This window comes from Epargyreus clarus, unplaced genomic scaffold (genome assembly GCF_041222505.1).
Source record: "Epargyreus clarus isolate Ecla_fem2 unplaced genomic scaffold, WU_Ecla_fem_2.2 ptg000015l, whole genome shotgun sequence".
NCBI lineage: Eukaryota > Metazoa > Arthropoda > Insecta > Lepidoptera > Hesperiidae > Epargyreus > Epargyreus clarus.
The window spans coordinates 15716566-15777513 of NW_027332223.1; the positions used below are offsets into that span (position 1 = coordinate 15716566).

At 34.8% G+C, this 60948-nt stretch overlaps 2 protein-coding genes and 1 non-coding gene across 3 annotated transcripts; 1 reads left to right on the top strand and 2 right to left on the bottom strand.

The window, feature by feature from the left end:
- Window positions 1-27103: 27103 nt before the first annotated feature.
- On the bottom strand, window positions 27104-28260 carry SoxB3 (sex-determining region Y protein-like). Its single transcript, XM_073080984.1, has one exon. It carries the CDS (start codon window positions 27973-27975, stop codon window positions 27304-27306), a length of 672 nt encoding a protein of 223 aa, XP_072937085.1. The 5' UTR covers window positions 27976-28260; the 3' UTR covers window positions 27104-27303.
- Window positions 28261-29945: 1685 nt separating this feature from the next.
- LOC140748392 (5S ribosomal RNA) lies at window positions 29946-30064 on the bottom strand. The gene has a single exon (XR_012102948.1). It is a non-coding gene; the product is annotated as a 5S ribosomal RNA (ribosomal RNA).
- Window positions 30065-42512: 12448 nt separating this feature from the next.
- LOC140747933 (transcription factor Sox-21-B) lies at window positions 42513-54037 on the top strand. Its single transcript, XM_073080587.1, has 3 exons — window positions 42513-42715; window positions 53299-53599; window positions 53876-54037. The coding sequence occupies exons 1-3, from the start codon at window positions 42513-42515 to the stop codon at window positions 54035-54037; spliced, it is 666 nt and encodes a 221-aa protein (XP_072936688.1).
- The last annotated feature ends 6911 nt before the right edge of the window (window positions 54038-60948 follow it).

A 60948-nucleotide genomic window follows, 5' to 3' on the forward strand; every position in this document is an offset into this window, starting at 1 on the left:
ATGTTTGACTATGAATTAATACTAAACCTTAAAATATGTTAAACACGTGATCTTAATTATAGATAAGTACAGCAAACTTATAACAATTGTATGATATTGTTCTAGCTGACCCGACAAACTTTGTACCGCCTCAAAATCTATTTATCAAATATATTTCATATAAAATATACCCTATGTTACTCGTGGATAATGTAGCTTTCGAATTGTGAAAGATTTTTTAAAATCGGTCCAGTAATTTTTAAGACTATTCTTTACAATCAAACAATCAAACAACGTTTCTTTATAATATTAGTATAGATTAATAAGTCCGTACAACAAGCTCGAAGTAAAATATTTCGCTAAACAATTTCTGTAATCTTAACACAATGATACCAGTAACGCCATCTACTGAGCGCTATTGTAATGTCTAAGATTTACACCCTATCGCTCCCTAAGCAACAATGTGTAATATAAAACGATAACATTATCATTTTATGTAATCTATGTATTAATTGTACAATTTTATGTACAATTAATAGATAAACGACAAAAATAAAAATAAAATAACTTTCAAATAAAATAACTAACTTAAATATCTTTTTTTATATTTTACAAAAGGCAAAAGGACCTCCCCATTTAAATAGGTAGAATACAATAAAATAAAAATTTATTACGCCAATCTGTACTTAATCCAAAAATTTAAAAATAACTCGAACAAACGGCCTACCTGAAAACAATGCAAATAAAAATGAACTACCATTACAGAAACAAAATCTTTAAACGCTTTACTTGTTAATTCTTTTTGTGTTTAAAATAATATAACAAAGATAATAATAGACAATACAACTAATAAACATAATAATTATGTGCTATAACTTTGCCGCGCGCCGCCGCCTGTCAATCCCTAATCTAATAACAATGGTTTACTGAAGTTTACTATAACTGTAAGTTATTGTTGTAAAGTTATACCATTTATAGCCACCATAAAATATAAAATCTGCAATCTAAGTACTTTTCAAAGATTATTTAACACGCGCCCCTTTGTTCCGTAAATTGTAGGTAATAAGTTTTATACTTATAAGTTGTACCTTGAATAGAAATAATAATTTAACAATAAGTTTATTGAATTATTTAATACCTAACTTTAAAGTTTTGTAAAATTATCGATGCCGAGTGAAACTCTATATTGTGTTTCTTGTGGAATATGTTGGCTTGTTCTTTTGTCACGCAGTACTGCCCGTCTCTTTATTAGTAAGAGGAACATACCCTCTTTACTCTACAACGCTACTCCGGTGCTAATTGGCTTAGATCCATATTAACTCTCACTGGACATCGAACTCTTTTTGCAAGATTATATACAAAAAAATATTTCTGACTGAAAAGACCTTTCTGACTTAATAAGTGTGCAAGGTAGAGTCACCGTTTCTAAATATTGCCCCTTGGTTTTTAAGAGATACCTACAAAGCATCTGTACTTAATTTTTAATAAGGCGCATCTTTACAAAAAATGGTTTAGATGCTACTTTGATGATGAGTAATCCCACAGTATCACGATGTTATTGTTTCAAAATCATCGCTACGACTTAACATACAAATAAATAAGCATCTGTTAATCGGAGCGATGAGTTTCAACAATAAAAGCGAATCGCTTAAAAATACATGTTTACTATCTTTACATAAAATGCTAATCCCAGGATATGTAGCTCTGAAAATTAAAAACAATCTTTACATTTCATTCCATCTCTTGCTGGTATTCTAAAGAGCGATAGATCTAACAGCGAGCCCTTTAGGACATCCCTGCATAAATGTAAAATGAGCAAAGTAATTAGGTAGTACATACCGAACGATGAATAATATTATGGCGCATATAAATAAACCGCGTACCTAATTACTTACTCCTTGCCACCATCACAATGACGTCTCACGTCACAATGATCTGCCACTGAAGGTCGCTGCCTCTTTCTAAAACTATGGTGGAGACAGAGACGAAATATGAAAAGCTAGTTAGTTTTCGCTCCGTTCGCATTGAGCACAATGGAGGTCGCAGCCTTATTCGCCCTATCTTCCTATTTTAATTTACTCAAATTTCCCTTGACACCTCACCCGACATACTATTAAAGTTTTTTTCTGCGCCCGGTTGCAAGATTTTCCAGTTTGCATAATCGCGTTTTCATATTTTTGCGAAAACAATTTTTTTGCGTTAAAGAATTTCACACGTCGTAATGATGCCCGCGGTCTTTGTTCATGTGACGAATGACGGTTTCGAAAAAATATGTTATGCATGCGCTGCCATTTTTTTTATTTTTACGCGCCGTCTAAAGTCCACGGAAGTAGGTATAGCAGACAAAACGTGTCCTACTAAAATATTTTTATGCAAAATATAAATTACGCAACCACCAACTGGAAAATGTATGTACGGACGCAATTAAGTGAAATTATGGTCTATTTTGGAATATACATGTTTTAGACTTTAATTTTGTACTTGTAGAAAAAATACTATAAGCATCATTGATTCTATTAAATTAATTAGGTCTTAAGTTTTATTTGGTATCTGTTGCCATGTGGATATTGACAATTGTTTTAATATGCTTAACGAATATGCAAAACTTTTCAAAGAACATTTTGGTGCTAAAATTTTCTAAACAACTTATTTAAAAAAATAGTACTTATAGTTTTATCGATTTAGACTATTGACAACGTAACGTAACTAATTTCCTGTCTTCAATTGGATTCGATTTTGTTTTACTTAATTTTGGAATCCACATGGCAGAAATTTCATAGTGTAAATTCATAAAGTGGTTTGTCAAGTAACACCACATAAAATTTGGCAAAAAGCCATCACTGTTAATTAAAGCATTAAATATCCTTAGATATACAGCGTAAGTGGTGTCAAACTTCCAATAAGGCATTTACTTTCCACTGTTAAGTCAATTGTTTTCTTGTCGCCCACGTTCGATTTACAAATTAATGTTCAATAAATTCCGTGTTAACCTCAGTCGCCGATCAAACACCGTTTATCTCACGGTGGCGCTGGCCCCCTCCTACACGGGGGGAGGAGCTATTATTTTTCAGCAAGAATGCACTCAGTTAATGGGCCCCAATGATAATACCTATTGTGGGGCGGCCGTCTCGCGTAGGGCAATCTGCATAATGTACCCATTGTTTCAGCGAAAATTCCAATTTATTACTTTTTTAATATTATCCAATTATCGTAATGTGACACCTACTGCGTGCTCGGCGCGTTAGGTAATGAGTATGTAATGACGTAGGTACGTAGGTATGTGTATTTTGCGTATGTGTGGCTACAAAGTTGGTTCTGAAAAATACCAACACGTATTCGAATGACAAAATAGGACAATCTTGAACGCTTTGAGACAACTTAAGATAAAAATGAATTCGCGTTACGAAAATAATGTAACTTGCTCTACGGGGTGCTAATTGCATACATGTAGAGTCAGAATTCGGTATGTCTGACGCGACAGGCACCTTTGAATTTGATATTTAACCAAAGATTAAGCTTTCCTTATTACAGAATCAATATATCAAAATAAAAAGCTTATGAAAGCTAGAGGTTAAAATTATAGTAATTAGGTAAATGTAATATTTGTGTTATAAAACTTCCTAAACGAATATTATATATTGCTAATTAAGTGAAAATACCATTCATCATCAAACTCTCTTTGCATCATCATCATTATGATGTACCACTGAAATCAGTTTGACAATTTACGGTAGTGTTAGTTGTACTAATTTGAAGATCTTGTGACCACCCTAGGGCTCTATCATCCCATCTCAGTAGATACTCTACGGGGAACAGACTCCAAATAGGATTTAAGCGAAATCAATCACAGATTATAATAAAATTTCTTCCTTAACACACACAAGAAAATATCTATACAGTTTTACGAGACATAAATGTGTGCATAGGAGACTTCTATCGCCCTTAACATGAATATAATAGAAACTGCATTTTGCAAACTTTTTAAGAGATCAAATTTCGTGTGTGAAGTACCTCCACACCTACACTCCAAGCAACTTTTAATGGCCGTCTGTGAATCATGCTAACTCAAATCGTTAGAAGTTATTTACCTTTCAGGAAACTTAAATACTTTAAACGTGTCTATATAAGTAAACATTACGGTCGAGGAGTAAAATATTTTGTTATTGGAACTTTGTCCCGTTTGAAACAATCAATAGGCATGAATAACATTGTTTATTTCTTCTTTTCTCTGAACAATGAGTCTAGATTTCTATTTTCTTTTACATCTTTGGGGGTGTATTCCTATTAGGCAAAGAAACCTAATGTAGAGCTATGAGTGTAAAGTTGTAAAATCAACGACAAGGACAATTCTTTAACGACAACGCATGTAAAATATTTGAAGATACTCGATTTTTTAAGATATATTTATCCGCGGCATTCCGACTTATTCCTTAAGGGTAGCGACGCATCTGTGTTTATAATTTTCACATTCTGTAACTGCAAAAAGTCACAAATTTATAAAATTTCTCAATTCAAAGAAGGTTCCAAATAAGTGTGTCCCATAATCTGTTCCAGCCTTTAAATCAATTGTTAAGGTCTTTAACGAACAAATATTGTCCTAAATGAGCCAAAAAACAATAGTGTAACATTATCTTTGTTTTGAATCCGCCGACAAACGAAACATCTCCATTCAAATAATGGATCTTCATGACCGCAATAAACACTTTGTTTAACTGTTTACAATGTAACGGTTTTGTTACAAAAGGTTACAAAAAATTGTGACTGCAGTTATTAATAAGTGACATTTCTGTTTACGAAGTAAGTTATAAATTTACTAATAATTTGACAAGTTAGCAGGTTGTCAATTTTGAAATTTGTTGATGACGGCGCCGGCAAAGCGGTTCCGTTCGATTCTACGAAGGAAATGCATTACCGTAAAATTTTAGGTCCTAAATTCTGGTAACAAATTTGATGTTTTTGATGTTGGTGCACTGGCATGCTGTTATTTTCAACGACAAACGGTTTGATTATAACCGTAAACATAAGCGTTATTTATTGTATTATTGACAGCGATATATTACTTTTAGCCAGGGATATTAATACAAGACGATTCGACTTAGTCCTCGACAGTTACAAAACCTAAAAGGGTTTCACTTCCATGAAACTTGTTAGATTCGTTAAGTTACAGATGTTTTAAAAAAAATCAGATGTACTACATAAATCTATCCTTTTGGGTGTTTTCTTAACTGTCTGCTCGAATGAAAGAGGCATTGGATGCATTATTTTTGTTTTAAAAGGAAACATTGTTTGAATAACGAAAAAAAACTTTAAACTTAACACCAAGTCGTTATACACGTACAGTAGGTACCTACACTCTTCAGTCTACATACAAATCCTCGTAGAGCCCGCTCAAGCAACGAAGTACATCGTCGCGCACATAATTACCCAAAGTTACGCCTCTTCAGACGAACTTTGCGATTTTTACGCGACCGAACTTTCTAATTAACCCCGCCAACAAAGACAAGTGCGCCACATACAAACAAGACCGGGTGACAAGAAGCGTTACTATTACTTCCTTTAATAATATATAACATATTCCTTCTACACGAAAATATACCCTACTACGAGGATTAACAGTCGCAAGTGGAATACACGTTTCTCCCGACAAGGGTATTCGCAGACGGACCCTTACCGATCTGAAGCCTGCTTTATGAAGGAGACATAGAGTTGCGTTTCTACTAAGAGTTCGTTTCAAAGTTAGGTAGGGTTGTCACAAACAAGTTCATTATGCACTTAGACAATTAGTGTACGCCCGCGGCCGGCGCAGTCATTGTCAGCCCTGGGCCCTTCCGCTGTCGCGCCTTCCGGTCCCCACTACCCATTTGATTATGCTCATTAGAGCCTCAAACCAAGAACCCTGAAAGACACTTCGCGGATTTTAAAAAAGATTTCTATTTAGCCGGTTCACTTTCAGAGAAATGTTTGAACAAATTCGCTTAGTTTACTCTATATTGAAATTATGTCATGTTATTACAATTTCATTCTAAAGAGTTCGTTTACACAACACGTTTTATGTCCAATAAAAAAATTATAGTGAAGTTTTCATTGAAAAGTTGGGAAAAGTCTTAAATTGACAACAACTCCATAGTAAATATGTTGTAGTATTAATGAGAATAAAGTACATAGGTATACCGAATTTGTAATCAAATGCCTGTTAAAGTAATTAGGTAAGTCTTTTTAATATAAGACTATGTAATATGTATCTACATATACGAGCCTTGTTAAGATTTTCTATTATTTCTTAAACACTTTTCAATATTTAACAAAATTGTATTTGTAATATACGAAATCATAATTTAAAAAAATACATAAGTTTCGAATGCAATATGATTTTCTCTACACTCGCCAGCTACAAATTAACACGCGATGCACAAATTCTAACATAAATTCTAATTCTAATACCTAAATTCTATTTCAGATTTGGGTATGTCTATTGCTAAAACAATTCTAACCCCAAACTAACGGCTGCCGATCAAAATGCACGGCCAGTGCGCATCCGTTCCGGTATCTACCGAAGCGAGATCCGCTCAACCGCCCAAATCCGGTTGTAACCGGACTCGTCTGGTGTGGAGCAGCGTTTGCCGTGTAGAGACGTTTGTGGTTCGTTATTCGATTTAGTATTTCGTGGGCTAGTGGAGCGTATGGTCGGTCCCCACTATACTAGTTGGATAGCTATTCCGATACTTTTGAATGAGTTTCCAGGCGGAAATCTAAACAAATTTGACCATCTGTTCTGCCTACGTTTGTATTCTTGTCTTTCTAAGAGATTGTAACATCCACAAGAAACTAAACGTCTTTCTATGAGTATAAAGCATTTGTTATAAGAAAATAGTACATTAAACAATTAAAGTGAGGAAACGTTTCTTATTTAGACTACTTACTAGACTAGACTACTTTCAATCACCAGTGCAGTCTTTGTTTTATTTAAAAGTTACGCGTACTTTAAAAATATGTGATAGGTGTATGAATTATATGATACATAAAATATGAGGCATTTCATCTTTGCTTTCAGCAAAAGCATATACTCTCTTTACGAAAATCTCTTGATCCTCAAAAATCAAATGACAGAGTCAAATATCGAAGAAAAATGAATTTCACAAATACATCACGAACCAAATAACAAATCTTCCCAATCAACTTTTCTTTGAACTTGATTTTATGTTTTATTCTACACCTGATAAGAGTAAATCGGTCCGGCATTGTCACGACAGTGTGAGCAGACTTAATTCGGTACCAAAAGGCCGGTGAGGTGTGAAATAGTGGCGTGTGGATATGCATGGTTTAGGAACAGTTCTAAATAGTACCTACAGCTCGTAGTGTATAATTTCAACACCGTATCAACTAAAGTCTTATATGAGCAAATAAGTTTGTTATAATATATTAAAATCGCTTACCTAGCGCTAAACGCTACCAAATTTGAGCATATCAGCTGATAATTCCTGTGTATCCGAGAGGATAACAAACTTCTGCGTGAACTAAATAGTGTAAACTATGTATATAATCTGCCAATCAGTTTAAATCTTATTCTGAAAAAAATAAAGGTATTGGTAAAGATATTACAAAATTGGGAGTTCGTGTAATGTTACAGGAATTACACAAATAAAGTTTGATCTCATAAGAAAATTTTTGGTAATTTAATATTAACCTTAGACGTAAACTTATGCTTACGATCAAAGAGATCAAGAGTCTCTTACTTGGGTCACATTCTACGACATCCATGTTATGAACTTCACCAGCTCATTATAATGGGCAAAATCGCAGGGAAAAGGCGAGTAGGGAGAAGAAAAAAATCATGGCTGCGAAACATTCGAAAGCAAGCGGTTGCAAGCAATATAGCAAGCGCAGCTGAACTATTTCGCCTCTCAAAAAACCGTGGGGGATTTAGTAAGCTGATAGCCGACCTTCACTAGTTGGAGAGACACCGCAAGAAGAAGAAGAATTTAATATTAGTATCACTTTTTATTTTACCATATAAAGACACTCTATATTCTGCACATGTCTATACGTTTTTCGTATAACCACCCCTTAATGTCATATCATCAGCGAGTCTTGTATAAGAATCACATAAGATTCACATGTCATTCAAAATCATACACTAACCAAACGTTACATTGTCGGTAATGATGACACAATTTCTTTCAAATTGTCACTCCATTCAATTTTAAATAAACTCTGTTTAAATAAACAAATTGAATATCTTTGAATCACCCTCCCTTATAAATATGATTCACACAGACACTTGTCCTTGTTTAACCCTTTTCAAAAACAGGAAGTCTCCTTATTCTTGAGACGTCTCGTAATAATATGTGACATTATTAAATGGAGAATATTAATTTAAAATAACCCCTAGTAGGGCTCTGGAGATTTTAATATGAAAGTGTAGCTAACGAGTTCGGATTCATCTGATGATAAGTGGTCAGTGTGGTCCATGCACGACTGCACGTCTATAATCAACCACAAAAAGGACTATCTCAAATTGGCCACGGATACGTTGCTACCTGTAAATACTAAATTATAACGGTAATAACTTCTAACTTTCACATTAAAATGTAGGGGTACTTGAACTGCTATAAAATAAAGAGAGACCATGTGGCTGTGCTTTCAAAATTTTAACGCAAAAAGCTCCACCTTAAAACTTAAATCATTCATTAGTTGATTAGGACTTTGTTCTTACTATTTCATAAGATAATAGGTACTTAGTACTTCGTCAGTGATTTTATACATGAGCTAATCATTCTGACCAACAATAACTTAAACCACGCCAACATTACCAATAATGGGATAAGCAAATCGGCTAATTAGAGCAGCAACACCGCGGCACACGTCTGCTCCGCAACTAGCAATTTGTTTCACGCCTCACGCTTGACAGTTGGGTACGTGTACATTGTCACAGAGGCATTTTATTTCGTCATTCACATGATACGTTATTTACAAAAACATAATTTATGTATTATTACATAAAGATACATTTATTAAAGTACCCACTCATGTTATTGTAAATACACCAAAATAGAGTTGCTATATTTATAGAAATATAGCAACTCTATTTTGTAATAGCCATAGGGCTATTACAAAATAATCGTTCTTATATAAAAATATAAAAGTAGATCGTTTTATAATAAATAGCTCACCCGTGTCAAAAGTTTGCCTAGTATTTAAAAAAAAATCACAGCTTACAGTAAAAATACTATAGCCTACAGCCGTCATCGCGGTGCCAGTGCTATCGAAGCTTATAATTTTTAGGAGTTTAGAAATTGGAACTAATGTGACTTAATTTCTTGTTATTGACGTATACTTATATTAAAATGCTTTATACACTCGTATTGCCGGTGTTGTGATGTACAAAAATAGAACATAAAATATTTAACACCACTCTGCTTGTCCGAAATTAAAACATAATTACCCATATCACGTACCGTACAACAATGCGACCGCGCACAATCGCATTTTGTAACGCGTAATCATTGCGCGTGTGAAAACAGGCAATTTTGCACCCGCGCTTTGTTCACCGTGTTATTGGGCGTTGGAGCTATTCGCGGTAAATGAGGAGCAAAGTAGCTATTAGCTATTAAATGAGGTAAAACAGTTATTTGCTGTGAATTGGGATTGTGATTACCGGGCGGGTGTAGGCGTTGTGAAAGGAGAGGAGACGAAATTGTTCACTATTGTTGTGGTACGCAATTATTGGTTGTAGAATTGCATTTAACGAAAAGTTCACATAGTTCTTGCTGACCGCAATTATATTTACGATAAAATGTTTTTTTAACTTAAATTTAAATACATGCCAATAGTTATGTTACTCCTTATACATATTGCCATTCCTTCCGCGGTTGCCTTAAAGACATAAAAAGATGCTAACTATACAAAAACTCCGGTCCTACCTAGCCGCCTAGGAATCTAAATCGGTTATTACCGAGAGGTTCGTTAAAAATAAGTAAACATCTAATCTACATTATTGTAGATGGTACTACTCTTTACATTGGTAAATAATCTTAGAACAGAGTCAGGAGAAGTTTCAATTTTCTCGTCTTTCTTTTCTTTCTCTTGATATTAAAAAATGGGTTACACTTGACCACAGGTGAGAGATATTTAACATCAATTTGGCTGTATTTTCGCGGGTATGAATACTTAGTTTTGTCTTAAAAATTATTATACAAGTAGTTTAAAGCTGCCAACCACAGTCACAGCAAAACTCTAGTCGATAATAATAAATATCGATTACGAATGCCTGTACTCGAGTGGAGTGGCATTCCCCCAGCGCTGGTATGAGAACGGGGCACTCGACTCGCTTTGTTTCCTACCTTTTGTCATAATACACACTAGAGCGATCAGATACCATTGCCAAGTCACTACCACTCACGGTATGTTTTGTGAACTTTGTATTTACTTGAGATCTTAGCCTTGATTGCAACTGTAGTACTGTTTCTTTCAACCAGTTTGGTTGACTGTATACTGTACGGCTATAACTCAATGCGTCAAGCTGAGAGTCGAGAACTTACGTCGAACGTCTTGTAACAGCAGCTGAATTTATTATGGTTACTGCTGTGTGTGTTAAAACTTCACTTAACGACAGCAAGTTGAATATAGTTTATTAAATAAAAATCCATACTGATAATATTTATTTCAATTTTTTTAGATTACGTCGCAAAGTTTCTAGTTCATAAAAATGTTTAATACTGATTTTTGATGAAATCGTTTTGTTAGTTTTGCGACCTTAATAAATTTACAAATTTTTTCACCATATATGAAACAAAAGTACATAGTTAATTATTCTTTGAAATTATGTAGATTATTAATAAGTCCATTTTTTTTAAATAATAATTGAACATACTATCGTTTAAATAGCGTAGAGCGCTACGACCTACGACGTAGCTTGCTACGACGGTAATACATACACTTGCAACGTGTTTGCAACATTTAGAGCCGCGCATATCTATTTTTTATACCATTAATACTTAAAAATATACCAAACACCAACCCCGGAACAGAATTTTAAATTACCCATTTAAATGTCTACCTGGCCGTGTGAGGAGAACGGTTTTAGCAAATAGTTTTTGTAAAAGGACATCACGTGTGTCGTTTTTTTCACATATAGTAACAAACGAACTTGCCATCAATCTAATGGTAAGCGGCTTCTACCGTCAATGGGGATATGTAAACAACTCCATATAAAAAAAATAATAGCTGCTCTTCCTAACGCCGATCACACATGCTTTGCCTCTTAGTCGTCTTATATGTTTATATATAAGTCAAAGGAAATTCAATTCGATTCCGTAAGTTATAAATGTCGAGTACTGTACTGTACAGTACTAATATTGCGATTGATACAAAGGAATTTTAAAAGATAATAATTTAAAGGAAAATAGAATATTTGATGGAACAAAGCTGATAATATCACTTTTTCATTACAACGTCCATACTTTTATCCATTTGTTCATCCCAAAGCCTACTGATATATAAATAGGGTGACCAGATGTGTAGTTGTTATGAGGATTAAATTTAAGTGACTTTTCTACACTATTTCTATAATCTGTCACAACCAACCACTATTTCTATAATCTGTACAAACCAGGTAACAATGAACGACGTTACATACTTAATGAGAAGCAGAAATAAATGTAACGTAATATTGCCTGTTAAATTAAATACACATCGATACCTTAATTCGCAAATCAGCCAACTCCACTTTTTGTCAAAATGTTTTTTTTTTATTTATTTTGATTTAGTTCAACGCCATTTACTATCAAAATAAATTAAAAAAAAAACATTTTGACAAAAAGTGCCGTTGGCTGATTTGAGAATTAAGTTATCGACATGTAAAATTATCTTGTGAATGCAGCAGAGTTATACCTACGAGTTGTGCAAACTTAGTCCTTAGTAGGTAATACATACCGATACAAAACACTGTGATAGTCGGTATTCAAAAGCGGCATTAATAATCACAAGAGACCATGTTTCTCTGCTACTTCAGTTCCAACAATAGATTTGGACTTATCCTCGCTTTTACCAAATCATGGTGGCCTGTACATTTCGCGGACAGAGTTGCTTATCTCCATAGTGTCACGCTGTCACTATTTCGACGTCCATTCCCATTTCGTATTCATTCCGTATTTCCGAAGCCTGTCTTTTTAAACTTTTTTAATGAATCAGTGACACGATGGTGTGCTGATATAATGTTTTGTTTCAATATAAATAGATGAAGCGAGCATAGTCCCCGGCTTGTGTAGATTATAATCGATATACAAAGTTAATCTATGTCGGTGGCAGTTTGAAGCTAGATGGGTGACCGCAAACGGCTAAATTTCAAGCTGTACTTCGAATAGCACATGATGTCGGTCCAAATTATTATCATTTGTCATAATCTATTAAATCGTATCATATAGCTATTCATATGATACTATTACATGATATTGAGGTTAATTTAACTTTTTACTATCAAAAATAATTGTTGAAGTTATACTCTTTGGAGAGCTTGAGAAGACATATCAGAGTTTATTTTTGGTGGAAGATGAAAATTGCGCATACCGACGTCGTCATCAACACGCTATTGTCCCACTGCTGGCCACGAGTCTCATCTCAGAATGAGAAGGATTAGGCCATAGTCCATCGCGCTGGCCAAGTGCGTATTAGTAGACTTCACATACCTTTGAGATTTTTTCTTTATATAAATTTCTCAGGTATGCAAGTTTCCTCACGACGTTTTCCTTCATCATTTTAAGCAAGTAATAATTAATTTCTAATACGCACATAATTTTTTTGAAAATCAGAGGCTTAGGATTTGAGCCTCGGACCCCTCGTTCGAGAGGCCAAGTTTCTAAACCACTGCTATAATTAATTTATCGACATAGCGCATGGACGTACCATAATATAATTTATTTTTTCAACAAAAGTTTTGAGTTAGGAATATTTTTCTATACACGGTCATACCGTACTATATTAAAATTAATGGGCACGTACCTACTTCTACTCCTTACGCCATAACACTTTTTAGTAATACATCAGGCAAATGAGTCTTCAGCGTAAAGCAATGCTTGCAAAATTAACTTAAATAACGTTTAATTTTACATTCTGCATGTTTTATATGCTATCTATCGTATCCTCTTCTCATACACTTATCTTTATCTCATAAAATGTAAATCAATTACAAGACGTTGGTTACACAGTTATTCAATCAAACTTTCTTAAAACGGCTCATGTTTGCATGTAGCGCAAGTACAACACATTACCTATTAAATATAACCATACAATCTTAACATTTAATAAACATATTTCGTCCATTATACGCCTGTATAAAAATTCGAACTCATTATAAAAACATTACCCCGTTTAACTTCCATCACAATACACCAAGTCAGAAAGTTCTCAGATCTACAATCACTAATTTAACGTAACGTTCCCGCAAATAATATTAATTCTAAAGAGGTTCTCAATATCGCTGCCACTTGAAAAACACTTCAGGACTTTATGAAAAGCATAAAAATATTACTGGCCGTGCAATACAGAGGAAACAATCGGCGTTCGAAATTCAAAAGCGGAAACAAAAAAGGCGCGATTACATCTTCGAGTGTTTAGTAGTGCCCGCGGTTTCTCATGGGGCGATGTTTTGGTACCAACGCTAGAGGGAGCCGCTTACACTAAGGTATCCATGGTGTTTGGTAGTCGGTATAAAAATACAGACTAGTTCGAGCGGTAAAATGTTTTTATTCGGTAGCTGTAAAAATCTTATTACGGATATCTAGTAATTCGTAATATTTGTTGTAATAATCTAATCGCTAATAACCTTCCAATTTAATTTCTATTAATTTGCTAGCAAAAATGTACCTTGACTATAATGAAATTAATTTTAGCACTTCTTTTAAGCACATAATTGAAGTCCGTTAATTTTTTTAAGAAATATAGGATAAGCGGTAAAATTATGGTTTTAGATACATATTATGATTTCATGTCAATAACACATAAATTCATTTAATTCTAACACAACAATCATACTGAAAATACACCCAAAAATACTTAAAACGTCCTGAGTAAGCCATATATATTTTAAGCTATTGCATAGCTTCTATCGTGGTCCTTGAGCGTGGAGACCGAATCCAGAAATTCCGTAACGAAAAAACCTAACACCCCCCACTCCGACCGGCACAGCGGTGATACTTTTTAGTAGCGATCAGTTGACGGGTTAATGACTTTTTGCGTACTGCATGAATAAAATAAATATATAATTGTAATTGCATAAGTTGATAAAAAATGCTATGCAATAGCTTTACCGCGGCAGTCTCCGAGTGCCACACATATATTTTTTTATTTTAGTTTTTTCATATCTATGTAGTTAATATGTGTTTATTACTTTTTCTTTTTCAATAACATGTCTCAAATTTGGCGATTGCTGTACACTCCAGTAATAAAGTGGCATGCATACTGGCCTATATAAATGTTTGTATGTTATGCTGTTGTTGTGTCTAAAATAAATAAATAAATAAAAAACGGACAATTTATCCTACTTTACGCATACAACGCATAGTCACACTACACCTCATCGCCGTCCTGCGGCGATCGGCTCCCACGGTGGCGAATTAGCGCTCAATTTGGCGAGATAATTCGATTTGCACCCTGCTCGGTACCGCCCGAGTGCAGTTGACCGGACATCTTACTTTTGAAGAATCGATAAGATTTTTTTCTTAGAGGTTTACGTACCTTTGTGATCCGAGTTTTTATTATTATTATTATTATTATTTATTAAATATATGACAGACTATCCATCAGTTAGACAAAACATTAATTTATATTCATAAAGAGTTCCGGGATGAACTCTGCCTAGGTAGACCTAAGATGATATTAGATTTAGTGCTAGGTCTAGATTTTAGATCCAGGCTTTGAATACCAATCGATCAATCTCTTTTTCAATTTTAGGGTTGAGTAGGACGTTTAAAAATTTACTTTAAACCATATTTCAGACAGACAGAATTTATAAATTGAACTCCTTTTTTATTGTTACAATCACATAATAGTTACTGCAAAGAATTGTTGCGTGTACTTTTTATCAGGCGTTGTATGTATGTATGTCTTCTGTAAAAATCTTTAAATACATAACTAGTCAACTGTATGTAAGTATAATATACCTAATTAAATCAGTAGATTTCAGAACAACATAACAAATGATGCAATATTATTTGTATAAAACAATCCCAAACTCTGCTGTAAGGAAAGCAACTCTACTATACTCTACATATTTATCAGTACTAACTAAATGGGATTTCATTTATTTTTAAATAACCAATTTAAAATATAAAATTTAGGGAATATTTGTAAAAACTTAGCTTTAGGTAATTTTTTACTCCTGTAAGAAATCTACAAGGAAAGCTCAAAATCAAAGCCAATTTAAAGGCAAAAGTAATAAGGACAGAATGTCACAACAAAATATATTATTATTGAAGGTACACGCTTCGTAACCCTTACTTTCACGAGGAAAATTCATCATCCCAAAGCTGTGACTAAGTGATAGTAATTTCCGTTTCGTGGCCGCGCCATAAATAACCATAAAGCCACAAACGTCCACAAAGGAGCACCAAGACACACCCGGACTCATTTTTTAGACACAAAACTTTAAAAGACACATTGTATTCATTCACGCATTATTTTTATACAAACTTATTTTTGACACATCGTCTCTCTATTTTGAACTTTGCTGAGTTATGTTAAGGTTTTTGTGGTAGTAAAAGGCTGTGGCGGTGTTGACAATAAGCGCTTGCGGTGGGCGGACGCAGGTTTTTTGACAAATGACCAGCTACGATTTGTCTCGTGTAGGGCGGATTTACCGGAGTGTAATGAAAAATATTAGATTACTATGAGCTTTGTGAGCTTATATTGGTAGATTTTGAATATATTAAGTAAGCTTACTATTCAATTAGATACTGCTTGCTTAAGATCATAGTACCGTACTAAAAAAGTAATTAAAGCATAAAATGTAAGATAATTGCAACATAACTTTCTAAATTATTTTAATAAAGACAAATGGAATAAGCATGGAGGTTACCCTACCATATACCTATAAGATGTAAATAAAGAGAAGTAGCAAATAAACTCTGACATGACGCCCGACTGCTTAAAAATATAGCCTATGTCACTCGCACAATTTAAACGAATCTAACAACACCTCATATGTTAAAATACGACAAGCCGTTTGAGTTACAGTACCCTTAGTATGAGTTTTTACGTTTTTACAAAAATGGCTGTTTATGTTTTTGTTTACGTATATCCCATACTATTCCAATCAGTTCTGATACAATCCGCTAGGGGCGCTGATTGGAAATATATGGGCAAATACGTAAACAAATACCAAAACAGTCATTTTTGTAAAATCGTAAAAGCTCATACGAGGGTACGTTTTTAAGTTCGCGGAATGAGGGACAAGGAGCGAAAATAAAATGTCAAAATTATTTTTCTTTTTCTACATATTCTCCTGCAAGACGAATGCATTTTTCAGATCTTTGTATTAACTTATTTAAACCCTCATAAAAAAATGTTTTGTCCTTGTCGGAAAAATACGAGGAAATTGCGTCCTTTACTTCTTCGTCTGTAGAAAATTTCTTTCCACGAAGCTCTTTTTTCATTTTTGGAAAGAAATAATAATCGCTGGGAGCCAGGTCTGGACTATAGGGTGGGTGATTTAAAATATCAAAGCCCACCTTATGCAGGGCAGCCAGTGCAATACGGCTCTTGTGTACGGGCGCATTGTCGTGCAACAGCAGGACACCTCTGGATAATTTTCCTCGTCTTTTTTCTTTGATGGCTTCTTTTAACCGCTCCAAGATTGTTGCGTAATATTCTCCGGTTATAGAGACACCTTTATCTTTGTAATCTATTAACAAAATTCCTTCTGCATCCCAAAAGACTGTCGCCATGAGTTTGCCGGCCGATTATGACACCTTAAACTTTTTAGGAGGTGCTGTACCCTTTTTATGCCACTGCATGGAGTCTTGTTTAGACTCAGGTTCATAATGGTGAACCCAAGTTTCATCTCCAGTAACAATTCGATTCAGTACAATATCCTTATCTTCTCCACAGAGGTTCAAAAACGCACGGGAACATTCAACGCGCTGTTGTTTCTGAGGCGGCGTGAGCATTCTCGGCACCCACCGCGCGCTGACCTTAGTCATGCCAAGATGGTCATGCAGAATTTTAAAAATGGTTGTATCCGATACTCCAACCATTTCTGCAAGCTGTTTCTTCTTTAGCCGAGCATCTTCCAGTACAAATTTTTCGACTTCCGCTATCGTTTCCGGAATGGTCACCTCAACAGACCGTCCTGGTCGTGGGTCGTCTTCAAGTGAATCCCTGCCTTGCTTAAAAAGGTTGTTCCACTTGTAAACCATCATTTTTCCAGGGCAAGAGTCCCCGTAAACTAATGACATCTCTTCCATTATGATTTGCACAGACGTGATTGTGATAAAACTTTATATTTATACTATTTATGAGTCACTTAACACGTACCGCCCTTAACGAGCCCGCTATCCCCCCTCCAACCCTGCCATTCCGCGGACTTAAAAACGCACCCTCGTACTAAGGGTACAGGGCACTACAAAAATGATATCTACATACAAACATACGCACGATAAACATTACCCTCTGCATTCGGATAAAAATAAATACGAAATATATCCATGTACTCTGAACTTTCCTACTCTGCGCTCAGGGCGGGCCGCCCAGTAATGGTCATAGAGGATGTTATGATATAACGTCATTTCCGCAACAATGGCCGTATGTACCGCCGCTTCCGGTCCCTAATGCGTTCGCAACATTAATATAATGCCGGATTATTTTCATTTCGCAATTCTTCTTTGAAAATATGTTAGACGAAATTGTGGTAATATCTTGATTAAAGTGGTTTAGTGGAAAAGTCGCCGTTTGAATCTCAGGTGTTTCAAATGTTTCAATTACTTTTAGAAAATAACTTTGCATTATAATTTATCTGTTTTAATTTTATAGGGATTAAAAAGAAGAATATAGATAAAAAGGATTTTCAATAAAGCTCTACAATTTACATTTCCAATATTTTTTAATCTAGTCGTTAACGAGTCGTGATCGGTTTTAGGTCGATCCAAAACATGATTACAGAAATAGATCATTTAAATATCGATGTAATCTTAACTTCACATTAACTACATTAAATTTACTAGTATAGACAAATACATATAAGTAGGTATATTCCTCTTTCATTACATTACAAGTTAATTCCATAAAAAGTTCATTCCAAGACTCCAGACGATTGCATACAAACGAGGCATTCATTGGTCACAAAAATCCGATAAAATCTTCATTATTCTAAAACCCTTTTAGAACCAATTCACTCAATTGCCCGCTCACTAACAGTTCTATGCGACAGAGTGAATGAGACACAAAGTTGCTCACTCAATCACAGATTCTTATTAGAATTCTAATGTTATGGGAATGTTTTAGTTTGGCTTTTTTTTTATTTTGAAGAAATGTAAGTGACACAAGGGTTTGGGATCCACCTGATTTTAAGTGGCCACTGACGCTCATGGACATCTTTAATAGACGTGAAATAACAGACTAAAAGCTACCTAAAAGAATCCCAAATGTGCTGCTAACTGTCACCCCTTTTAATAAACTAACACTCATGGATACCTTGAATCAAACTAATTTCCTTACTTCTTATATTGTCGTAATATTCAACAACACATCCAATTTGTTAAGTACCTATTTTAATAAGTTAAAGAGTTCCCAAAAAAAGCTAAGCACGAGGCCAATTCTATCAAGAGTGACAATATTTCAATCGTATCTTGAAAAGGCTATAAAATAACTATACGAGATTTTAAGAGGTATTTGCATTTAACATACGAAAAATTGGTATTCGTGCTAAACTTTTATGTCTGACCGTATAGCCACTTAACTCTAAGATTTTTACGATTAGTTACATAAATACCAATAAATAAAAAGAGAGTATAAAAATAAGTAATTTAGTTTTTAAATACTATATTTTAACTTCCTTCTGAGATACCGAAGTCTTTCTGAAGCGTTCTGGAAAAGGGTCATCCATACAAGTACGAAAAAAACTTCTTCCAATTATTGTACTGTTAGGAGTGATGGTAAGAGTAAGAAACTTTAATTGTCAAATGCGGATATTAACTAAAAGTGGGCGTATAAAAGGGCACTGTAAATCGTCTATTGAGAAGCTATTTTCCGATCCTTTTAAAAAACGTTACTCTGCCGTTTTTGTTGCTCATATGTGTTTAATTGTGTTACTGGTAATTTATTTTGGAAAGTTAAGGTTCTCGGCTTATAAAAAGTTGGTTTTTAAATAATTTCCTGACGAAGTTGCTAACAGGGCTACCAATTGATATAGAATTACAATACAATACAAGAACGAGCAAATACTAATCGTTAGGCCTATAAAATAATATGAAATGTTTATCAAAAATAATATCTGATAATGAACGCCTATAATCTTTGCATTCCATACCGTTATAGTAAAGTATATTTATCAAATGGCCTCAACTAATACATTAGATATCATATAAACATATCCACATTAAATATAATAAAAACCTCTTAAACATACAACAGAAATGGCCACTCAGCCCCATAAGCAGCGACCGGAATGAAATCACATTGATTTACATAAAACAACCATCAAGGACAATTTGTCTAATGCTTCCGAAATAAAGTTAGCGGGTAAATTGCGAAAATAAATATATTTCTCAGATAATGGCCACCCTAAATGGCGGGCACAATGGCTAAAGATACTATTGCAAGACGGTGACCATGCGTAGAGTATTCCGCAGGATGGTCCTGTTCTCAAAATCACTTATGCCAATTTTATAAAGATTGATTATTTAAAAGGTCGTGGTGAATCCTTTGTGTTTCGTCTTAGGAGGTCTTCGCTGTCACACCTATTTCTGCTATATAACTGAAGTGCTAAGCGATGTAGAATACGAAGTTCTGAAGTATGATACGACAGATAGCAATAAATCTATGTACAACCACTGTTAGGACTTCAAACCTATTTACACATATCTTCGTTTGCTATTTCAATGTCATAAAAAAGAAATAGGGACGATACAAACGTGTCACCACGTTACTGTCATGCAGCACGTCATTGTCGATCAACCAGACACGACAATGCATAGATTGTGACAATCGAGACAAATAGACAGTCTCGAAAATCTTATAAAGATCCTAGCTACCCTGGTCTATAGCCAAAATGTATTGTGCGTAGAGAAGTATTAGCAACGCGTCAAATGAGTCGGAACGCGCGAAGTGGCGCACATCATTTAGTTTTGTTTATATGTTTACGGTTTGCGCAGTTTAGGGGATCAACAATAGGGTGATTTAATAACTGGAAGGGGTCGAATATCATAGGAAACGTCAATGAACTGTGATTTATCTGGAAAGGAAGTGATCGCAAATGTATTTATGGGAGATATAAGTGTCTAAAACTATAAATGAAGTATCGTTATCAATAAATGTGGGTAAATAAAGCAAAACATACATGAATTCTACTTTTTTTACCTCGTCATCAAGAGTATTAGAAATTAGAAATTAAGTTAATGATCTATTCAACAAATAAAATTAACATAGAAAAAGCAACTCTTTTTTCTAAAGCAATTCTAGTACAGTATTAGGCAAACTACTACAGCAATTCTTTTACCCGTAGTTTACCTTATAGCTATTCTTAAGAAACTCAATCTAATACATCTTGTGTTTCTAATCTAATACATCTTGTATTAGATTAGAAACAGTAATACTGTAATTATATCTACGCCATAATATTTGCATCTTCTAGTGCAAAGATATGAGAAATATTAAATTTGTAACATTTTTACCCACACATCAAAATCTGGACCATTGCATCTCTCTTTATATAACCAATTCAAACAATTTAAAAAGAAAACATTCACGCCTTAATACAAACAAAATCCGATACGACTTCTGAATAACGCCCTCTTGCATCAAACAAACAGATAAACACAATTAAACCGAACCAACCGGCAGATGTTCAAACAATCAAACATGTTTGAATCGACTTTAATTCACCGATTATATTTCTATCAACAAATGTTTTCAATTAGCCCGCGTTAGCGACCCATCGCTTATTTTATTGTATAAAACGATATCAAAAATCATTATTACCCACACCCTAACGTCCTTGCTGGTAGAATCCGTAGCACAATTTATTATCTTACTTTTGAAATGGGCGCGTGCAATATGCGGAATTCATTTTCTTATTAATTTTACTAAATTCAGATTTTAGAGACTTCTAAAAAAAAAACATTATAATGACCTAAATCATAAAATTTATCCATTACACTACCTTCTCCAAATTTATAAGTCTAGTTTTAAAAAGTTTCGTTATCCGTGGTCACTACGTAGAAAATATTGAACAGTGCCAAATGATGCTAGAAAAATTCCAGTGGAAGCTCAAGTTTCCACCACCCAATCCACCTATCTGTTTAAATTATTAGTCCACCTAACGAAAGCGTTTTCTAATATTTTGTTAGCATCGCCAAGTAAACACTAACTTTAAATTGCTTCAGTTTTATTCTTGCCTCTTGCCAAAACTTCGTTAAACGTCCCAAAAAACATTTTACAGCGCAAAAATGTAATTCTGGTACCAAACGGCTTTTCAACGAAACTCCGAGGCCGACTTTCTCATATGTAACATGTACATAACATAAATGTAGGTTCGCGCTGAAAACATTGTAATGAAAAGGCTTTGCAAATAAAATCGCATACATTTGGCACGTGTGAAATGGCGGAGAGAATTTGTAAGCGACGAACAGACACTGAATGTGAACGGTAAATGGGTGAGATCTTTGCTTTTCATCCTAGTTTTTTGGCGCTGATACTTTTTAATCACGCATTTTTCGCAAGTCTTTAATATTAAAATGAAAAAAAAGACAAATGTTCAAAATTTTGAGAATGGAATTTCATACCATCGCTATCTGGATACACCGAATTACATGAATGAAGGTTATCAATCCATAGATTGAGTAGCCACAGACCACCAAACTGTAATTTTTTTCGTTTATCATAGCAAATTTATGTCATCAGAATATCATTACCGCAAATTTTGACTTTGATAACTGACTACAATAATTGAAACTTCTACAGAATCGTCGTTATTAACCTACGAATTAACTGTCAAAGTAATGGGCACGTGTCTTTCCTCAGAATAAACAGCATTTATGTACGTATTTCTGAAGACTATTTGATGTGTGCAGTTTTCTCAGTAACTTTTCCTACATCATCAAAGCAACAACATCCACTAAGCAAATACTATTCAATTCTTTATCCATTTGTGAGTCCTCAGGTTTAGACTTTGTTTTATGTCTTTGAATTATACCCAAGACCCAAAGAACGACAATGGATTTATTCATGACATAAATTCAGAATACGAAAGCTTCAACACAATGAACACAAAATATCATAGACTTCTAGTCGCTTTCCTTTATATCTTCGCACGTCCTATTTTCCGCATACAACTTTTGGCCCATTTGCGACTCGTTTGAATATACAGAGATATCGTCCCCACAACGTTGCCTTTGCACACCCTGGAACTTCAACCATCTTTCAGCAATAGTAATAAAGCTTAGATTTCAACTCAAAGCGTTTCGGCAACAGAAATCATATTTTGGTAAAACCATACATGGAAAAAGCTGGATTCTCGGAGCGATTCATCCATCATTCATTCTTCGTGTGCGGTGTGAAAGACGCCTGTGACGATTATGACGTTCGCTTCAGTGTGACAACGGGCACGTTTGCTGCGAATGTCGCTCTTGGGCCATTGTGATAGACGCTTCATTTCTTTACCAGCACGGAACACTTGCTTGCAGAACTTTAGACACTTTTGTCGAGAACCGTGTATGTAGAATGCTGTATTCCTTCATGCTGACAGGCGATTTTAGTTTTAGTTCCACTGTTTTACGATGCAAAACTGTCCCCACTTTTGTGGTCGTTACGTCGTTTGGACGTGCAATAAAGTATGTAACTAAGCTGAGATAATGCTCGCCAGTTATTCGACAGAATTGCATCTGGATGTCGCGTGCATTCTCAATTCTACTACGTCATGAAAAGATTTAAAGTCGTTTGAGAAGCACAGAAGCTGCGAGGATTGTCTAGGTATTGTTCGAGGCATGCAGATGTTTAGATGAATGCGATGGGATAGATGGCGCGTATCATGTCAGCTTGTAGAACAAGTGGCGTTTTGTTCGCAAGAGGTTTATCCTAGTGAGGTTGAATGCGTGGTTTGACAGCTGAATGCATGGCTGTGTTGGTAAGTGCTCTAATTACGGTGTGCGGAAAAACATATTTAGGCTTACGTTTACACGAATACCGGTAAGCGTTGCGTAATAGTGCATGTTTACAATCAAAAACCACTACAGATGTTTTTTTGTAGTTTATAATCATCTTTGATTTTACGTGGTTTATATAATAAACATGTTATCATACTTTTTACTTAGAGATGTTGGTATTCTGTACAATAAGTGGTGACTGAATTTCATTGGTATAAGTATGTAAAAAAATCAAAATAGCAAGTTATATTGTAATAGACCCGGATGAGTTGTATACCTAAGAAAATCAGGATAAAGTACTAAAAAGTAAAACTATTATTAAATTAACCCGTACAACTTTAGTACCGAGGTGTAATAACCAGACGTATCTTGCCGTGTTAATCAACTACAGAACTAACTAACTAATTAACAAACTTTCAACCCCTTCTTTAACTAACACCCTTTAAAAAATAAAAAGGAGACATGCGAGGTTGAAATTAAATTTCAGTCAACTTACTCGTAAGGTACAAAAGCGCGTAATTTTAAAAGATATATAAACCACCAAAATTGTAAGAATAATTAAAATGTTTGTAAATTTTAATTAAATGTAACTTTAAAGCTACCTACCCGTTTCGATTCGACTAAGGGTGCACTCCCATTATTTGTAATTTATAACGGCAATATTAACTGTTACTGTATTTAAGTTTAATGGGTATGGTCAGACACATTTATATGAGACATTGCTAGTAGGCAAAGCATCCGTGGCCGACCGCATATGATAACAATGAATGCTATCCTTTATAATACTTCTATAGTCTTCTATAGATAGCCGACTTCCACGGTTTGTAGTGGCCAACATCTGTACCCTTACCATGAGTCTTTGCGTTTTAACAAATACCTACGACTGCTTTGGTATTTGTTTACGTATTTGCCCATACATGTTTTTTTTTATAATATAAGAGTAGCAGACGAGCATGCAGTCCACCTGATGGTAAGTGGCTACTGCCGCCCATGGACATCTGTAATAAACCCCAGATAGGATTAGCTATTTCTACCTGAGGTCGGCCACAGATGCGCCGCTACCCCTGAGGACTAAGCTGGAATGCCTCGGAAAAGTCTTTCTCCCTTACCACACCCTTCAAACCGGAACACAGCAGCACCTAACACTGCAGTTATTAGGTAGAAATAGGTGTGGCGGTGGTGCCGCCGGAGTCGAGTCGTCCATGTGGGGTCTCACTTGCGCCTTATAAAGCAGAAGGAGTTGCCCCGCGCTGAAGTACCGCTTCGCTCTGTTCAAGACGCCCAGTTTTCTTGATGCCAACTTCGCCTTAACATCCAAATGACCCCGGTACTGCACGTCACACGATATGTCAACTCCCAGGATCCACACTTTTACCAATGGTGAGCGGGATACCTTGGAACCGTGGCGCTATGACGAATGGGGTTTATTTAGCGGTAAACGCGCAGACTTGTGTTTTCGTAGGGTTAAACTCAACAAGGTTAAGTCGACCCCATGTTGAGACTTGCTCCAGAGAGTCCTCGATTTGAGACACAAGTCGGATTCTGCTTGTGTCTGAAATCGAGTCTGAATGTTAAAGTAGACCTTAGATAATTAGTTGGTTTAAATATCTAAGATGTAGAGTCATAGCTTATCAAAATATTTGATGTCTATTTGATTACTACGTCTACGTGTTGTTTACGTTTAAAGCAAAAACAATTTAATTGAGTGCGAAATATTGTAATTAGAACAAGCTTCCCACTAAATTACACCCCAATTATTAAAAGGGATACATATAGATGTACAAATAACAAAACTATAAAGCTTATTACAAACTTTCCGCCAATAACGCCATTTTGGGGCTTCTTCAATTAATAAACTCGTTAATTAAGCTTTCCCTCTAATCTCTGGTGTTCTGAATCGTCTGTAGTTACGTGCAAAGATTAATCTAATTTTGTTAATTACCAATTTCGGTTTATTCGTAACTCACGTAAGTAATGAAGTTAAACTCGGTAAGCAAAGACAAGTATACGTAAGTAATTTCACCTTCACTTCAAAATGTTACAAGTTACCTAACAATTTCTTTACATAAAACATCACAACAATGATTTACAAAAAATCCTTCTTAGTGTAACGAAATTTCTGTAAGTACAAAAGTTATGCGTAATCTACTTTTATGACTATTCAATTTTATTAAATAGAAACTTACTTGTTCTTTATTCACTGGTAAATAAGCTCCTGCTGTGAAAACTTGGATATAGTTTATTGAGTAACAAAAAATACCCTTTAGCCTTAAGATTGTTTGGTCATTTACAAATACAATACCATACGACACATAAATCCACACTGGAGCAACGTGCTGGCTTATGCTCTCTAAGTCTCCCTAGAAAAAAGGATTGTTTTTGATACCTATGTGACAGACTGGAAATCGAAACCAAGACCATATACTCAGAAATGTAAGGATCATACCGTGTGACATCCATTGTGGGAGTCGTGAAATAAAATTTCAATAATTTTCCGCTACCGAGCACAAACAGAAAAATATTGTCCCTTGTACAAACAGACACCCTTTCAGCATCATTCAATCAATTACAAGATGCCACCATCAATCTGTGGAAACAGCCTCGTCATCACGCGTACATTATTTCTGCTCAACTTCCGACGTATTCACTACTAGGTTGGTGCCCGCGACTATGTCTGTAATTTTGCGTGAGTAAAATAAACATTGTTAGTCTGGACTGGACCAGCAAAGGATTTGATGTTGACTCCAAATTATAAGGACAATCATCAAATCTTTTAACAATTAGGTACATACGAGTATATCACAGTCCGAATTTACCCAAAGTAATTGAATAGTGATCAAATAAAACTAGTTATTTAAATTTGGATATGAATATTTCTCATTTTACTTAAATGCATCTATAACCACCAATACAACAACAGAAATAAAAACTTTAATTCTTATGATAATAAATTAATTGTGATGTAAACTTAAAGTACAATTAAAAGACCACAGATTTTCGCTAATTAAATTTTATACACAACTGCTATAAAGTTCACTCCACTATTTCTTCATGATTAACTTTCTGAAAAATTGCAAACGAAAAACATTTCGGTAAGGTTCTCATTAAAACAAATTACCTAAAATATGTGAAATGTACAGACAGTACCTCAGCTATAATTATATTTGAGTAGGCATGGATTCCACCGACTCATGCAGCGATCGTCTTCGGAAATGACAGAGTTCGCATGGAAAATATTTTGTTCCCTCCGGAAGAGCCCGATTTGAGCGCAGATTGCATTATTTAAACACAATGCCTGAAGGGATATCAGATAATGGATCGCAATCTTAAACTGTCTAAATGGTTAACGAGTTGCAACTGATAGTTATGTCTTTACTTCGAATGAACAAGGTTTTTCTGATCATCTAAGCTTGGACCCTAAAAGTGTTCTATTATTGATAAAGTAGGTGGAGATAAAGATACACAGCGCTTCAACTAATTTCTCAGGCATAACAATGCATTAGGTAGCAATGTCGACCTTAGGTAAAGCGTTAGTACTACTTGGGGTGGATAACAGATGTGTTTGAATCAAAAATCACTTACCGCAGGACTGTATGTTCAGTGTTATTTCAATTGAACAAACAAAGATGATTAGTATCTAATTGATCATATTTTAAAATTTGGGTATCCTAAATATCGTTAGAATGTTTCTTATTACATTTCGTTATAATAAAAGATGTGCCTCAAAGCTATTCCGATTTCATTACGATTTTATACATTAATATTCAATAGGAAGCTGAGATAAAATATTTTGAATTTATAAGTTCCAAACACTCATTTAATTTTAAACATTACCTACAATTCACAGCACATTATGCAAAATTTTATTGTAATATATGACAGATTTAATAAAAGCTTGTGTCAGTTTTATCCATTCTATTTATTTGACTATACATTGCAAAACACATCTGTTTCAATTGCTATTCTACGAAGACATCTATTGAACACCAAATGGATAATGGTAGGATATCCTCGCAACGTCACCGGGAACATAATGCAGATCTTGATAGGCCTTCACCATCATTTGCTGGTTTACCACTGCGAAAGGTCTCGGCGAGATGCTCTCTATGGATGGCAGAGGCCTTAAATCAAGACTCGGAAGCGGCTCCTCCTTGGGCCTCATCGCTGGAACAAACGGGGCTTGTGAAATCGTTGGCACTGTGTAACTTATCATGTTGTTGTACATAAACTGATGTTCAGAGTAATTCACGGGTATCTGGTAAGCTGACTCCGGTCTCGGCTCGATCTCCACAAACGTATCTCTTGTCGTGTACAACGCAGGATTGGAGAACGCACTTGAATCAAGCCTGTTCTTCCGACGTGGTCGATATTTGTAGTCTGGGTAGTCGTTCATATGTTTGAGTCTCAGCCGCTTGGCTTCGTCAATGAAGGGGCGTTTCTCTGCTTCATCCAAACTCTTCCATTCTATGCCCAGACGTTTAGATATCTCCGAGTTGTGCAACTTTGGATTCATCATGGAGATCTTCTTCCGCTGCAGCCGCGACCACACCATGAAGGCATTCATCGGTCTCTTTATGTGATACGGATTTGTGTTTCTTGGTAATCTAGGGACCGATTTTGTTGGTGACGTCTCTATCGGATAAGCCATAGATGAAATTATTTGAATATGTTTAAAATATATAAAGGGTTTTTTTTCTATGATCGCGTCATTTTCGTTTAGTCATAGGATTAGATAAATTAACTCACTACTTTTTTATATTGCTCCACAGGCACTTCAACATTTTCACTTTTATCTTACTTTAATTTTCTTTTATTTATCTTGTCATGAACTTATCGTCGAGAAGAATTAACAAACGTATCAGTGCTGATTTATCAGTTAAACAGATCGACTTCAAGTTTGAAACGACCAGGCCCACGACCAGGCTGACACTGATGACCGGTTTCGTAGCCGACTAAATCTGAACGCTGTCATTAGACCAACAATGGTCCGGTCACAATAGGAATGACAATTTTCCATGTATTATCTGGAGTTGAATAAAGAGCGGCGACAATGCATTGATTGCTCTCAAATTGTCAAATGATACTGCTGTATGTTTTGTCCGAGGCGCGCCTGCGCAATGAACTATTAACAAGATTCTGTACGCTCTGACAAGGTAAGGTATTTTAAGAGTACAGTTTAAATTCTTTAAGAACATTTGAAGTGACAATCAAAAATAGCAAAATTAATTAAGTCCTTAAAAATCGTGTAATATATGATTGACGTCGTACAATTGATGTGATAGCTTTTTTATAATATTAAACTTATAAACGAGCATGCAGTCCACCTGATGAAAGGTGGCTACTGCCGCCCATAGACATCTATAATTAATTTCAGATACGATGAAATTCGTGCCCCAGAGGTGATACTACGCCTCACTACTACTACTACTACTACTACTACGACTAAGTTGGACTGGATATAAGTATATGTCCCTTACCACACTACAAAAGCGGACAATTGCAGCAATTAACACTGCTCTTATCAAACAGAAAACATCACTGCCTTTTCGAGGAATGCCGTTCGATAAAACTATGATCGTCAACCGATCGATGATTAAACCGTCGAAGGCGTCACAGAAGGATGCGAGCAGGGACGATCGACGTCGACTAATCATTTCTATCATCAAAAAATAGCATCGATTGATGGATGTGCTTATAAAGTAACAACTGAAGATCGATTTTACCATAGATCGACGATCGACCGAATGGTTTGTGTGCACCTTGAAGTAGGTTTACTCGTATACCTAGATTTATTTCGATTAAGCCCTTCGTCATTATAAAATATTTTCGCCTTTATAATAACAGGTATAATAAATACTTAAACAGTAAAGTTATGGGCGGATAAAATCATTGGTTTCGCGTAACTCCATCGTTTTAAAACCGCTATTATCAGTCCTATCGTTCATTTCGCAATTGTAATGTAGATTAGGGCACGTATTGTCCATTCTTAGTAGGGTTGTGAGAATTGTACCTTAATTTATTATTAAATCAATATTGTTGTCACAAAAAACGAAGTTTTCAATGTACCTAAGTTTTTGGCTGTAACCCTTTTAATGCTCCACTAATGTACAGCGATCTCTCCCTGAAATTGGAGAAACTAAACCACTTTTTTCTTAAGGCGGATTGGTAAATATAATCTATGTCAGTAAGAAAAACTTACCAGCGTAATTACTATGCATTTATACGTATTATGCATTTATGCGTATATATATATATATATATTTTTCAAATACAGTAATACCTCGGACTTACACGATTGGTGGGACCGAGTGATAACCGCGTAAGTCGAATTCGCGTAAGTCGGGGTATGCATGTACATACCATCGTATGGTATGATTTCGAATGTGTTCCTTCGCACAACAAATATATATGTTTACATGAATAATTGTAGGGTTAGTAAGCTTATTTTTTATAATCGGGAATTGCGGGACACCCAAACCATAGGAGAATCCACGACATTTGAAAATCGCGTAACTCCGAATTCGCGTAAGTCGGGGTATTACTGTATTGCTAATTTTTAAAATACTTAAGCGTAAAAAATGTAGTAACATATGATTCGACAACAATAAAAAAACAAAAAGCCAACATCACGCGGTGTTCCCAGGCGGTCACCCATCCAAGTACTGAACGCGCCCGACGTTGCTTAACTTCGGTGATCGGACGAGAACCGGTGTATTCAACGTAGTATGGACGTTGGCGAAGAGGGTTACAAAATAGTGGTATACTTTGTATTGCATGGTATTATAAAATAATATATTTTTTAAAAAATAAACAATAAATTCACTTATTAAGTATTACATATTCATATTAATGTAGTTTTTTAATAGATGATTTTATACCAGTTTGTATCAGGTATACCGAATTGTGCAAATAAAAATATATTACGATTGCGACATAGCAGCAACACGTTTTCGATATGTTTCCTGGTATTTCGAGTTGACTTAACAACAAACACTGATACAACTGTGGCAAAGGATAACTAAACTAAACTAAACACTCATTTCCTATCGTGTACTAAAACCATAAGAGTCCATACAACTATCAAATAAGAAATGAGATTATAAAATTAACTCTTACTTAAGTTTTTCGTCTTGGCAGCCCTGATGGTGGTAGGCTTACCATCGACTGAGGTGTGGCTTAATCTTTCTGCACAATGCCATTGAGTCCAATGGCTCAATGGGTCGATTTGCTGAATTGAATAGTGATGGCCGATCTAGGCTTGGTAGCTAAACGGGCGAGGTGTGTTTGATAAATTGTTTTGCAAATAAATCCTACAATCAGAATAATTCATAAGTATCACTACTATGAGGTTTGTTGTTACTATAGTGTTTACGTATTAATCGCAATTTAATTAAAAGATTGTGGTAATTAAAAATTATAAGGGTAAATAAGCTTTTAATAATGAATGCGACGCGACAATCAGGTAGATACACTAATGAAGATTCGTTTTGAAATTTATTCGCTCTAAACTGACATCACATAAGATTATTATCTGGTCAATTGCTGTAAATAAATCAACATTTCTTAAAATTGTTGTCACAAAATATACCCTTCATTAAACAGCTAACAACTTTGCGGTTCTCCACTTTTATTATTACAGCGCCATCTATTCACAATTGGTAAAACTACGTGGTAGGGTCGTATACTAGTAGACTATATTGGACTTTTGGCTCGCTGGCTCGTTTGTGACGTTCTAGCGACACCTACCGCTACAATTCACATTCACCATTTCACTAGATGGCGCTGTCTCAATTAATATTACTTATAATATCCACTAGATGACACTAGCTACAACTAGATTGATATCTTTACAATAGAGTCAATCTATACAGTAGAGACCGTACGGTTGAGAAGTACTAATTTAAAATTTTAAATATGAATGTATGTTTTTACACATGTATACACTAAATTAATTGGGAATTTATGTATGAACATAATATATCTTTGTCTATCTCTTGTTTATTTTATCTGTTTTAGAAAATATGTCTATATTTTATTTTGTATTTGTTTATTTTGTTCGTATAAAATAAAGAAAAACTAGGAATAATAAAGTGTTCTTTTCATAGATACATAGCGTAGCGAAAAGTTCTAAGTCTATGGTTCTTTTGTACTTAAAGTTTTCATCAAAAAACAAATAAAAATAAATCACAAACAAAAGAACGAAATCGTTTAACGGTCCACCGCAAACCATTCAGTGAGTTATTCAACGAGACTGAGAGCGAATGATAAAGCAAATTTTACGCGTCTGGAAACTACTACTACTACTACGACTAAGTTGGACTGGATATAAGTTTATGTCCCTGACCACACTAAAAAAGCGGACAATTGCAGCATTTAACACTGCTCATATCAAACAGAAAACATCACTGGCTTTTCGAGGAAGGCCGTTCGATAAAACTATGATCGTCAACCGATCGATGATTAAACCGTCGAAGGCGTCACAGAAGGATGCGAGCAGGGACGATCGACGTCGACTAATCATTTCTGTCATCGAAAAATAGCATCGATTGATAAATAAAGAAAAACTAGGAATAATAAAGTGTTCTTTTCATAGATACATAGCGTAGCGAAAAGTTGTAAGTCTATGGTTCTTTTGTACTTAAAGTTTTCATCAAAAAACAAATAAAAATAAATCACAAACAAAAGAACGAAATCGTTTAACGGTCCACCGCAAACCATTCAGTGAGTTATTCAACGAGACTGAGAGCGAATGATAAAGCAAATTTTACGCGTCTGGAAACTCGCAAAGCCTATACTTGCACTTGTAAATCACGGCGGACATAAAGGGGGCATTTAAGCCGTCATATTTATGAAAATAAGCTATAATGGGGAACACAAAAAGAGCCCGCAGTGAACGAAGTCGCGAGGGAGGTGTCAAATTTGTTTACACCTCACGACACGACTATTTGGCAAAAGGAAACGAACTTATGCTTTAAATTGCTTGCTTAGGAAAATATTTTATGCTTCTCTTGCATAACGGTAATTTTGACTGTGATAAAAATATAAATATCAATATTTTAAATATTTATTTTAATGTAAACCATTTAACAATCATACGTGTCCGACTGTACGTAGCTGTATTTTTAGATGTCTTATGAAAACATTTATTAAACATTTGTTGAAAGAATAGAAATACAACAATGCACTAAGGGTCCGTTCACACAGACCGGGTCGGAGAGGAGAGCAGATTTTTATCACGTTGAAAACAGAGTTTTGAGTAGTTGTATTAAGGTTTATTTTTGCATGTGCACTTCTTTTGACATTAAGAAAAATTGAACGCGCTTCGTGTGAAATAATATAAAGACACGCTCTCTGTCGCTCGTGCAGACGATCGGCTCCGATTGCGAGCGCACCCGCTTTCAGATCTTTACCAGCCGGTCTATGTGAAATAGTTGGCGGCTCCGATCTGGACAATTCCAAGCGTATACGTTCCGGTCTGTGTGAAAAGAAAAATGCGGGCCGATGCTCTGGTGCGATGGTCCACCCTATACTGATATTTACAGATTGGCATAAATATGTTTAATCTTAGGTATATCGCAAGAATTATTAATAATGTCGTTAACACATTGCTGTTCCACTGATAGGAACGCGTCTCCTCTCAGATTGACAGGGATTAAGGCCATGATTAAGGCTGGTTTTTATTTAACTCTCAGGTTATGAACACAGATGAGTAGATAATGTATTTTGTAGCAGATGATTGTAAAGAGCCTGCAATATTATGTAAATAGTGCAAGCTGCTTTACAAACAGGTAATACATAAAGCAAACTTTCACATTAGAGAACCTCACTTCTTTACGATCGTACATTAAAGTACAATCTAAGCTAGTCGTGACGTTGTAAAAGTAGGATAGTATAAAACCGACCGTAAGTCCTAACTTATTGTTATTGCGCGTTCCAAGCCTTAGTTTATGTTCCAAATCGTGGCCGTGTGACTGGTCTGTCTGTGTGTAGGTATTTATAGTGTTTATGTTTATCTATATAAATTGTATTTCCACACATAGGTATCAAGGTGAGACTGTGATGAAGCATCCTATATTTTGAAAAAAAGAACTATAGGATTTTCATTCGAAAAATGACCTGATATATTTATAATTTCTAATAATTTAGCGACGTTGCCTAGTATCGTATACGTAAGTGTAGTAGGTAGGAAGGATTTGGGTGGACACCAATAGAGGGAAATGTAATACCATAAAAAAAAATGGAACATAATACACTTGACCCAATGGTGCCAACGCTTCTAAAATCAATCGAGGTAAATTCACAGTTTTAAAAAATACCGCAATCTGATAGACATTTTTATTTTTACAGTGTACATTCGTACCAATATAGGAACATACATAGGAACTGCAAAATAAATTAAGTTCCATATTTTACTTTAGCTGTCATAAAACTTTATATCTACTACACATATCAATCTCATCGATAAACTCTAAAGCAATTCTATTATAAAACCCCATTTTGCATACACAAATCTGACATAAAAGAAAATATTCTCAGCACAAATATAATACTTCGAAAACTATAAGATTGAGTGGCAAACAAAATATCGCAAATGCGGCCGAATAGAATGGCGAGTGTCGCCCCGCGCCATATAATAAAAGGCTCTTGTGTGCCGGGACCACTACACATCGGATCGAAGTTGCGGGATATGTCTGAAGATATCTACTTGAAATTGGCACTTTAAATGACATTGAGCGTACAATGTCAAACTAATAAGTTAGTAATGAAATAATTTTATTTAACGCCGATGAGAATCAACATCCCGAATAAGTAACGTGATTGAGCGATACAAAAGCTAATATTTAGAGACGCAAAAAATATAAGGATTTATATAATTTTAGACTAATGTTATCGGGGAATTATAATGTGTAACAGGTACTCACAATATGCGATTCATGCGGTACATATAAAATGCAAGGGTCGACGCAGTTTAATAGTGAAGATATCCATTGCTTTTATAAATTGCTATTATAAGACCATCACTAATCACATCCATCGCTGGAACAACGTGATAGAATATCCCAGATCACATGTGAGTAGTACAACAAATTGTCCTAATTTCTTAGGGGAAATCCATACGCAGCATCGATTGGGTCCGAAATTAGTAATACATTACTAATACCAGACACACATATTTACACGATAAATTTCTTTAAAAACTTCTATAAAAAAGATTAAGGGACTCCCAGTGATAGTTGCAGACAAGCCGTAAGGTGGCATGGCAGTAACTGGGCAGATCATCCTACTAAAACGAGCACCTTCAGTAACGAAGAAAACAACGAATAATTTGAACTTAACAAAACCAAACTATCGTATCTTATCCAATATCTTTAGAATTCTATACCGTGTACATCACGATCCGAAGCTCGCCTTTATGTCGCTATTGATACGATGTTTTTATTTCCTCCTCCATACAGCGCCCGCTTTGTGCGATGTGGTATTACATTACATAGAAAAAAGGGTAGCAAACGCTGAAGTCGGAGTAATCTTAACTTACTTTTAGATTTTATTGAATAAGCATAATATCATATTTTTTATTTACTTACATAAGACTTTCTCACATAGTTCTTAAACGTTAAATGTGGTAGAACGCTTTATATTTTAAGTATGAAATCACTAACATTCATTTTTTCCGTATAACAGTCAGTTGTTAAGCCCTACTGTATTGTAGTTTGAAAGATGTGGTAAGAGAAAAAGATTAACACGACGTATCTCCTCATAGGCATCAACGCGACCGTTGTACTACATGTAGATGCACAATCTTATTACAGAAATTGATGCGTTGGAACCCGTAATTCCGAAGTTGGAAAGGATAAGTATGTCTCATTGTCTTCCATTCCAAAATCTTCAAACTAGAACTTAGCACCACTTAAGACTAATTTGACAGTAATAAATGCGACATTGGTGACTCTGGAGTCAAACCACAAAGGGTTCTACCACCTGCAAAACATAAGACTACTAATTGGATTTAGTGCCTCTTTTACGGTTGGAGTTACAAATAAACGTCAGGTGTATCGCATGTCTATCTGTTAATTTATTCTTTAATGAATAATAAGTATTTGTTACAACCATAATAATTATTTAATAGTATCCAACCAATGATAACGAATAAAAGGGTCTGACCTTATTCAAGTTTGTGATTTAACAGAGATCGAATACGAAGCAATTACGCCTTGTGTGTCAGAAAACCAAAATTTTCTGCCCTCTATCTATCACTCTTCCGTGTTTATTTGTGCCTTGAACTTAATGATGTTCGATCGACTATAAAGGACAGATAAATTACGTTTAATTTGTAGTAGTAATTTTAAGTAGAATTGGAATTGCCCAATATTTATAAAAAAACAGTGATAGCCTAGTGGTTAAGAAACGCGGCCTCTCGATCGAGCGGTCCGAGGTTCAAATCCCAGGCACGCACCTCTGATTTTTTCAAATTTATGTGCGTATGAGAAATTAATTATCACTTGCTTAAACGGCGAAGGAAAAAATAGTGAGGAAACCTGCATACCTGAGAGATTTATAAAAAACAAAGTCTCAAAGGTATGTGAAGTCTACCAAAACCTGGCCAGCGCGGTGGACTATGGCCTAATCCTTCTCATTCTGTGTGGAGATCCGTGCCCAGCAGTGGGACAGTAATGGGTTGATGATGATGATGAAATAAACCAGTAATCAATTTCAATGAATGTAATTATATTATAACATGTTTGTCTTATTACGTACTTAAACGACTTAGATTGATTTTGACGAAATTTCCACGCAAATAAGGCTAATCTTATCGTGAATAATGTTATCGCAAATGGCCAAACGGTTTTTCTTATTCTGGGCTAATTACCAAAAAATATTATAAGAAAAACATCACAGAACTCCCAGCAGAAATAGGCTGGCATGGCAATAGTGTCACCATGGTCGGACTACAAGGGTTTTACATATAACGTAGTCAAATGTGGTCTACGGTGTCCCAGCTCCCAATAGACGAAACTCGTTCGCAATAAGTAATTAGATATGCAAACATATGTATTTTTATACTAAGCGTCAGTATATGTCTCAGCTTGTAGCCACAGACTACGCTCGTAGCGACGGCGTAGCACTACCTAACTTCATAACACTTACCTAACTTATTGTAGAAAATTAGATATGACTATTAATTATCTAATGAAGGTATAGTTACCAATATGGAAATGTTTAGTGAATTTAATTAATTTAGTTTAATATATGTATATTTGTTTATGTGGCTTACAGCATTCTATAACATGTTATCCGATTTTCCGAAGGTTGGATTAATTTGGTAATTAATTTTAATAAAGAATTTATTTAGGTTAATGAACTCACAATTTAATTAAACACTGTATTATGTGGGAGTGTTTATTATATTAGCTTTAGAAATACTCTTTTAAACGACAAATTAACTGTTTAATTACCTTAAAATATTTTTTATTTTCGTTTTTGTTCAATTTATTCTTATATTTAAATGTTACATTTAAAATACGTATATTATATATAAAAATATTACACACATTAAATTTATTTACTTCGATCCTATTTTAACATATGAACAACTACGTATGTACACATTGTATAGGTATGAAAATATCATTGTGTCTGGTAGGATATTGAAATATGAGAGGAACAGCGTTCGGGCCGTAACGACGTTTGTGTTCAGCCGGGCACTGAAAACACCAATTTTGAAACAGGGTTCCGTACACATCGATCGTAGGTTTTAAAGTATTTTCAACATGCAATTCTACAGCTTATTATAATAAAATATGTTTTTTTTATAATATAAACCATATAAATGAGCATACGGACTGTATGCCTGATGCTAAATGACCAATGCCGCTATGGACATAAGGACATCTGTAATCAACCCCATAGGTATAAGATAATATTTCTAGCTGAGGTCGGCCAGAGATGCGTTACTACTCCTGAAGAATAAATTGGAACGCCTCGGCTAAATATCTCTACCTAATCACCTTCAAAACCGGAACACAGCAACGCTGAACACTGCTGTTATTAGGCAGAAATAAGTTTGGCGTGTACACAAAATGTTTTACCACCTTCAAAGGGTTCCCCCGTATAATATTCTAATGGTGTCAATTAATTACTAACTAAGATGTCTTCAGACAAACTTATATACAGATACAAACAGACTGAAGAAGCAGGCGTAAATTCTTATATCATGTATTTTCGTTTTATTGTCCTTACTCGTACCTATGTACACTAATTTAATAATAGTGAATAATATAACAATACACTCTTCCAGTATCATAACCTACAAATAATATACAGATTACAAATTAAAAACTATTTATATTACAACACCACTCATTTTCTATATACTATCGTGTTATTCACACAAAATATTCTATTTTAAACGATAACAAAATATAATAAAGCAAAATCCATTTGGGGCTAACGAAATCATATTTCGATCAGACTCATTACATTACAACACATCACCTATTTTGTAAATAACAGCTGTATTGAGCACACCTACACGACTAGTACAACCGCCCCAAAAAGTTGAACTCTCACCCTTTATTTTCTCTTTGTAAATTCATCTCTATTGTCATGATGCGCGGTAGAACACTTCGATTTGTGGTTCGATTTTGATGTGACTACCGCCGAAGGTATGTCTGTCTTATAACACCAGTGTTAAGTGCTGCTGTGGATTGTTGAAGAGTGTGGTAAGAGACACATATTCCAACCGAGTCCACAGAGGTATCAACGCATCTATGGCCGACCTCAAGTAGGACTGCAATGCCATCTGGGGTCCACCTCCATGCCCACTTAGCACCAAGTAAACAACATACTCCTTAACTTCCTAGCTTTTTCCAAAAGGCAGACTTTTCATTGGTTGTGATAATAGTGACGTCAAAACTTGTTAGGGTCGGGGTTCCCGCCCGAGGCTGGGCGTCGGACCGGCAAAACGGTGCATAACACGATATTGTACCGTGCTGCATAGAATTGTTTTACCCGCCTCTAGCTGCTGGCTACGGGTTTGCTTGTCTATATGAGGTCTCATAGCTCTGGGAGAGTAGGACTTGTAATATTGAGTGAAGCTTTAGAAAATTAACATCGTATTTGGAAAAAGTAAGGGTCAATATACTTCGCGCCAGCGAACAGTTCCCAGTTCAGTCACCTAATCCAAATACTTGAACAAACAAAAGTCCTCCGGAATGTCAGTGTAGAAGCAGTAAATGCTGCTGCGTTCTAGTTTAAAGGTTGTGATAATATAGGGTATGATATGTATGTGACATTTTCCAACAATTGGATTCAAAATCGATCACGAAATATTTTTAACGACAAGGTAAATAAATGTTTTACTATTCAATTTATTTTCCGAAAGCGATTTTAACATGTCCAGTATTATAAACAGTAGTAGTTTTATTCTATACCTACAGGTAAATCTTTGTATTTGGTTAAACAAATCTGACGGAGCTTTCGATCAAAAATGTAAGATATTATTTGCATCCAATTTAGTGTAACGAAAATTATAGCTGATAAAATACAATTTTTGACTTTAATTTTAGAAAAAGACACTTAGCGTATTTACGTAACTATTGTACTTTTAAACCTTTATTCTTTACACATAAACTAAATACATTTACCTATTATAATTTATATAAGTAATCGAATAGCCGAATAAGGTGAAGCCACACAATACCGTACAGGGTGGCCATTAGCCCTCATTCACGCGGACTGTTTGCGGCCGCGGCGTCTCTCATGCAAATTCACCACACAACTCGGCTTTTGTGCGAACTAATAAACGTTTAATTAGGATGCTGTACATTTCATGGTACAAGGGCAATGCATGACCATGTTTCTGGGAAAAAATATATATAATAGTCAGTGAGCATGCTTTTCATGGTAAGATGGTACGTTAATTAAGGAAGCAGCATCATCACATTTAGTTATTTCTACTTTATATAAATTCTAAGTGCTACTGCACCGATTTGGGGTGTGATATAGCAGTGATAATACATGAGTTCAGTGCAGTTCCACTTTGATGATCACTCAGGGTAGTACTGTAATAAGAAAAATAAGAAAGGTTCAATCCGTTGACCACTGACCAAAAGTAGATTAATGAAAGTGACACACCGGAGTATCTTCTGTTAAACCTTACTGAATGACAGAAAAATATAGAAATTCCTTCACGTATTATCGTTGCTCAGATTCAGTGGTGTGTTTAGAATATAAACCTGTAAGCGGTATCTCCATTAAAAAAATTCAATTCTAACTCGTTATTTTTAATTAGTTCCAAGACATCGTCCTCATCATTTTCCTTTTCCCGCCATAATCCTTGTTTGTTTTTAAATCACAAATACCGCCAAATAAATAAATGTCAAACATAATTTTTCGGGTAAATGTTTTTGAACTTTTGATCTAAGAATATGTAGTCGTAATATTGTCATCATATTTTCCAACTATGTTCTGGTAATAAATGATTTTGATGTCATTTAAACCATTTCAAATGATTTATTTTTTATACTTAATGTTGATATAACGTAATAACGTAAAAGTAATGAGTATATTGTCAATTAATTATCAACAGTACCCTTAACATGAGTTTTTACGTTTTGACAATTATAACTGTTTTGGTATTTGTTTACGTATTTTCCCATACAATTACCAATTAACTCCCCTAGCGGATTGTATCAGAACTATAGTGCCAGTAACGTAACATTAACTGTCTAAATTGACAAAATAGCGCATTATGTTTCGTCTCTCTTTTTTGCTTTCTTATTGTTACGTTTACTCAGTCTACTGAAGCAAATGGAACAGAATAATGGATTGAGTAAACGTAACGTAAAATTGTGGAATGTTTTGAAAACTCATGATAAGGGTATCTACAGTTCAGATCTGTGTTTTGAGATAGTGAACGTGACAGTTCATTTCACTTTAATTTCTATTGTTATAAAGTATAATGCGATCTTGCAATATTCTACTTCTAGGTTGTTTTATAACTGTTTATATGTGATATAGCAGTTTAATTCAATATTTATTAGTCCATACAAACTAGTAACATGACATTTGCATGAGAGAGCGCCGCACGGACCGCGTGAATGCACGCTAATGGCCGCCCACTTATTGTGTGGCTACCTTACAACACTTGTGTTAAGTTTTTGTATTGTTTTCAAACATATGTGATACTAGTATATTAGTGCAATTTGATAATGTAACCTAACATAGCGTTGTTATGTAAAGCTTTTATGGTTTTTATTAATTTTAGCAATTGGTAAATTTCTAAATATCCCGCGTAGGTGAACTGATTAAGAAATTCAATGTGTTAACTTTACCCTATATAATATATACAAATATTATACTTATTCTAGAAATATTATAATATATGAATATTAAGGCTTCGCCCATCAAATATTGTCAATCGCTGGCATTACATTCATCGCCTTAACATCTTCGTGTTAATACACCTTACAAAGTAGGTACTTAATCTAATTTTAATTATGAACTAAAATAACCTAAGGAGGGTAAAGGAACTCAAATTAAATTTTAGTGAACTTTCATTTTCATTATAACAAAACATAGATTTAAATTCTTGTTAAGTAATGAACAACATACTCATTATCTTTATTTAAGTTTGCTTTTGGTGTTATACACAAGATTACAGTTAACATTGCAAATGGTTTCATAAAAAATAAATTATAAACAAAAAGTAATTTTGCGAAGGTAATTAAATGAAACTGTAATTAACTTTAAAGTTATCTGTACTCCCCCACAATGGCTTTAGCTCTACACTTTTGCATCAGTCATCATCTTTTTCACTCAGATATCTATCTGCGGGGATCTAACCCGGAACCTCTGGGCACCGTATTAGTCTGGTACCCACCTGACGTCAGTCAACCCGCAATTGTCAATCACAACATGATTGTCAATCGCAATAGACGGCGGCACCACAAATTGCTTAGGATTCAATCAGCCGGCTCTCCACGCAGCGGTAAGATCGCGGTTCAAAAAGAATTTAATCTCGCTAATAAACATCTTTAAGCTAAACGCATACTCATGCAAATCTCAGTTGTAGAAAATATAGAGTTAAAAAAAATAAAGTATTAAAAACAACAAAACTAAAAATTACAGTGTGTTTATAATGTACTACTTTTCCAAGCCTTTTTTTTTGCTAATTAATATAAGTTTTGCAGAATAATGAATTATTATGCAAACTTCCATAAAGCGTTTGTCATACGTACTTAGTATAATTTATGTCTCAGCTATTGAACAATGTAACTTAAAGTCAAAAAGAACATACAATACTGTTACACTCTATGTTATTTTAAATATTAGTATAACATCTTAATTCTTAAGACCCTGTAAATTTAATTTAAACTACTTGTTTTTCTAGGTTTATCAAGGCAAATTTAAAATGATCATAATAAATTACTTCATACATTTTTTTTTTCCGTTATTTTATTATAACTTTTTTAAGAAAAGAATAATTTATCGCCTTTGTGCGCATATAATAAATTCATTACGTTCATTAGGTATAATACAGTAGTAATAATAATCGAATTAGTATTTCTGGTCAGTATTGACAGTTGCACAAGTCTCATAATAAATTTTCTTCATAAAAAAATCGCACAACTCTCCCAAGTGCGCGTTCTTCCTAATAAGAACACACAGTCACCTGTTGCGACGTCGCGAGACGGACTGCTCCTCCACCAATGAGCGTTCAGCGGCCGCCCACGCCGCGCCCCCATTGGTGGGCTTCCAGCACCTCTGGGGGGCAGGGGAGCGAGCACGCCAGAAAGCCCGCATTGAGCTTTGGCGAGGTTGGCGCGCGCTTCGAACGGATACCACGGCACGAGTCCGCGGCTCTACATTGCACGTTAATGTTGCAACTGTTTTGAAGTTTTTGTCAATGTTCGTAAATAATAATTAGTTGAAATTTTCGTTAGTTATTTGGAATATAACTAATTTAATTTAAATAGGTTAATGCTGTGAGAATTTGAGCATTGAAATCGTAAAGAAACTTTGAATACAAACAATCTTGAAGTCAAAAAAAGAAATATATATTGACTCTCATCAAAGCGTAAAATAAAACAATGATAGCGAACCGCGGCTTTAACAAGCAAGAAATACTTTGAAGAACTGTAATAAAAATTTTCAAAACTGTCGGACGAAAGCTTGATTTTCAAAATGTCGCTCGGGAAGCAGCCTTCAGAGCACATCAAGAGGCCTATGAACGCGTTCATGGTATGGTCCAGAGGGCAAAGGCGGAAGATGGCGCAGGACAACCCAAAGATGCACAACTCGGAGATCTCCAAGCGGCTGGGAGCTGAGTGGAAGCTGCTCACGGAGATGGAGAAACGACCCTTCATCGACGAGGCCAAGAGACTAAGGTTAGTCAATAGTTAGTTTAAGGTTTATAAAGAATGCTTACAAACTGGGCATAAATTGTAAGTACTTGTGTGGACTTTACCTAATTAAATTTAGAAAAAATACACTTTTGTAGTACTTAATCTAAAAATAATGATTTTTGTGGAGAGACTGGGTGTATTTTTTAATAACCATTTAACATTTTTATATTGAAAAATAAGTTATTAATTTTCAGTTTGCTTATACCGGCTAAACTTAAAAACAGCAGATTGAAATTAGATTTTCATACGAAGTTCACAATGATATAAAAGAAAAAAAAACAAACTGCGCTGTTACAGGACAGGAAAATAAAAAATACAAGATTGTCTAGGTATAAGCAGTTAGTGATAAGGCCATCTTTTGTATTATATTCTATATGATGTTATGTATTTATAACTATTTTTGCAGTTAATAGAACAAAGTGCTTTATAACGTTCTTATTAGTGATCGAAGTTTATAACGTAAACAATTAAGGAAATTTAGATCGCAGACGACTGTTGTTGTAGATAATTTAATTAGTTATTTGTATACCATATTATATATATGGTCTTGGAAGGGGATAAGTGAACTTACAGTTCACCTTATCATATGTATTTGTGATATCTCAGATTATTTTGATAGTCATATATTGAAACTCGGAACGGTTAAATCTAAGGAAATCCGGAACCCTGTTCTAATGATTTAGAACAATGTGTTGTACTTGTAATGTACTTTTGCCGTTTGTATTATACATGCAAACAAGCAGGCAGTTCGCCTGATAGTAAATAGCTACTGCTGACCTTGAACATTGATATATAGATATACAGGGTGAATTTTTCAAACGAGCCTTCAGGGCCAAATCCGAAACTATAAGGATTAGCGAAAAATGCTGAAAGGAGTTACGAGGCCGACTTTGATAAAAACTAAAACTGCGTCATTAGTTTTTTAAAATATTTTTTTCCTTAGCCGGGAATCGAACGAGTTCATTTTGAAAAAAAATACACCCTCTATATTATTTCACTACCTGATAGTGTCGCTTATAAGGATCAAATTCTGGGAAGTAATGTTATGTGACAAATTAAAGGAAAAGGAAAATTTTGAAGAAAACACGTATTTTTTCCATACATTGGCATACTAATCCTCAAGGATTATACATAACAAATGATTTTTGTATAATTCTTTAGAAACATACGTAAGTCATACCATTGAAAAATTTGTTGGTTAATCAACTAATTATTCGATGTTATAACCGTGACATTCGGCTTAGTATGAGAAAGTAATAGTTTGGCAAATAAATTACCGCCGTGTTTAGGATTTATTTTTTAATAAAAATAGATAAGTGATAAAATAATATTTTTTTATTGTTTGTTGTTTATAACTACGTTTCAACAGTAAATATGATTTTCTATATCTCTTTGTTTAGTTATCACTCGGATTTGACTCGAAAAAGACATTCTCGCAAATTGGCAATTTTACATCTGTATTAAACGTAACTCCGCTCATAGCAAGTTAAATCTATTATAATGGTCCTAAAAGTAACCTTAACTAAGTCGGACATAAAAATATGAATTCTTGAAGAACAAAACGTCCATTTCGAATGATTTGAAGCATTGAGCAAAAAAATTGTTAATACGCGAAATGTTTAAATTGATGAATAGCGGGAACTTAACTGCCAAATTAATATGAAGAAATATGTATTTTCTTAAAATTGAGGCTTTTCCTTTAGTTTTTCATTTACCATTACTTCCCAGATTTTGATCCTTATAAGCAACACTATCACATAGTTGAATAATATAGAGGGTGTATTTTTTTTCAAAATGAACTCGTTTGATTCCCGGCTAGGGAGAAAGTTATTTTAAAAAAGTAATGATGCAGTTTTAGTTTTTATCAAAATCGGCCTCGTAACTCCTTTCAGCATTTTTCGCTAATCCTTATAGTTTCGGATTTGGCCCTGAAGGCCCGTTTGAAAAATTCACCCTGTATAGATAGAATCGAGTCTTACCTGAAGACCATAATTCTATTATTACCTTTGAAGACACAGAAAAAACTGTATCTCCCTTACCACATTCTACAATCTGAATCACGGCACCGCTTGATACTGCTTTTATTAACCAGAAATTAGTACAGTGATGATGCCTTTCGGTGTGGAACTACGGGTTGTACGACAAAATCGCTTCCTGTAATTATGAGGACAGATCCGTTCCAGTAAAGGGACGTCCACTACAATATGGGTCCCATACGATGTTTAAGTAATGTTATTGAACTGATTAATTGTTCAACTGATTGTTCGATATGTATCGCTTGATATTCGATTTTTACAATATTTTATTTGGCAAAAATTTTACATTTGACATTTTTGCCTAATAGAAATTGAAGAATTTCGATCTTAGATGGAAAAAAATATTGGTAGAACTAAAAGACTGTTTATTAAATACACGGCGTAAATTCCTTTTGAATCCTTTCGTTTACTTCAATTTAATGTTTTTCAACCTAATTGAAGTTTTTATTATGTAGTAGCTTATACGGGCATTGTGAAAAGACCTAAGTGTGTGAATTAACAGATAAAACCTGACCAATATGTCTTGTTCGCAGCCACTTGACTTTCAATACGACATTCACACGGTGTTTGTACTCAGGATTTACCTATACGTTATGATGTGTTCGTCCAAATAAATAACCGATTAATCAGTTACTCACAAACATTCCTTTGGATAAGTGCACTTACCATAGTTTTATTAATATTATGATGGATTATGAGGTTATATTGTTACCTAACAATATAACCTCATAATAATCTCTATTTTACCTCAATAGAGATAATTAGGTATGCCAAAAAAGAGATTACTTACATTTGCTCTATAGCCAAAATCTTAATCAATCTAAAAGTTAGATATACTCGTAAATATTTTTATTAAAGTAATTCATTCTAATATTAAAAATGTGAACTTATAATATGTTCCTCGGAATTAACAGATTTTGATAAAATTTAATTTAAACATTTGAAGCCATGACTAAGAAAATAAGCTTCATATTTAAAAAGGACAACCCTTAAAAATTGTTTATAATTGCGATTGATAGATTGAAATATTTTACAAAAGTTTCTGAAGTTGAGCATAATTATTATTATCGATATTCAATAATATATGAATCACAAAATTATAAAAAGGCCTACAATTTAATCAAAATAATAAATCATTCAAATAAAATAAATACAATACTATTAAAGGTAGTAGATAGTAGAAAGATAGTAAAGTAGAGTTTTATCATTTAAATAACCTTTAATAGGCCACCCATGATTGTCATCACACAAAATAAACTAAATTAGTGTTGTCGAAAGAATGACAAATGTTGGAACCCTCGCCACCAGCCAAAACAAACCAAACCTCAAAACTTCATATTTAATTTGAGATATATTCTTTTATTATCTTTTTAATTCCGTATCAGAATGCAAACATGGCGCTGACAAAACAAAACACACCTGTTAGGATTAGTTATCTGTGGAACAAAGAGCTTCAATGTTGCCAACGTAAAGAAAGATCTGTGAAATAAGTTTGACATTTTAAAGTTAAGGGGGTAGAACTCTTCGTAATTCAGCTGCGTCGGGTATACTTATTTCTGCAGTATACGAGTAGGAGCAGTTCATCTGGTACGGGTATTATGTTTTAAGTTTGCTGAGACGTGCTAAGATTGACTTAATTTTATAAATTTGACAATAAGGAAAACGGGATATCTATTAAAAAGAAGTCACCGTCGCCTATGGACATTTGCACGACTAGGTGAAACGCTAATACTCCAAATGAAAGGTCTTTTTGGGTTTTGAATAACTCCATGTCACCGCAAATACTATTAAACTACTGTTTTGCAGTTGAAGGGTGTAATAATTCAGAATGTGCGTGCAGAATTTATTTCATAAATAAGTGTAACACAAAAAAATCCAACTGAATCCTTTGGAGTAGCGACGCATCCATTACCGACTTCATAGCCACTTACCATCAGGTACACTGCGTACTCGTTCGACACATTCACATTGCAAGAATACTAATTAGTCTCCACCTTCCTATTTCTATTATGTTTGTGTATAAAAGAAATTTACTTTATCGCATTATTTGTTATTCGCTGTCTCCGTGGCGTTAAACAGTGGTTTGATTAAAAAGACAAACAAGCAAATACAGGGCCGGATGTTCAGCTCCTTATCTAGTTTTCTTTGGAGATATCTTTTTAATTAAATGAAAGGAAAATATTGTGTCCCTGTGTGTCTATTGTGTTTGTTGTCAAACAGTAGATGTGAGGGTGACATTGAAGTGTTGGGACAGGAGACACTGTGTTTTTGTGTGTTTTTGACGTTTCAAGCGATGGGTGTATGAGGAAACTTAAGAAAGGATTTTGCTTAATAAAATGATATAAATAAGAACATAGACGCAAATTTAAAAACAGACAAAAATCAAAGCAGATTAGGTAATTTCAATTTGTGTGTTTACTTAGTTACAAATTAACAAGAACTATAGCCCATTGCAGTGATAGCCTAGTGGTTAAGAGACTCGGCCTCTCGAGCGAGGGGTCCGAGGTTCAAATCCCAGGCACCTCTCATTTTTCAGATTTATGTGCGTATTAGAAATTAATTATCACTTGATATACAGTGAAGGACAACATCGTGGGGGAACCTGTACACCTGAGATTTTATAAAAAAAAAATCTCAAAGGTGTGTGAAGTCTACCAATTCGCACTTGGCCAGCGTAGTGGACTATGGCCTAATCCTTCTCATTCTGAGAGGAGAATCGTACCTAGCAGTGGGACAGTAATGAGTTGTTGATGATGATGATGATAGCCCAATAGGTAGCTAAAGTTTATTATCAATTTCATATGTTTTATTTCTTGAGTTACAATTATTGTAAGGACATAAATTTAAAATCAATCAAAATTGATACAACCTACGTAGTTGTTGAATTTTAATCGGCTTTTCACTTCAATTTGTATTTTAGTAAAGTACGACAAATATTTATTTCAGTGTTATTTTAATCTATGAGTTTACGTCACAAATTAGGCACAACACATCAATTAAGCCACACAACAGAATAAACAGCAAATAAACCCCCACAATACTCGGTTTATCGCCATAAAATCACCATACGTAACAAATCAATTCCACCCACCACCCCTCTATTCAAAAGACAATTATCTGTGATTCGTAGTTATAATATCTTGCATTGTTAGGGGCGCTAACGTTATCGGGTACCGCCAGGGCTATAAAAACAAGATTATGCCTTCAGTCTGGCTTTGTAAGAGTATGTATAAGTATGGGAACTGAAACCATGCTTATTCAGTGGCGATAGGGTTGAAACTATCTGGTACGTTGTTTGCGGGTGAATGTACAGTGAACGACAAAAGTAGCATTCTTATAGTTAAATACACGTTTAAAGGATGGTTCCTGTTAGCTAACTGTATCTATATCTCTTTATTTGTGATACAGTCGCCGACAAAAGTTGTACCATCTTTGCAAAGGCCTAATTTCTTTGATTACGTTTTTTACTTACCTACTCTACTCAATTTAATTCAAATAATTCTGATTAAATAAGAAGTAACTTTCTATGTCATACTTAAAATTGATTTAAAATAACATTTTGACAACAACCTAATATTCAATATAAATACTTTCATATCTATGTAGATACGAAAGTAATGTAAATTCTACTATCTAAAGTTCTTATGTGTACTGAATAAAAGACCTTTGTGAGATACTGTTCGCTGAAAACGATCGTCGGCGTGAGAGGGTTATTTGTTTGCTTTGTCATTTGTGTGGAATATTCTTAACCCTCCTAAAGGACTTTTGTGCAATAGAAATATATTTTCTTTTTTGTAAAATTGCTTTGAAGATTTTCATTTACTTATGTTGAAAGTTTTTAACGAGTACTAAAATGTAACTTGAGAGTTTTTCTTAAGATTGACTTTTGACTTAATACACTTTTTTAATGGTTAACAAAAAGTTTTTTTAACAATAAAAACCTCGTTATAATAAGAAGGATCTATACTTTATATATTTAAAAATCATAAACGTATAATTTTCAAAATCAATATTTGTATTTTTAAGATTTTGTCTAATTTTGTGTCTTAATTAGCAAATCCTTGCAGCGTAATTTTAAGTAAGTACTAAATGATTTACAAGTAAGTAATAGTTACCTACTACGAACTACCTATCTAACTACCTTTAAATAGTATAGCAGGAAATGTGTGTATTTCACAATACTTTTTGTACTTACTACAATATGATTATCTGATTTTTATTGATACAATGATACAAAGAACTAAGTATATTTTACCGATTGCATTCCTGTTGTACGAAGTGCAGTTACGATAACAGGCCCTTTATACTCGGAAACAAGATAGGCCATGATTAAAAATATATTGTATTGGTTATAATACTGTGAACGACACGATTTATAGGAAACCGGGTACATATTACAGGAATAGAGGCAGACAGAGTATACTTGAAATAATAATCGAAAATAAACTAGTAGTAACATAATTTGAAGCATGAACCGGTAGGTTATTCTACTTTGAATGTATTAGCGGACATAAGGTAGGTACCTTCAGCACTATCATCAACAGAAATTTGCTTTTACTTACCTGGTAATCTCTAAACACTAGTAAAATTACCATAGGGTCATTCTTAGTCGATTTGCCTTCTCTGCCTATCTGCGTATTATTTGAGATGCACTTAAGACATATGCTAAGTATGAAGAACACTGTTCACACGATCATAGAACAATCGCGCAATTTTTCGCGTGTCATTTGTTTCCCCCAAGATATATATATAGACACAAATGTTCACAAATATGTTATTAGTGCTATCTACATATACATATCTTTGTCAAATTCAAATACTTGTAGTTATTATATATGGCGCTAGTCCGTTGGATTGTGCGCGATCAAACAGGATGATAAAAATATTTTTATGTAGTGTGTGTTTAAGCTCGGGCGCTAACAACCGCGCCTTCAACCATTGTTGACCGATAGCGTACAGAGGGCAAACTAACGCTCCACGTTTTCACTTGGAAGCACTTCCTTCCTTAGAGATAGATCATAAATAATATAAGTATCAAACATACTTATTAATAATACAAAGCAGTCATAGTCTTGTAGAATTTTGGCTTTTCAGGAACGCATTGAACCGACAAGTACAAAACATGTACTCGGAGCACGCAAATAAGTTTCTTATTGTGCATTTTTTTATAATATAGGAGTAGCAGACGAGCATGCAGTCCACCTGATGGTAAGTGGCTACTGCCGCCCATGGACATCTGTAATCAACCCTAGATAGAATTAGATATTCCTACCTAAGATCAGCCACAGATGCACCGCTACCCCGGGGGACTAATCTGTAACGCCTCGGAAAAGTATGTCTCCCTTACCACACCCTTGAAAACGGAACACAGCAGTGCCTAACACTGCTGTTATTAGGCAGAAATAGGTGTGGTGGTGGTGCTTCCGGAGTCGAACCACAAAGGGTTCTACCACCTTCAAAATGTATATTAAAAGTTACTTATAACGTCATGAGGTAACCTATATGTCTAAAAGTTTCCTAATAATATAAAATTTCACAAATACGAAATCTACCAATCCACACTTGACCAGCATCGTGGACTTGTCTATATTACTAAGGAGCCAAGTAGAGTATCCCACGACGGGACAGTAATGGGGTGATAATGTTGATGTGTACTAAGCTTATTGGGCACATTATTTAAATGTTCTTTCAGTGCACTTAAAGTTCCGATTTAAAGTAAAAGCGTCAATTAATTTTATATTAAGGGTGATGTATTTTTTTCGCCTTTAAAAAACAAATAGTACCTACTTCCGTCTGTGTTCAGACCAGATGTTATCTGACAAGAGTATCTATATAAAAGCTCTACCAATCCGCTTTAGACATTAGAGGAACGCATCAATGATATCAATATTAAACAAGGTGATAATAGTTCCCAGCAGTGGGCGTTAAAGGCAATTCAATACAGTAGAGACACGTAGAGGGCAATTACATATAATTTATAACAATTTTAATTTAGAAAATAATACATAAGCTAACAAAGTAACGCGTTGAACTCTTTTGTTGATTAAAACAATAGGCCAGATCCTAATACGATTAAACCCAGTTTCCAATTTAAACCTTGTTTATTAGAATAAGGTAGAAAATACTAACTTAAAACAAAAAGATATATTTATAATCGGGATTCAAGGATTACATACATTTTAATAACAGATATTTTTAATTTATAAAAACTGAAATTATGAATTGATAATATTGAAAATGATATTGAAAATCGCATCCACCGATTCTACATTTCTTCAGTATGAAGGCATTCTTACACTTAGGGCTTACATATACTATTTTTAAATTATGTAAATAGTAAATTGATAGTCTATAGGCATTTTATTTAGTTTTAATCTAAACTTTACACCCATATTTTGCTATAGCCATTAAAACAATAAAAAACCAAAAGACGTCATGTCCAACATAAACACTGCTTATGCAATAGTATAAGGGAAAAAATCGACATCGCATATCAGTTATTGACACAACAATATCAATAACGAACGAAATAAAGCGGCTTTCATATCGAGAATCATATCGATGTAGCTGTTGACCGTACTCGATTAAGTCCAAGGAAAATACGCCAAAAAAGTGTCCGATAAAACGTAGATAGGCTTTTTTCTCCGCGAGATACTCGTACGCTGTTATTTTCTTTGGCTTATCGTGTTTGCTTGTCGTCAACAGTAATGAACGAATTGATAGTGCGGTTCGACGACCCCGGCTTGTTTCGGCCCGAACTTCTTCGATCGATTTGTTGATAACGTTATGAATGGAATACTGGTTGCAAGTAATCGTGCCTTTGATGTATTGTTGCGCAATGTGTGTTGCATAAAAATGTAATTGCGATATGCTCCATATTTCCGATTGCCGGTTATGTTAAATTAGGTAAATTTAAATGCTTTCAGTAATATAGAGCTTTAAAAGATTCGGTAATTCGATAAAATTGAAATAGACATATACTTAATGCACATTTAAATTTTGATTTAAATAGTCGTCGCTGTGACCATGAACGTCTGTAAGAGTCTTAGCATAAGACCAGAGTACCAGCTGAAATCAATTACAGATGCGTTGTTCTTGGACTGTTTTGTTTAACATTGGTATGCTTAGTGCATCGTAGAACTACGAATGGACTCAATGAGCACAAGTAAAATCTTTCCGACAAGACTTCCAAATTCGCTTGCGATCTTATTTATCACGGAACATACTATAATAAAAATAATATCTGATATCCCTGATTAGTTCAGTTATTAATAAAGAAAAACACAAACACTGTCTTGTGTACCTGGACTGAATTAACCCGTCTCGTCTTGGTCTGCCTCTAACTCTTCACGTCCATCAAGTCAGAAAACAGCACCTGTGCATCCTTTACATGGCAGAAGTAGATGTGACATAGAGCTACGAACAGTTCTTCCATATACTCGTAATATATATATTATCCTTGTAATAAGTAATGTTTCAAAGATAAATAAACAAAGAACTGCCACTGAAAAGTTTTGACGAACTGTATGACAGTCAGCAAACTGAAAATGGAGCTCTAACATTCAACAAACAGATATTCAAAAACCTCAGCATTCCGAACGTGAACTATCATCCACCCTCGACCATTCGAATAATTACAATCGACTCGCTGACAATCGCGATTCTATCACAAAGCTGGCATAATCGGACGCTGTGTCGACTGTTGTCGTTGCACTAAACGTCATAAGTACATCCTAAAGCATCGGAATCTAGGCTTTATGTTGTCCGAATAACAGCACACTGCAGTACACTTTGGCTTGAGTGGTTCGTGGCACATAGTGAAGGGTGTGGAATAACATTCGATTGTGACAGGACAATGCAATAATCCGCGCATTGTTGAATCGACATTGTTGTTTTAAGGGCGGCGGGCGTTCGCGACAATTGTGCGCTTTATTGCATAAATAATAATGTTATTCTGCCCAGCGCCATTTCATTGTGGCATTTTGTTATTATTCAATGGGATTATGAAGTTAAAATCTGAATAATGTTGGAAAACTTTCGCGATGCGACCCCGCGTCTGTTGTCTGGCTACAATTATGTTTATTGCAAAACAAACAGTAATTAACCCTTGATGCTATTCTATATTCATATGCAGTTATGTTGCATTAAATAGATATTCACACTAAGTTACGTCATCTATTGTTGATACATTGTCACAATACAAGATAATTATCACCCACCACACGATTCCATCTAACTGAAAACCAAGTTATATTCTGAAAAATCAAAAGAATCGCCAATATATAGGTACTTAATTAATATACTTAAACAAACAATTCAAAATGTTGTATAATTATATTTTGACTTAACTATGTTTTAGTAATTATTCAATTGCAATGGCATCTGCTCGTATCAAAACAAGTGTTAGAATCGAACGCAGAACATGACTTCAAAGGCCGAAATTTGTACCGCTCCGTCACTGCATATCATTATTGTACATTGTTTAAACACTAAGTTTCCGCTTATATTAACCTAAAGCTTTGTCCCCAGAGCCTTACACATGAAAGAGCACCCAGACTACAAGTACCGTCCGCGACGAAAGCCAAAAGCGTTGGTGAAGAAGGAACCAAAATTCGGTTTCGGTATCAGTGGGCTGATGGCGCCAGTACCGCGGCTGGTGACACCGTCCCTCCCCCACCCGGTACCCCAGCTCCCGGTATCTCATCAATTCCTGCAAGACAAGCCGGACCTAAGTAGAGCCTTCTTCCCCCCGTTGCCATACCCGTTTTACCCCTTTGCCAAGCTGCCATCTGATGACGGAAAGTTAGCAGCTGAGTTAGCTCATCTACAGGTAATTACGTACCTAGACATAAACGCTAATTCCTCGTTAAATTTATTTAGTTCTTGAGTACTTAAAAGTTAATATTTGTATAAAGCAATAGCTAGAAAATTTTAAATCAATTAAAAAGTTATCATTGCGTGTGTTGATTAACTTTAACTAAAAAGTTTTTGTAATCGACGGCACGTGTGGCGCTTGGACATGGTATACGTGATTAGTTTGATTATGAGTGTCATAAATATTCATTGTTCAAACCCTTTTATAAGACATTACTCCCTTTCTACACAGGCTCTGTACGGCGGCGCGCTCTACAGCAGCGCTCTGTACAACAGTGCGTTGTCCCCCTGCGGGTGCCCGCCACGACGGACGCCGTCCCCCCCAGCGGACGTGAAGCGTCCCTTGGCGTACGTCCTCATGAAGGACGAGGAGCCCCCGCAACACGTCATATGAAGGCCGGTGGCGCTCCCGGCCCGCGCCTTCCCCGCGCACTGGGAGCGGCCTTCAACCTCCACTGACCGCGGATCCTCACCAGACAGCGTGTAAGACTGACCCTTAAATGGTTAACCATTTAAGCTAACAAAACTTTGAGAAGCGTTGACTTTGCGTAAAGTTGTAGTGAACAGTTAAATAATTTGTTACGTGGGATTAGATGTAAGACAGTGATGACCGGAAGAACTGATGAATACAAGAAGTTTAGTTAATGAATTACGGTTGTTTTGTGTTAGTTTCCACTAAGTACAGTACATAATATGCGACAAAATTGCCAAAAGTGAATTTTATTCGTAAGAAGTATTCAGAGTTTCAATAATTTTGACAATTTTGTTAAACGCAAGTCGCTAAAGACTTAATATTTTAATCTTCGCTCTTTGTCAAAAATATCACCCTTCAATAACCTTATGCTGTTTTTTATTCGTACCCTAAGTACAAAGTAGGTACGCATGTAATTAATTAATGTAAATACTTAATAGAAATTGTAACAATATTCAATAAAAGCTAATTTTCATCAACTCCTCCAAACATAAGACAGTTTCATAAGATGTACATTAAAATATTAGGATCGTGCAATCAATAGGGCCGTTGTTATTAAATATTTGTGCAATGTAGATAGTCCTGAGGCGCGCCTCGATTCGAATAGATAACATATCATAGCTTAGCTTAACGTTGTACTATAAAATAGAGTTAGGTAGTTATCATAATGTTATGTCAATTTGTAATATACTTGTAACTATTATCTTCTATTACTCAATTCCTGTTTAAGCTGTAAAGATAGGCAAGATTTTTTAATTATTGCCCTTGTGAATGCAACCAGGTGACAAATGAAGCACACTATTATGTAGCAAAAAGCCGTATTAGCGCTATGAAAAAGCCGCTCACTGAAGGAAAGTTTGCTTACACATTCAAGGTTCTGAACACTACCTTTTATATATTCTAGTTCATTATTAATTGATAATTTCACCTATCAATTCTTTTTAAAACACACACAGAAATGAACACCGGTGGAAAATAGTTCCCTCTGGGTTTTTAAAAATCTTATAAACTAACAGTTTTACGAAACCCAACCGTTGTTACCCATGCTTATTAATATTACTGGCACAACAATAGTTGTTTCATTAAATATTTTTAACACGCTTTTTTTGTTATTACTATACTTCTCATTACCAAAAATTAGATGCTTACTAACATTTTATTATAAATGATTAAACTATCTGATACCAAATGCTATTAATATGCTTAGAGGTAAAATAAGCTTTGTAACTAATTATACAAAACATTACATACCAAAAGTTGTTACCAAGGCACATTTAAACCAACTCAGTTGCAATTTTATAGTACTACAGATGAAATAATAAAATTGTTGTTGATAATATGGTCTTCCTTTGTCGTTTTTAGGTATTTTTAATTTAAACATAATTAATAAAAGTATCTGACTCTTAAAATTAATCTGACTCTCCCTCTTCTTTGTAACCTGAATTTTACTTAAAGATATACCGCTAGGTAATCATGAGGGAACATTAATTTTAAGCTTAAGAAATAAAATGTTTGTTTTTGTAATCTTTCATGTATGGTTTTCTGTTATACTTATTTTTATAACCCTAAAAGAGAGCATAAATGACTAAACTTGTTAAACCAAATACTTAAGTAGATATAATTCGTTTCTGCTTTAAATTTAGTTTACTTAAGGTTATTTTTTTATTGTTAAGTACTTTGTTACTTTTATTCAAATACCCTTTTTTTTTTTTTTTTTTTTTTTTTTTTTTTTTTTTTTTTTCTCGAGGGGGAAACCTTCAAAAGGTACCCGACGACGTGGGAGCGACGCCGGGTTATGTGGGATTTTTACCGCACTAAAACCCCCCCGGTGGCCGTCCTCAACGCTTGTTGGAGAACTCCGGGATCTCCAACGGAACACAACCGGAGCCCTCCAAGCGCGATGCCCAACGGGCTCTACCCTGGGGGAGCAGTTTTCGCTCCTCCCACACCATGTATGTTTACGACGGTATGCGACCACACATACCGCCGTCCTTCCCGGGGTCACTTGCTGGACGGTTCGAGCTCCCACTCTTGCCGTCCGCAACCCCGGAAGCCCCCTTTTAGTCGCCTCCTACGACAGGCAGGGGATACCGTAGCCCTATTCTAGTCCCGGAACTACAGGGACAATTATTCAAATACCCACCGAACAAAAATCGCTTTTGAATATAGAAAGCAATATTTTCGGTTTCTATTTATCTAAGATCATTTAAATGTAAATAAATAATTGCCATCAGGAAAAATTATTTCATTGAAATAAGCAAAAATATTTGTTATAATCATAGATTTAGATGTTTCAGTTATAATACAAGTTTGTAATACGTACATTTAGTTGTGGATCTCTCATTTTTAAATATCACACGAAAAATATTATTTAACTTAACTTCATCGATTTAAAAAAGCCTATTAGATAGCCGATACACTGATTCGTGTTTAGAATTAATAGGAAAAATACATATCCGATCCGCAGTAGCGGCAGCAGATTCATTTTGGATTTACACAGTTTTTCTATGATTTACAAGAGACTGCAGAGGCAATATATTATGTATATAAAATACGTTTGATTTCCACGACGCGACATCGTAACGACACGACGTCGCACCATGCCACGACGTGACGCCGTGTTGTGTGTTTTTGCCTTTTAGTCTTAATATTGATATTGTTTCCTAGATTTATGTATCCTATAAATTGTTGAACTGATGATTTGGTTGTTATTATTTTTAAATGTTTTATATTGGTCTTAGAGCTCATAAAATAAGGCCAATATAAATTATCACGTATATTTAAAGATATTTTTGTGTTTAAGTTTTATCACTTTTTTGTATCAGGGTTTCAGTTATGAATTTATTAATAAAAATTAATGAAATTTCATACATAGTTTCTTTCTACCCTTTCTTCTGTGTGAGATGAATTTAGATGCATGGCACGAAAATAATTGATATAATTTACGAGTTTTTACAAAGTATACAATTCACATTATATTCGTAATATACACAGAAGTGAATATTAGTGGATATTCTAGTTTTCTTGTTATCGAAAAGAATCGTTTTGAATTAATCAAGTAATTTGCAATTAATATTATTATGAAATTGTTTTCAATTAAAAACTTTACATAGAGAATAAGAGAGACAGTGGAAAGGTATAAGTACCTCTTAATTTTTCATTTAATAACTTTGTAAAGTTTATAAAAAAATAACAGTATTAATGATTGCTACACTATCCCCACACATCCCCTTTTATTTTACGATAAACCCTTATAATATAACACCATTCGAAGCTAAGATTAAAACTGTAATGAAGAACGACATGTGTGAGTACTCGAAAGCTTGAAAAAGCTCTCGAAATACCCTCCAGAAGTCACTCGCGCGGGAACTTCTTAAAAACAAGGGGGACTAATTCTGAACACACTCGATTATTGACGAATAAACATTATAGAGTGGATAATAGAGCCACATGTGTTGATGGAAATGTTTGAATAAAATCATCACATTTTAGTCTGTGATTATAGTAGGTATAGATACTGCGTACTACATACTACAAATATGCACATACGCTAAGCGTAATATATAATATCACTATCAATAAAGTTTATTTCATTTATTTTTGAGACTGAGGTAATACTTTTCTACAACTTGAATCGGTTCTTAAATTATTAGTCTGTCTTCCTTACAACTAGAGCTACTGCTGAAGCTGATATAAAAAATAGGTCCTGTATTTTGCCTCATATTTGCCAAAAAATATATTGTCTAATAAATCTTCGCGTTTATCCTTATAATTTCTAAGGAAATTTTAATTTTCTTTGAAATAAATTACGCCATATAAAGTAACCTTAACAATAGAAAATGCATCATGAAAATAAAAAAGACGATGAATAAATCATAAACAGATTATGCTAATATGAGTGTTTGACGAATTTTATTTAGGGACAATAGAAAAACAATAATGACAGTTTATGTAAGGATTCGCTCCCGTTTAGAACGATTAGAGCCGTGACGGCGGGGGTCCGGCGCCCGGGGCGGGTTTAACCCATTAGGGTCACCATATTAAGACTAGGACAAAGATCGCACTCAAACAGTTGGATAAACAGGGGTAACAATAAACAGGGTATAAAATTGATAATGGAAAGCCGATAAAAATAAAATTACTGATGATTTTATAACTACTAGTTAGTTAGTTAGTTAGTGTAACTATGGAAATGTGTCTGTATGGAATGGGAAGCATTGAACCCGAAGAGAAAAAAGGACTCATCTTGGACACAGTGATTTATTATTATTTATTAAATAAAACATTCATAATCATCATTATTGATCATTCATTAAAACATTACCAAATATTTTTATTCTTATTTAATCCACTCGAGTTGCACTTTATCATGCATTTGTGTTTATTACTAACATCTTGAAAGTGTTTGTTTAAGTGAAGACTGTCCACGGTTAACAAACGCATGGTCACCCTACTGTACCCCAGCAAATAAACACCCTTTAGCAACTAATTGTCGAGGCGAGATCAGCTTTATTGCGCCCGCCACGCCGCAAACACTACATGCTCTCCTTTAAGATTTATCTACTCTATTGTACACTGAACGTGGTCACGAGATTAGAAGGAATCCACGTTTTGGTTAAAAGCTAAAGACCAAAATGGACTGTTGCAGTAGAATACTGTTTCTTATTGAAATCTCCTTTTAGTATAAACTTTAGACTTTGGGAATAGTGTGTAGGCAGATACTACTTATTACATATATCACACACATATCAAAGCAACGCGGTAGAGATAGTTGTCCAGATGATCGTAGTGTGCTGGGAAAGATTACAGTAAGGTCAACGACCTTACTGTAATAAAAGTCGGTTACTTTGTTATTTTGACGAATATATCTCTAAACTATGTATTCAATCAAACCGTCTTAAATGATAGGACAATGGACACCAAGTCTAACTACAGCAACGACCCAAGATTATAATATGTAAGAGACGGTCAAGATCAAATAACAAAAGAACTAACCCCAAATAGTGATTAGGATTAGGAGATTGATTTTTTTATTTCGAGAAAATCACCAATTTCTCGGCTTATTAATGCATATGCGACAAAATGCAACAAAATGCTAGATGCATTATGATTTCAGTACGGAATCCTAATCGGCTTATTGTATCAAAAAGAAATAAATATGAGAGATGAGATTAATGAGAAATGCAAGGTGCAAAGTATTATTATTATTTGTTTTAGAAATCACTCCTCGTATATATTAATCTGTAGATAATGTTTAAGTCTTCCTCCCTTAAGTAGGTTTCAAGAAAATATAGTAAGCAAGAAGAGTTTAAGCCCCAAAATAAAGTCATTGGGAACGTCCGGAGCGGTGAGATTAAAAAATAAAACAGCAAAAAGCAATCCGTTTACACAGCGACGCTCCTAATTGAAAATTTGCTCGCGGCCACAGACGGACAGATTGAAATTTAAACGAAATTCCATTAAACACCGCTCGCATTATTCTAAATTCAATTTTTTTAGCCGCCCTATTATGATTTCACATTTTAATGCGTGATTCGTTTATTTTGATCGATGTTTAATATTTGATGTTTTTAATTCGGCATTTTACAAGTATCAACATATTTTGACTATGTTATTTCACTAATACATTTTGTTTTATTTAACGATGCATGTCGGTAAGGGTCGCTACCGTTACATAACATTCCTATCTAAGGTCGAGCAACATTTTCTTGCCACCTCTTCTGCGGACTGAGGTTGACCGCATCGTGAGTGTGTATCTGCATTAACTACTATAACGTTTAAAGTAAAGTACTGCAGGGCTTAATATCCCCGTAATGAGACAAATATAAGTTTTTTTTTGTATTATGCAAATACCCGTTGTATTAAGTTGATGGGAGGCCGAAAGTCATACGATTGAACATAAGCATTTATACAAATATAGATACTAATTAGAGTACTGAATCTTCTGAACAGTCTTATTAGGTACATTCACCCAACATACAATTTGAAGGTAACTAAAATCTTTACCTGCAGTGACTGCAGAGCCAAAATCCATTTCATGTAAATTTTGGAGACGGGTGCAAGCGAGCTTTACACAATAATATCTAGTGATTTGTTTAAATGATACTTCACCTGGATGTAACACAAATCGGCGCTGATCCTAATAAAGAAACAAAGGTTAAAGTTAAAAATAAAGTATATGTTTATGCCTATAAAGTATCTCAATTTGTTTAAGAGTTTTGAGATAATATACTTACATTACATCAAAAACCGCTTTGTGGTAAAGCGTGTGCTTTATGGGTTACGCGGCATTCCATATTGGTAAATGCAATGCTTCTCTGACTATCTCCAACGACTCTAACGAAGCTTTTTAATTATGTATACGTATAAAAATAACAAAAGAGCTTGCAGTCCATCTGATAGCAAGTGGCCACTGCTGCCCATGAACATCTGTAATCAATCTCATTCCGACCTGAGGTCGGCCACAAATGCGCTGCTATCACTGAGCATCAGTAAAGTATGACTCCATCACTAACCACAAGATCTATTTGCGGCAGATTAATAGGTACCTTTGTAGCTTACCTACAAATGATGAGAGTTCGTTTAAAACCTTTCCTAATCTCAAATAGTCCAAGAGCCAGCGAGTCAATTTCATGTAAATCCAGGCGACGGGCGCATAAGACATACGTTCTCACAATAACCGTCATTTGAGCTGGATCGCACCAATTTGGTGCGCTTACCCGAATATTGTCGGACTCTACAACGTTGCAGGCTGTTTCTGTAGCTACATATCACGCTAAATATTTTTATTTGCACTTTGGTAATTTTATTAATTTTGTTTATTTTTTTTATTT

Excerpts from the sequence above, each read along its gene's own strand:
- LOC140747933 (XM_073080587.1), top strand. The coding sequence starts at position 42,513 with ATGTCGCTCGGGAAGCAGCCTTCAGAGCACATCAAGAGGCCTATGAAC. Across the intron at positions 42,716-53,298 it reads GACGAGGCCAAGAGACTAAG|AGCCTTACACATGAAAGAGC; the intron begins GTTAGTCAATAG and ends CTTTGTCCCCAG. Across the intron at positions 53,600-53,875 it reads CTGAGTTAGCTCATCTACAG|GCTCTGTACGGCGGCGCGCT; the intron begins GTAATTACGTAC and ends CTTTCTACACAG.
- SoxB3 (XM_073080984.1), bottom strand. The coding sequence starts at position 27,975 with ATGGCTTATCCGATAGAGACGTCACCAACAAAATCGGTCCCTAGATTA.